The sequence below is a fragment of the Perca fluviatilis genome, chromosome 1, assembly GCF_010015445.1.
Source record: "Perca fluviatilis chromosome 1, GENO_Pfluv_1.0, whole genome shotgun sequence".
Classification (NCBI taxonomy): Eukaryota; Metazoa; Chordata; class Actinopteri; order Perciformes; family Percidae; genus Perca; species Perca fluviatilis.
Window position 1 is genome coordinate 18,575,625 of NC_053112.1, and position 70,489 is coordinate 18,646,113.

The 70,489-nt window shown below is 40.1% G+C and overlaps 6 protein-coding genes across 11 annotated transcripts; 5 read left to right on the plus strand and 1 right to left on the minus strand.

Annotated features, from left to right (window-relative positions):
* Positions 1 to 901: 901 nt before the first annotated feature.
* On the plus strand, positions 902 to 4,316 carry LOC120559138. The gene is made up of 5 exons (XM_039800632.1): positions 902 to 1,117; positions 1,232 to 1,561; positions 2,001 to 2,042; positions 2,783 to 2,910; positions 3,517 to 4,316. Exons 1-5 carry the CDS (start codon positions 1,051 to 1,053, stop codon positions 3,853 to 3,855), a joined length of 906 nt encoding a protein of 301 aa, XP_039656566.1. The 5' UTR covers positions 902 to 1,050; the 3' UTR covers positions 3,856 to 4,316.
* A 33-nt stretch (positions 4,317 to 4,349) lies between these two features.
* On the plus strand, positions 4,350 to 10,815 carry LOC120559142 (CMRF35-like molecule 7). Of its 2 annotated transcripts, none has more exons than XM_039800646.1 (5): positions 4,350 to 4,632; positions 5,252 to 5,560; positions 5,801 to 5,839; positions 5,937 to 6,044; positions 9,154 to 10,815. In XM_039800646.1, exons 1-5 carry the CDS (start codon positions 4,599 to 4,601, stop codon positions 9,501 to 9,503), a joined length of 840 nt encoding a protein of 279 aa, XP_039656580.1. In that variant the 5' UTR covers positions 4,350 to 4,598; the 3' UTR covers positions 9,504 to 10,815. The 2 variants fall into 2 exon arrangements, with proteins under 2 accessions (XP_039656580.1, XP_039656590.1); XM_039800656.1 differs by lacking the exon at positions 9,154 to 10,815 and adding an exon at positions 7,705 to 7,750.
* An 8,504-nt stretch (positions 10,816 to 19,319) lies between these two features.
* On the plus strand, positions 19,320 to 24,206 carry LOC120569577 (CMRF35-like molecule 8). The gene is made up of 8 exons (XM_039817500.1): positions 19,320 to 19,564; positions 19,676 to 19,732; positions 21,296 to 21,616; positions 21,767 to 22,078; positions 22,831 to 22,902; positions 23,089 to 23,190; positions 23,511 to 23,575; positions 23,716 to 24,206. The coding sequence occupies exons 1-8, from the start codon at positions 19,525 to 19,527 to the stop codon at positions 23,998 to 24,000; spliced, it is 1,254 nt and encodes a 417-aa protein (XP_039673434.1). The 5' UTR covers positions 19,320 to 19,524; the 3' UTR covers positions 24,001 to 24,206.
* Positions 24,207 to 25,465: 1,259 nt separating this feature from the next.
* On the plus strand, positions 25,466 to 48,217 carry LOC120556320 (dynamin-2-like). 5 transcript variants are annotated; one of them, XM_039795847.1, is made up of 20 exons: positions 25,466 to 25,925; positions 28,460 to 28,533; positions 28,791 to 28,940; positions 29,033 to 29,236; positions 30,032 to 30,130; positions 33,374 to 33,534; positions 33,937 to 34,079; positions 34,160 to 34,295; positions 34,731 to 34,798; positions 36,392 to 36,530; positions 37,364 to 37,450; positions 37,624 to 37,694; positions 39,000 to 39,054; positions 41,492 to 41,602; positions 41,885 to 41,994; positions 42,076 to 42,187; positions 42,980 to 43,147; positions 44,178 to 44,404; positions 45,202 to 45,447; positions 45,742 to 46,720. In XM_039795847.1, the coding sequence occupies exons 1-20, from the start codon at positions 25,765 to 25,767 to the stop codon at positions 45,809 to 45,811; spliced, it is 2,592 nt and encodes an 863-aa protein (XP_039651781.1). In that variant the 5' UTR covers positions 25,466 to 25,764; the 3' UTR covers positions 45,812 to 46,720. The 5 variants fall into 5 exon arrangements, with proteins under 5 accessions (XP_039651781.1, XP_039651800.1, XP_039651808.1 ...); XM_039795866.1 differs by having other exon boundaries at positions 45,745 to 46,720; XM_039795874.1 differs by lacking the exons at positions 36,392 to 36,530; positions 45,742 to 46,720 and adding exons at positions 35,225 to 35,363; positions 47,290 to 48,217 and having other exon boundaries at positions 25,467 to 25,925.
* Positions 48,218 to 48,483: 266 nt separating this feature from the next.
* On the minus strand, positions 48,484 to 53,501 carry tmed1b (transmembrane p24 trafficking protein 1b). Its single transcript, XM_039795885.1, has 5 exons — positions 53,209 to 53,501; positions 51,517 to 51,614; positions 51,218 to 51,407; positions 50,079 to 50,246; positions 48,484 to 49,959 (listed from the first exon to the last, which is right to left on the minus strand). Exons 1-5 carry the CDS (start codon positions 53,458 to 53,460, stop codon positions 49,909 to 49,911), a joined length of 759 nt encoding a protein of 252 aa, XP_039651819.1. The 5' UTR covers positions 53,461 to 53,501; the 3' UTR covers positions 48,484 to 49,908.
* Positions 53,502 to 55,973: 2,472 nt separating this feature from the next.
* LOC120568629 (tumor necrosis factor ligand superfamily member 14-like) lies at positions 55,974 to 58,771 on the plus strand. The gene is made up of 7 exons (XM_039816301.1): positions 55,974 to 56,305; positions 56,608 to 56,876; positions 57,531 to 57,599; positions 57,696 to 57,729; positions 57,871 to 57,942; positions 58,044 to 58,281; positions 58,440 to 58,771. Exons 2-7 carry the CDS (start codon positions 56,679 to 56,681, stop codon positions 58,642 to 58,644), a joined length of 816 nt encoding a protein of 271 aa, XP_039672235.1. The 5' UTR covers positions 55,974 to 56,305; positions 56,608 to 56,678; the 3' UTR covers positions 58,645 to 58,771.
* The last annotated feature ends 11,718 nt before the right edge of the window (positions 58,772 to 70,489 follow it).

The window sequence follows — 70,489 nt, forward strand, 5'->3', positions numbered from 1 at the left end:
GCAAACCTTTTAAAGGGTATATACAATGTAAGTTTGTGGGCCTATTGAGGCAAGCAGAACAAGCTGTGTGGTGAAGGTATTAGCAAACAACTGCTTATTTACAAATCCAACAAACACAGAGCAACACTATCATTCATTTGTAGTTGTGTTTGTGTCCATCTGACGAATATAAGTCCAATATTCAGCTCTATTTTTATCTCCACCAACTCCTGATGAAAATATCTGGCTCTTTAGCTGCTAAATGCTGCTCTATGTTCACCAGGTAGTCGCAAACTGTGTCTGTTCGCTTTTTAGTGTTGGGCAGTTACTAGAGTACACTTGGTTTACTAAAGACAACTGAAACAGCTTCCTGCTGCAACTGGAAATAACTTTGACGAGAGCACTAAGAGTAATTAATAAACGGTGAAGTTGTGGACCATAAAACAAATACAATCAGCTAAAAGACGCCAAAACACTCCATAGAGCTGTTAACTGCAAAGTCTGGTCATCATCATTTTCTGTGGGTGCATCACTACTGTCGAAACCATTGGCATTATACACAGTTATTTGATCGATTGTTGATATAGAAATGTTGCTAGGTGCAGCTTTAATTGTTAATAAATCATTTGTTAATGCCTCATAGATCAGCAATAACAACATTTGCCTTAGCACACTAAAAAATCTCTGGCTGGTGTTAAACCTCCTCACAGCTATACTTATCAGTAAGTGGTACAGTAACAGACAGCAATAGGCCTACTGGAGTCCAGCGCAAGTACCGTCTGTGATGTCTCAAGTAGATTACAGAGGAGGATGGAATTGCCTTCAAGGATGCAGCAAATTAAACCTGCATTATTTTCTTAATTAAAGAAAAAACAGTGAGCAGCCATGATTTCACTTCCATAGGTTGAAGGTTATAGGTATCAATTTGTTCATGAAAGAGGAAGAGGTTTAAACACATGGACACGAAAGCACCAGATTTAACACACAGACACAGTCTTTAGTCCAGGTTGCTGCTTCGTTGGGCAAGTGGGGAAGAATCAGAGTTTTTGGACTGAAGTTAAACTGGGAGTAATGGGAGCGACCTGGATCTCATGGAGAACGACTACAACTGTCATCATTACTATACTACAAATCCAAGGTGGGCTGCATGCTATGCATTAAGATTTTTTAAGGACTTCACTTGAGTTAAACTATTTGTTAAAACACATGATTACATGAGTACGCAACTAACACAGCTTTTTCTGACTGACAGCTCTGATCAGCGTCAAAACCACAGCTGTTACCGGTTTGGAAGGCCAGAGATTTGACTTCAGATGTGACTATAGCAAGTACCTGCAGAGCAATGATAAGTACTTCTGCCATGACAGTGATGACAGTGCGTTCTCCAACCTCCTGATAAGCACAGTAGAACATGAGATACACACAAATGAACGTTTCTCTCTGTACGAAAACCACACCGGAGCCTTCTTCATTGTCAGTGTGGACAAACTCACCTTGGAGGACAGCGGGACATACCGGTGTGGGGTGCACATTACAAATCTCCCTGATGAGATCAGTTTCATACAACTGGATGTTGCCAGAGGTACAGTATGACATGTCTCAGCACAGGATCACTATGTCCTAAAAAATAAAATAATATAATCTGGTTTCTGGTTAGTGCCTTATAGCTTTAATAGGTAGCTTACATGACAAATGCGGTATAGTTTCTGTACACCTGGTGATTTCCATCTAAAAATGTCAGACCAGTCATATGAGAACTAAGTAGTGTTACTTTTCCCATACATGTTCCTCTTTTCTGAACTTTCTATTGGTTGTTAAAGGTTAGTACAACTGCACAAGTAGGTGCATGTACATTTTTGTAAACGCATTTTTGCTGCCCTTTATCAGCAGCAACCCCTCCAGAAAATCTAATGCATCACAGTAATTAAGATCTGAATAACTACACAATACATTAGTTATCTCTGTGTGTTCAATTCTATTTTTGTACCTACATACTTTGTTTTTGTATTTTTGCTTTAAAGTAACTGGATCCCCCATATTTCCAAAGGATGTCACAGTGGACAGTGAGTATATGTGTGTGTGTGTGTGTGTGTGTGTGTGTGTGTGTCTGTGTTCCTGACTTGGACTATCTTCATCGACACATTTAAGACACATTAAACTTAAAACAACACCGAAGCACTTTTCCTCTTCGGTCCCCCGACAGGTTGGAAGCGGAATTGTGTCCATTATGTCTCATTCGAACTACAGATTCGCTACCTGACCTGACAAACTTGCATAGTGCGGTTATAGCTGAGACGGCTGCAAAGTGAATGCAGAAGTGCCGTTCACCCTGTTACGAATTGATGAACCACTGAAATTATTTTGGAAACATTATTTTAAGGTACAAAAGAATCTTTGGTGTTGCTTTAAATAGGATGAGGTAATATCAGTTTGACCACAACCACGCATGATGAACACGGTTTTTAATTTGAATTAAGTTTACTTTTGTCTAAATTAGCTTGTGTATTATTCTTACATGTTTGCTACTTATTGTTGTATTTGTATTTGATCTTGTGTACGTCACTGCTACAAAACCAACTGCCCCTTTGGGGACAAATAAAGTTCTACTTGACTTGACATTTCAGACTTTAGACCAGTTAATTGGGGACGGTGTGTGTGTGTGTGTGTGTGTGTGTGTGTGTGTGTGTGTGTGTGTGTGTGTGTGTGTGTCCATCTGTTTTAATAGTGTTTCTAATTTAGAATTAATAGTGTGTCTGAGTGAATCCTCTGCCAGGTAAACATTAGTCATTGTTCTCTCCTGCAGAGCTCCACCTGCCGCTGTTCGTGACTGCAGCGATGTGTATCACAGCAATGCTGTTTATATGTATGTTCACACTTTGCCTTCTGCTGGCTGTTAAACACCGAAGACCCGGCCCACGCCAGAATAGAGAGGTTAGTCCAAACATTTAGCCGCAGTAGCTGGCTCACACAGCATGGCTTTAGGGTTGCCAACGTCGGTTGGTCCACCACTTTTGTTCAGACTGAATTATCTCAGCAACTGGTGGATGGATTGGAACAGATTCTAGTACAACGTCATGCATCATCAGGTCAAATTGTCTAATACTTTGGTTTATGACTAAATACTTGCAACATTAATGATGTTCCCATGAGCATCAGTTGTACTTGGTGCTTTATGCTAATTAGCTAACGTTGAGCTGGATTTTCAGTTGATGCAATGCGTTAACGCCTACGCATACCATGGTTTAGGTTTTAATGAGTCAGATGTCAGCCGTTGATGATCACCTTATGATCCTGGTAAACAATATACCTGCTGAACATCAACATATTAGCATAGTTATTGTGAGCACGTTAGCATGCTGATAGCATTTTGTTCAAAGCAACAATGTGCCTAAGTATGGCCTCACAGAGTCGCTAGCATGGCTGTATACTCTTAGTCTTGATTGTCCAGTTCCCAGTAACACGTTTGCATTTAAAGGACAATATGATCTTTTGTGCAAGAAGCGGTTCACTATCAGAAGGTTTCTGCTCATCCCACAGACATCATCTGACTACGAGACAATGATGCCTGGTGTCAGACCTGAACCTGAACTCCACTGCAGCTTTTCGGCTCCAGACTGCGCTGATATCTCAGCTTTACCGGTGCCACCACCTGACCTCTGCTCCCACTTCACATCAAAGCATCGGGAGTCTACTGTCACTCTCGGCCTCGGTGAATATGTTGATGTGGATGGACCAAAGCACGTCTGCCAGTACCAGCATCTGGATGTCAGCCGGTTAGAGGAGCATGTCTATCACAGCCTTCATGGAAACTACGATCCTAAAGATGGACCTCTGGGAGTCAAAGAGCAGATTAACAGTTATATTCTTGAAGGATAGTTCCAGGTTAATTACAACCGATGGAAAGTTAACTTTGGTTTTCTTGTTGCCATGTTCCCGGTGAAATCTGTGTTTTTATAATTGTTGATAGGAATGATGGCCAAAACGACAAAAGTAAGACCCTAATTGTAATAAACCAAAATTATTATTTACTGTGTATGGATGAAAGAAGGATATGATGGGATGTTGGCCAATTTAAAAGTTAATGATTAAGGATCTTTAGTAATTCAAGTAGTTATAGTGTTAATTATTGCTGTGTTTTGTCATTTCTTGAGGAAAATGCAACATTTTGGATGGGACAAACAAAAGAAAAGACCAAAAAGAAATACCAGTCTGAGCATGACTCTTAACTCAAGCTGTAGGAGTTAACAAAATCCACGAAGAAGAGCAGACTGGATGTAGTAACCACTGTCTCACTCTGCTGTCATATATATTTTACCAAAATAAACAAAGTGATAATATCTGAGGGTTTCATTGTGTGAATTATTTACTCGTCTAATTGATCTTAAACATTTGCTACGAGACAGGCAAGAGATGGGAGCGATGTTTTGATGCTTCTGACATGGTTTACATGGTTTGGTGGGGAGATTTAGGCAGAAGAAGCTGGCTAAAGACAGGAAGTGCAACAACAAAGAGGAACCTATGACAAGTTGTCATTAATTTGGAGAAAATTACAAAGACGTGTAATCAGGGTGAGATAAGAAAAGGCAACGGATAGTGACAGACATACAAATCTTTTGAAGATGACTTCCCTCATTCTGGTCTTTTTTCTGGGAGGTAAGTTTATGGAGATTCATTCTTCTGTCCCTCTTTCTCTCTTCCTCTATTTGAATGTTAAATGTCTTTGTGGTAGTTTTTTCAGTTGGATGTTTTTTTGTCTTGACTTTGTTAGAGGGCCCTGCTACTCCCAGTAATTCCTTGCTGTTGTTTTTGAGCCTATACCGTACAATTTGTTGACTTTCAAAACACTTGGAAACACTGGATTTATCGGTGCTGTTTAGAGCTGTAACAAAATTAGGAAGTGCACTTTTAGAACAGCCTTTCCTGAACCCAGAAGGGCTCGTGAAATGATTACTAAGGTTAGAAAATACAAAATGTACTACCCAAATGTCAGACTTCTTTAAAATCTGCTTTTTTTCTTGTGAATGCTGCATAATCTGACCTCTCCAGGCCTCTTAAAAACAATTTAAATGAAAAATAATAAACTGCCTACAACACATATGCAACCTGTGTCAGGGTGAGAAAGCAAAAGGGTCAGAAGCTGTAAACGTTTTGCAACCACTGCTTTGAATAACAGGATAGGTCTAGCTGGTTGGTAATATACAGTGTAACTGAGGTCCACAACTGGATGCAAAAAGCTTGACACTTCTGCGCTGTTGCTGTGTGTTTTGTGCAGGGTTATGGGAGACTGAATCTACGTCCGTAACAGGAGTTTTGGGGAGAGATGTCAAAATAAAATGCTCTCACTCCAACGCATTTTCCAATGTCAAATATTTCTGCAAGGGAACGTGTGAAAATGAAGACGTCCTGATAAGTAGCAGAACAAATAACGATTTAAACCAAAAATACAGTATTGAAGATGAAGGAAACACATTCTACGTGACCATCTCTCCTGTTACAGAAGATGACTCAGGAATGTACTGGTGTGGAATAGAGAGAATCGGTTTGGACACATACAATCAAGTTTTCCTCACAGTCATAAAGGGTGAGTTGATTTTATAGACATAGCTTTTATGACATGGTTGTTCTTCATCACTTAAAAATATAAAGACATTTGTTCTCTTTCCTTTTTATGGACAATATTTCACAACACAGTCTGAAAATGATCTTCTCTTTTTCGCAACAGACAGTAATTACAGGAAAGAGATAATCCACTAACACAGCAGATACATGTGTTCGAGAAACAAGGAACAACATTAACATAATTCTTTCTTTTTTCTTTCAGGAAACACAAATGACCCTCAATCAAATGCTGTATCCTCTAGTAAGCAACTGTCTGGTTGTGTGTAGATGTGTATGTGAGAGACAAAGTCCTGAGTGAAACATCATTACTGAGACATGATTTTGTCCCTTTTTTTCAGAGAAGCTTTTGTGCATTGGAGCAGGTCTCGGGGTCGTTGTGCTGGCTCTGGCGATTGCCCTTCTAACATTTTTCAGACATCGCAACAGAGACATCAACGCACATTCTGGTATAAAATGAAACAGAATTATATAATAATATTTTCAGAGTATTATCACAGGGGTCCTATAATAAAACATCTAAAAGCAAAAATCCTATCAAATGAGGGCCTCTGAGACAAGACCCTATCAAAGGTCCATGGTCTAATTTGTGTCAGTTTAGGGGTCCTTGGCGTGAGGTTTTGGAAAAACTGGTTTAGAACACTCTAACATAGAAAAATCTCAAACTGCCCTGGGAGCCATAGCAATCACTTAGCAGCCACCTGAAAACACACAAGCAACCACAAACAACCCATGGATTTATTATATCTAGTGGATACCAGACTTAACTAGAAAATGCATTTCCTGCAGAAAATGCATGTGTATGCTGAATAGCTAAATTGCTAAAGCTAAACTGGATTAATAATCTGTAAGAAGAAGTTGAAGTAGTGAGAATAGTTGGAAAAGTGGGAATTGATTTAATTGGCTAATTGGATTTCATTGACAAGTTGAATAACACCACTAATGTAAAAAAAGATGTGGAATAAGTAATTTTTTTTTTAAAGCTAATGCTAAAGCTAAACTGGATTTTTCGTTAAAATGTGTAAGAAGAAGGTGAAGTTGTAAGAAATGTGGAACAGTGATAATTGTTTTAATTAATATGTCTTTAAAAGTTGAATAATAGCCATATTGTGTGAACGTTGTAGGTGTTACAACAGTGGCACAGCCAGGGGCGGATCTACAGGGGGGCAAGGGGGGGCAGCTGCCCCCCCACTGTAGGGCCTTGCCCCCCCAGCTGCCCCCCTAACTTTGGCATTCAAAAAACTTTGCTTGTAAAAACAAACTGCCACTATGTGCACAGGCTTCTTAAAACATTGAAACAAACAATTAATTTATATTAATTCATAATAAATAATAATTGTAGATGTAATCTTAGCCCCCTGCCCCTCAAATACTTAGCTACGTCCCTGCATCAAACGTGCAGAGCGCCGTTCGCACATTCAGGCTCGCACACAGCGAGTCTGCTGCGGTGTGGGGGCCCTGCATCCCGGCAAAGACTGGAGCGACTGAGCTGCCCCCCCTCCCCGAGCCTCTCAAAGTGAAGTCTGTTTCCCAGGTGAAGTTAAAACACACGTTTCATCTAAAGTTAAATTTGTAATAATTATAATGTCTGCTAAAGGCGAGTCAGTATCAACAACAGCGCGTCTGTTAGCCAAAAGTCAAATTGCTCCCTCGTGGGTTGTAAGCGCATTCTGCTGTTTGATTAGTTTGATTTCAGTAAAGACAAGAAGAGCATAATACAGAATATTACAAACTGGCATGTTTGAATTCATAACGTTTACAGAGGGTCGCCGTTTCGGTGGCGTTACGTTACAACACACTACACAGTGCTTGCTGAGACCGATCATTTGTATATGAGTAGTTAAGGAGTAGGCTACTATAAAATCAACTTCCTCTCACATATCACGGCAATACGGCTGCACAAATTAAACCAGGCAACATACTTTTCTGTCAAACTGGGAAAACAACAAATACAACGGGATTAAGAAGGCTAGTCTAAACATAACTGATGTGTGCATGTAATAAATCTCGTCTGATGTTATGTTTTTTAGGCTACTTATTAGCTACAGGGCCCTACAGTGTAATGTAATACAATAATAACAAGAGCTTTTCACATCTTGACTTTTGCAGGCCAGAGTAGCTGGAGATATTAGCTGAAGCCTAAAAGTGGGGATATTGCCAGCCAAGAAAATCCTGAGTAGTGCACAGGAGGAAGAGGAGGAGGGAAATGAAGAGGAGAAGACAGTAAACTGGAGAGACCAGGCAGGTCAGAGCAGGAGAAGACCACAGAAGGAGATGCAGAAATGAGTGAAAGAGAAGAGGGAAAGGAAGAATTGACAGTGAGGGATGAAGAGGAGGCTGCAGGTTCAGAGAGAGGGACAGAGGCAGAGAGTGATCAGGAGGATGAAGATGACAGAGAGGAAGAGGAGGCTGCAGTAACCCCTGGACCATATGGTTGGTTTATATTCTCCTTACATATAAATTGCAGTACAGTAACATAACATGTCCTGTGACATGATGTGTTTTCAGTTTTTGGCTATTTCCATTCTGTTGTATATGTTATAGGGTTAGATATGTAAATATTTACATATACAACAACAGTTCACTCTTCTCAAGACACTTTACAGATAGAGTAGGTCTAGACCACACTCTTTAAGTTACAATGACCCAACAATTCTCCCAAGAGCAAGCATTTGGTGCAACAGAAACATCAGACATATCCAGGGTCTTGGTGGTCGCTGGTTACATACAGATGGATACAGATATAGAGAATTATGATTCATAATAATGGTAATTATAGTAACAAAAAAGATAATGGAACTATGAATAGAAATAATAGTTGTAGCAGTTTAGGGCGTAGCAGTTTAGGGCATAGCAGGGCGTTGCGGGGCGTAGTAGGGCATATCAGTTTATGTATGAGGGTTTCCATGTACCGTCTTCCCCTGCCACCCTACCAAGATCTCTTGCTACCCCTTTGCCCCCCCATGTAAAATTTTCTAGATCCGCCACTGGGCACAGCAGTGGCAGAGACAAACTGGCAGCAAGGCTGAGCAGACAAATTTGTAATTGCGACTTTTTTCTGCGAGTCTGTTTTGTCTTGGATCTATAATATTCTCTAAACTATTTATTTTTGAATTAACAAATCGCCTACTGCTTATAGCCAGAGCATATCACATTCTAACAACCAAAGCCACTCTGCCAGTCTCTCAACATGTAGCAACATTTTAGCACTTTGAAAGTACAAAGTTGAAGCTAATGTGTAGGCAACCACCTAGAAGCAAAAGGGACGCATTTTTCATTTTGTAATTTTCCATATTGTAATTTCTACTACTTTATTTCCGTCTATTCTGCAAACATGTTTGTCCTGAAAGATATCTCCCTTTTCTTTTGCTCTCCCTGGTGGTTTCTTTCAGAAATGGGAAGCCTTTATTGAATTTTTAATTATTTGTCTGTGCCGCTTTTAATGCAGCATTATGGCACCACAAATATTGATTGTTTTTCAGAAAGTGAAAGTAAAACACTTAGTTTAAATTTCACAGGGATCTAAAACTGTGTATTGTATCATCACTCACCATACAGGAAAGGACCATGACATAGTATTTGCAACACCATCCAGTCAGAAACAAGATGTAAACCACGTCACTACTTCCTCTTCAACAGCCAATGAGGATCAAGAAACAGATGGCAGGGCTAACAGCATCTTCTGCTCGTCAACCGTTCAGCACCAAGACACCAGCAGCTATCCCTCAGATAATATTTACTCCAACGTCATTGTTTCATCAGAGTCTCAGATCCAACCAGAAGGTCTCTCCTACTCCACTGTTAGCTTCATAAAACACACAGACTCCAGCACTGTCACACCTGTTCTTACATACTCCGCTATTCAACACAAAGCAACAGATGAATCAACAGTCTATTGCAATGTATGACCTCAGTGCTGATCACCTTCACTGTTATGTGCAGTATCTTCCTCTGCTGTATTATTAGATTATATTCCGATTTATGCTAAACAGAAAATACCCACCACTCACACATTTCTGTATACTAAATCCACAGGTTGTTGTGAATTGATAATTTAAATCATTCTATTCAATTTTATTGATTTTTAACATTTAGATATTATAAGAAATATTTAGATAACTCCTCTAAAACTAATATTAATCATGTTCAGTAGATTTAAAATTTTAACCCGATAAAACCAAGAAGTCAATATATACATTTTCGTTACTGTGTGTTTTTGTATTTTTGTGAGTCTGTTTGTGGTTGATGAGAGTTGGTCATGTTGGGAACCGAGCAGTGATGTTAAACACTATGTTTAAACATAGAGATCTCAGAACATGTGACCTCTGAGACAAAGGAAACCACATGGCTCACATGAGGCCTGAGCGCCCTTTCAAACAAAGAGAATGAGGCCTCCAGGTCAACTCTAAAGACTAAAAGTCACACCTCCATGAGAAAAATGGCCGGAGATATATAAAACTACAGAGGTTGTAGTTCACACCTATATTACCTGCGAGAACACTGATTTCCTATTGGCCGGGGTCCCTGAATGCAGCAGGGGGCTCTGACCAGGTGGCCTAAGGAATAAAAGTCCCTGTCACCCACTTCTCATTGCCACTCCCTGCAACACCTCGAGTTGCTAAAGAGGACAAACATCGGTCACTCACTGCAACACGTGGCTAAAGAAGACAAATCATTGCTATCCATTGCATCCGTGCTAAACTGGAAGCACAGCCAAACGTTTGTAGCCTAGTCTAATTTAATAGTTCATTTTCCGCTTTTCTTATCAAGTCGACTGAATTGGTTCTTCACTGCCTTTGAAGAGAAACCAGCTTTTTCCGTGAATCACAAGTGAGACGGATCCGTTTTGTTTACTGTGGAGCATCTATGGGACTAAACAAATGGGAACACACACACAGTATGGAGGCTTAAGTTTCTGGGCAGAGAAATATAGGTGTGTGTTACTAATGTCAGTAGCTGCTGTTGCTGCAACTTGTTACTACATTGAATGTGTTATTAATTAGTAAGTGCTACTGTTGCAAATGTCTCACCATTAATATGATTATGACCACCAATTTATTGCTTTGAATTTACTGGATCACGGGACTTGTTGATATTTTGAGTTTGATACTGTAGTTTATATTGAAACTGTAATGCTACACTGCTATCTCCCTCCGCGGAGAAGTTAGTTACTGTACAAGCGAGATAATAAACCTTCCGTTCGTCACTCGAACCCCAGCACTGCCCTGTGTAGACAAGAGGATTGGTTATTATTGCCGCAAGAAGTCAGTTGCTGACCCACAAGAGGCTGAGTAATAAACATTCCCCTCATAAGACAACTTCTCAGACCCCTGCCACAACCTCAAATTGGGTCAGAGTCCTGGGTGAACGAGAAGATTGGTAATTATCACTTCCTCGAAAATCAAGATCCCGAGTGTCTTTCCGAGTGTCTTTCTTAAATTTGTGTCTACAAAGGGCCTCAAATCCAAGGGGGTAAGCTTCGCTTCAGAACTCGTACCTCCTATGGTGCCATTTTGATGCTACAAAGCGATCACCTCCCATTAGCATTCCACTGACTAGCATTCATTTTGACGTCACTTGACAGCGAATAACTTTACATCTGAAGCGTTTAAAGACTCTATTTGTCCATTGTTTATTTCCAAAGAAACACGACAATGTATAAAAGGCTCCATTACCTTGTATCTCACGTTATGGCTCCGTAGCAGACGTTTTTGTAAAAATAGGCTAACGATTGTGTCACATAGTAGAGGAATTACCGCATAGTACAGGAGAAGCTCGCAAGCAGTTTCGACTTACATGAGCTGTTTAAGTTTAATTACTAATGTTAACTAGCATTTTAGTTAGCAATAATTAGCCTGTACCCATGTTATCTCCTTACATATACCTACACTCTCCGTCTCTGTAAGATTGGGAATGATTGAGATTTCTCTTGGCACAGCTACCAGAAGACTTACAACTTTCAGACACGTTGCTCACGTCACATTTACGTTGTCTCTCTCAGTTGGAGGCTGTGCAGTAATGCTAGCACTCACCAGAAAAGTGCTTCTAATATCCTTCACTGGTCTCTGTCCAGAGCAACAGGATATGTTGGTCCATTCTTATATACTGTCTATGCTCAGATCTCACTGTGTTTCATCCGCCCTCTTTCTCACGCACACACACACACACACACACACACACACACACACACACACACACACACACACACACACACACACACACACACACACACACACACAATATGTTTGCTTGTTTTGCCTTTGTTGTAGTTGTAACAAGTAAATAGGTTTATTGATTGACAATTAATAATTTGGAAGTTAAATAAATTCTATTTTACTTTAAAGAGCAGTTGTTTGTGATTATTTGTGTATATGTTGTAATAACATTGAACAGGTCAGTGCTCAAATTTCACTCTTCCCGTTCACTTTATAAATATGAGATAAATTAATCAAATTAATTAAGATCTGTATTTTCAAAGAGAACACCACCTATGAGACTGTTTTCATAGTTCAGTTATTGGTCAGGGTGGTGTCCCGTTTTGATTGTTTGCCAATTTGATAAAGTTATTAATACACATGTCATAACTTCATTAATATTGATAAAACATCTTTAATAAATTGCTAATAATTGAATCTGTACCTTCCTAATCCCCAACAGTGAAGAAGTGGACATTTTTCACACACCCACCACCCACAATAAGTATACACACACACACACACACACACACACACACACACACACACACACACACACACAGATCACACAGGAACTGAGAAGGGGGAAGTGAGAAAAAGGAGAGGCTACAGTGGATAAGCACCTACAGCGCAAAATCCCCACGTGTTATGCTTAACCTCAAGACTTCCTGGTTCACAGCTCCTGCACCTCTCAAACATCCTCTGGTCACATCAAATTTTCAATATTTCAACCACAGTTCAAGCCATCACCAAGAATAAGCAGCGATCAGAAAGAACTACAGGTTGTTTAAACCATGTGTAATAGGCTACATTGTGCTGAGGAATGCCTGTTTTTTTAGATTTATAGAATGATTCATGTACTCCATACATTAACAAATATTGTATATGTTTATATATATACACTCACCTAAAGGATTATCAGGAACACCTGTTAAATTTGTACGTTAATGAAAGCTGCTTCAATGCATTTAGGGGTGTGATCCAGGTCTAGACAATCTCTTGAACTCCAAACTGAATGTCAGAATGGGAAAAAATGGTGATCTAAGCAACTTTGAGCGTGGCGTGGTTGTTGGTGCCAGACGGGCTGGTCTGAGTATTTCACAATCTGCTCAGTTACTGGGATTTTCACGCACAAACATTTCTAGGGTTTACAAAGAATGGTCTGAAAAAGTAAAAACATCCAGCATGCTGCAGTCCTGGGGGGCAAAAATGCCTTGTGGATGCTACAGGTCAGAGGAGAACGGGCCGACTGATTCAAGCTGACAGAAGATCAACTTTGACTCAAATAACCACTCGTTACAACCGAGGTATGCAGTAAAGCATTTGTGAAGCCACAACACGCACAACCTTGAGGCGGATGGGCTACACCAGCAGAAGACCCCACCGGGTACCACTCATCTCCCCTAAAAATAGGAAAATGAGGCTACAATTTGCACGAGCGCAACAAAATTGGACATTTGAAGACTGTAAAAATGTTGCCTGGTCTGATGAGTCTCGATTTCTGTTGAGACATTCAGATGGTAGAGTCAGAATTTGGCGTAAACAGAACGAGAACATGGATCCTAGTATGCCTTGTTACCACTGGGCAGGCTGGTGGTGGTGGGGGTGTAATGGTGTGGGGGATCCCTTTTACCTTCAGAACTGCCTTAATTCTTTGTGTCATTGATTCAACAACGTGCTGGAAGCATTATTTAGAAATGTTGGCCCATATTGATAGGATAGGGTCAAACACGGTATTAGTATGGTGTTCCTAATAATCCTTTAGATGAGTGTATGTTTTGTGGTGGTTTCTTTTACTCAGTGACAAAGAGTGCCAGTAATACAAGACTGTGGTTCACACACCCTCCAGATGTGCATACAGGTAATATATCACACACAACAATTTATTCGGAAGAAATGTGAGGTGCATGGTAGTAGAATTCCAAAGAATGTGTTGTTTTTGTTGGTGATTATCCGAGTCTTAGCCAACAAGGACAAAATAAATTCAAGGCAATTTTCTATCAAAAAACTCTTGGTAATGATGCCATCTTATACATTTTAAACATATAAAAAGCTTTTAGTTTTAATATACTTTTTACACAAGGTTTTAATTCATGAGGAAGTTGGTGTCAAATGTGTGCAGCATATGTCACCTGTTTTCCGTTGATTTTTATTTGGTAGGTTTTAAAAGGGTAAAGTCTATGCTTGATATTCAAATACTAAATGTAATTTACACATTTATAGTTTATTTATATATGTGTATGTGTAATTTCATATATGAATGAGCAGTTGTGATAAATTTAAAGGCATTTTGGATTTTTATGAACATCTCTGTCAAGTAAAACTCAACAGGTAAACAAACAGAAAAGAGATATATAACTTTAGGCCTCACTCTTTATTTATTTTTTGATCTTCTTACACTATTTGTTTTGAGCATGTGATGTGTTTGTATGGTATTTTCCTTCGCTTTAGTGTTACCACCACTGGCAGGAAAGGGACTGTACTTGGTTGTGGCTGCTGCTGCTGCACCTCTGATCTGTGTGTTGGTGTTTTTGTACTTTAGACTGAGGAAACACAGACATGATGCAGCAAGAGGTAAGAGACCTTAATTTAACTTGCAAGTCTCTGCAACGTTATTATTCACCCAATGATTCTCTGACTGCAAATCAGGGGCATTGGACTCAAGAATTCATCCTGATTATGGTTTGTAAGATCTAATGCTGTTGTGTATTAGAAGATGGTTCTGCATGGATTATCAATCCGCACAAGAAGAATGTCTGCAGGGTCAGCAGCCTTTCCACCGAGGCTGGAGACCAACGCATCAGTGAGGGCGTCCATCTGCTCTACTCCACAGTCTGCTTCAACACAGAGACAGCCGCCCAGCCCAGGATAGAGATCAGATCAGCTGCTGAAGCCTCTAACCTGTACAGACACCCAAAAACATAGTTTCTGCTGGTGTAATTGTTGTTTTATATACTCATTTGTTTGTATTTACTAGCTTGTTGATCATCTACCCATGCAGTTTGATGGTAAGAGCATGTTCTGTTATTGATTCACTGAATTATTTCATCACTTGCACCACTGGCACCATCAGACAACCACCCACCAAGAGCCTGGGTCTGTCGGAGGATTCTGCCTAAAAGGAAGTTTTCCTCACCACTGTTGTACTAAATGCTTGCTCTTGTGGGAATTATTGGAATTGTTGGGTCTTTGTAAATTATAGAGTGTGGTCTATCTGTAAATTGTCTTGAGATAACTATTGTTATGATTTGATGCTGTAAATAAAATTGAATTGTTTTCATGTGAGGAATTATTATTATTTTTTTTATTAAAATAAACTATTCTACCATGTTACATGCACGTACACTCTTTCTCCAATACACATATTCACCTTTACCAAGCTTTATCCCCTGTTTAAAAAGTCTAACAGAAGAGTTCATTTGCAAAAAAAGACGAATGAATAAACCAACACCAGTTTCCTGGAGTGCACAAAAAAACTAAATAATAACGGAGGTATCTTTTTATTCATTCTCTTTAGCATTTTCCACATTCATAAGACACTTTTATTTTAAGAAATTAGGCAAATCAAAAATTTGATGCAAAACTATATAAATAAGTCCACTGTGATGGATGTTTTGGCTGAAAAGTGTAAAATAAGATGATGTAACTGTTAACAGCGGCCACTGTGGCTACAAGTGACATTTACAGGATAATGGTTGTTAGGGCCACAGCAAACAAACACAACTTAGGCTAAATGTGACCGTCAACATATTAAATAACACCAAACCTGAAGATAAATTAAAATAAATTAAAGTTTATTCACAACGCAATGAAACACAAAATAAGACAACGGTGATTAGAGCTGTTTCAGTCTCCGAGGGAGATTGCCTTCTAAATTGACAAATATGTGCTTAAACTTTATTTTTTCCATTAATGGTTGTTTGAACCATCTGTGTGGTAACGTCCTCACAATACAAATATGTTTCATCATGGTCATGTAAGCCAAACATCTCAGTTTTTTTAACAAGTCTTTAGAGGCACAATTAGTACCTGAGGTCTGGAAGGATGCTGTGGTTATCCCTGTTCCTAAATCAAACACCACTAAAACCCTTAATGATTTTAGACCAGTGGCACTCACATCAATAGTGATGAAAGTATTTGAAAAATTGGTGAGGTCTGAAATATTAAGAAAAACGGTGCATTTACTTGACCCTTTGCAATTTGCTTATAGACCCCGTAGGGGGGTGGAAGATGCCACAGTCACTTTACTAAATTTACTCTTTAAGCATTTAGATAACAATGGCTCCCATGCCAGACTTTTATTTATTTATTGACTTCTCCTCAGCTTTTAATACAATTCAACCTCATATTTTAACCACAAGGCTGCTAGAACAGTTTGATCTGAGCAATAACCTGGTAGGCTGGATCCTTAACTTATTAACAAACAGGACGCAAAGAGTGAGAGTGAATGGCAATCTTTCTGAAAAAGTCTGTTCATCAACAGGCTCCCCACAAGGATGTGTACTCTCACCTCTGCTTTTCATCCTGTACACAAATATGTGCCAGAGCAGGTGGGAAAACAGGACTATAATTAAATACGCAGATGACTCAGTAATTGTCAGCCTGCTCCAAGACAGTGAAACAGGTCACGGTCCAGTCGTCAATGATTTTGTTGAATGGTGTGAGGCGTCTCACCTTCAACTAAATGTAGTTAAAACAAATGACATGCTCATTGATTTTAGGAAAAAAAAAATCCAAACACAAGACATTACATCAATCAATGGTCAAACTGTTGAATGTGTCGATTCGTATAAATACCTGGGGATGATAATAGACTCCAAACTCACATTTGGAACTAACTGTGAAGTGGTATGTAAAAAAGTGCATCAGCGCCTGTTTTGTTTGAGGAAGCTGAGTAAATTCCATGTTGATAAATCCATCATGACCCTTTTTTATCACGCTTTTATTGAATCAGTTTTATCATTTGCCCTAGCAGCCTGGTTTGGGAACCTCACTTTGAAAAATAAAAACTCACTCAACCAAATAGTAAAGTGGTCTAGCAGGTTGATTGGTGAGCCACAGCCTACCGTGGAGACCCTGTACACAAAACAGGTACACGCATAACTAGTTCAATTTTAAATGACAGTTCTCATTCACTGCACACAGAGTTCCAGCTTCTACCCTCTGGGCATAGGTGTATGATCCCTAGGTGTTAAACGAAAAGACACAAAAACAGTTTTGTCCCTGCAGCCATTACATTGAGGAATAAGTTATAGCTATATTTTGCACAAGTGTTTATTCTGTTTGTTTTTTATGTATGTACTCTTTTACTCCTTTGCTTTTATATGTGTGTATGAGGAGTCTACTGCAAAAAAAATCTTTTACTTTTTTTTTATTCGTATTAAATCTTTTTACTCGTATCTTACATACGATTTTTATGTAGGCCTATGTATTATCTTATTCTGGACCGATAAGAACTTTTTTGATGATGTGTGATAATGTGAGGATGTGTGATAATGTGATGATGTGTGACTCTACTGCAAACAAAATCTACCTTCGGGTATAAATAAAGGAACTTGAATTTGAGTTGACATATAACATAATGAATAATCATGTGGCTTTAGAGGTTGACTGACTTCATCTGGAGGCCTCCCAGGGTGAAAGTCATATCTGAACACGCAGACATCTTGCGCATGTTTAGATTCAGTGTCACTTACACTATTTGAGGACAGTATCTCTGATGTCCATCATGAATAAAACCATAAATCTGCTTCAAAATCACAGTAAAAAGGATGCTCCTTATAAGTCCAAACTAACTACTAATAACTAATTCTACATATTTTAATGGTGCCAAATGGCCAAAATGTAAACAATTATATTCTAAAAGATGGGGCTTAAGTAGTAGATTTTTATGGAATTTAATTGTCAACTTGATAATCTAATAATACTATTAATTTTTTAAGACTTAACACTTTTTACGATTTTATTGACTTTACCAAAGATACAAACCATCAGATTAATGTTATCAACAGGTGAATTTTGAGTCATTCTATAGCCTTGACTTGACTAAAAAAAAAACATCCTGTATTGTCCACAATGAAGACCTCTGAAAATTAACTTTTAATATAAATGTAACATACGCCAATGTTATACCATCTTCAAGAAAGTGAGGGTGCATGTGGATAATGTGGTTAATTATTTAAAAAGTGAAAGAGTTTCTTCTTCACTTCCTGTTTTGTCTGTCTGTCTTGCTCAACGTGTGTCATGTGTCACTCTGCCACCTGGCAACTTAAATATAACTCGACATTTATTAACAATGACAACTTTTTATTGTTTTTTTTATGCAAACATTTAGAACAGAGAAATACAAATTGAACAAGAACAAAAACCCTCTCCCACCCACTGCAGTCTCAAGGAAAATAAAACAAATAAACAAACAGAAACACTCTCCTCTATTTCTTATCAAAATCCATTTAAAAAGCCATTTTAATTGGCTAAGGCTCATAAATAGTTGATGTCAATCACTGCGCAGCCTGGGTCTGAATGGATTAGATCCATTTATTTTTACAAGAGTATGAGTTTTTACAATAATATAATGTATTGTCATATGTTTCACTAGCTATGAAGCGAAAAGTATAAGTATAAAGAAGGGAGGCTTGCTATAAAAGCACTTTTTGAAAATACAATATAATTTCTTTGGAACACACAGGGATCATATGTTCACACAGGTTTTTAATTGTAGCTTCAAGCAAGTTTTGAATATTCCATTGCACTGTTATCCCTCCTTCTGAAAAGAATACATGTATCTGATCATCACATACTGTGTTAGGTAGATCACCTGCAGTCTGGATATAAATAGCAGGTATTATAATTATTTTTGATCTAAAGATAAGAGGGACATTGTGGACATTGTTCTCTGACGTCCATTTGTATTTGTTTTTTTACTTCTAAGCAGAGGAAGAGATCATTAGAAGCAGAAGGTGAAGAACTGCTCTGAATATGAGTCAGCACTCTCACTCTCCATCTCTCTATCTCTCTTTTTCTTCTGCCTTTCTCTCTCCATTTTACTCTCATTGCATTTCAATCAGGAGAGACTTGTTTGCAGATATGCAAAAGGTTTTAATATACCACAGCATGTAGTGTACAATGTATTGGAGATTGGACTCCATCGTTATTAATACATTTAATATATTAATAAATTAATGCAGGGGTAGTGAACCAAGATGTAACCCCCCGATGGAATCCAGACACCGGTGGTGGCGGAGAAAGCCGGAAAACCAGACCTAGGAGGCATCGGAGCAACAACCGGAGAACCACCAGGACGGGAGGTGGAAGGGGAGGAGGAGGGACAACGTCTTCCTGAAATGACAGCTGATAGCGGGAGAGAAGCAGCTTTTTAAACCGGTGATGAGATGCTGTGATTGGCCTATGGGATCCTTAGCCGTTCCTGATTGGTTTATCAGAAGGTGACCGCCTCCAGCGCTGATTTGCTTTAGGAGGGACTGATTACTTGTTAGGTCTTCCTGAAAGAATTTTCGCTGAGCTACATAAGACATTGTACATCCTCATTTTAAAATGCAAATGTGTTTAGTTATGTGTTAGAAAGGAGAAGCTGCGGCACAATTTACAGTATTTGTGCAGAGAGACAGAAGGTGTGGGAGTAGTCCTGACATTAGTACACTGATGTCCTGACAAATTAATATTTGATGAAGTAGGATTTAAACTATAGTCAGCTGGAAAAATCAGGACTGAGACAATGAGAATATCACTTAAAGTCATCATTTACTTAATGACAGGTAATTATATTATTCTTCTCTTTTTCTTTTGACTACTGTGAAACATATTTTGGCAAACAACCTATTGACTGTGTTGTAATGACATAACTTAACTTGCAATTTTTACAACAGCTAGTGTGAGTTCACTGGCTGTGACAGGAAACAACAGAGGACCTGACAACATAAACTGTAAGTACAGTGAAGATGTAAAGTATCACACAAAATACCTTTGCAGAGAGGTGCTTGCTTGTTTCATGTCAAAATGAAATAACGCCTAGAAAATCATACACATGGCAGCTCAAACACCAGACATGGAAAGTACATTTGCTTAAGTACTGTACTGGAGTACAATTTTGAGATACTTTTATTTTACTTGAGGCTTTTTATTTTTTTTATTTTGTGCTACTTTATACTCACTACAGTGCAGAAATGTACACTTTACTCCACATTTAGTTACATGAATTTATATACAAAACATGTTATGAGCTTATAAAATTTGATGCATCGTTATACTGTAGATAAACTATCCAGCTGTATAAACCGTATAACATTAGCTTCACTGTAACAAACTGCAACAGTGTCATATTACTTATTAGAGCAACAGTAAAGGCCTAAACACATATTTTCTCATTAAGCTATAAGTGACGGGGGTGTTATACTGTACACACTATTTTCTTCAGCACGAGGAAAACATCTGCAGGTTATTCACATTACACGTCTGTGTTCCTCTCAATGGATTGAAGTACGTGGGCTCAGTTAGAAAAAGGTAACGCTGCATTCTTCCATGCACCAATCAGGATTTATCAACATTTGAATCAGAATCTGCTGGCGGTGGGTTGTTTGGTTTCTGTCAATCAAATCTGATCAAACCACGCCCATACAGTCCTGATGAAGCAGAGTAAACAAAGTTCTGAGAGTGAAATTCTAAATAAATCATAACTAAAGATATGGTTTTATTGTTTCTTATACTCTTAAAATGTGATGCCAAGTTTTCAGAGGCTTTGATACAATTCAATAATTGAACATATAATCATATAACCCTCACAGGCAGCTATATTGCATACTATATTTCTTTTGATACTTAATACATTATATTTCATTATACTTAAAGGTGTTCTTCTTGTTGACCTTCAAAGTATTTTCAAACAAAACGAGGCTAGCTCGCCCATCCCTCCTCCTCATCCAGTCCCCTCTCCCTCCCTTCCGTGCTTCCGCGCACTAACCCCCCCCAACCCCCACCCCCAAATCCTTCTTGTCAGTTATTGGCTGGAACGCTGGAATCCTGTTTGTTATGTTTGGTGGTGCAGGTTGGCACAGTTTGTTTTTGTTGGTGTTTGTGGAGCCTGTGCTGTCTACAGAGACCGCGTTTTATTTTTATTTTTTTATAGTGTGTTCAGGGGACAGGCAGCTAGCAGATAGTGAGGAGATGTTTGCTTTATGTGACAAAAAAATGTTGTAGCCTAAAAAACACGCGACATTGCTTAGAGCACCTTTAAGTAAGACTTTGAATGCATGCCCTTTATTTGTTATGGGGTAAGTAAAATACTGAAATACTTCGTCCACCCCTTACAAAGACAGATTATGTGTGTACTGACCAGAAAACTGTGTGTGTTGTGGACAGAATTGGGTTGGACAAGAATGTTCAGGTATTGGAATGTGAGACAATTAGAGCTACATAAACATATGCTGCCTTACTGAGTGAAAAGGTCAGCCTTCAGTTTCATACTCAGACATGTTTCAACTCTCTGGCAGGTGACAAACCCCCAGTGATCCAGAAGGCACGTCATGGAGGCTCTGCTACCATCAACTGCCAGTATCCAAGAACAAAAGACATCAACGTCAAACACTTCTGTAGAGAAGATGGAAACTTGAATTGCACAAATCTGATTTCAACTGTAAATTCAAATCACACAATACTAGGCAGGTTTTCTCTGACAGACGACAAACAGCAAGGAGTCTACACTGTGATTATTTCCACACTGACCCAGGATGATGCTGGAAGATACCGGTGTGTTATGGAAAGAGCTGACAGTTCCACTGCATGTTTAACTAAGATCCACCTGCATATTTTGAGTGAGTATTGATCTGCTTTTAATGATCCTGATTCAAAAGTAGCCAACATAACACAAGCTTACATACATACAGACAAAGCATGTCTATAGAAAAATATAATTTAGTTTGTAGAAAAGTTGTTGCATTGATCTGGTGTAACTAATTTTTCAGACTGGGATGACATTACATCAAAGGCAATAAATCACGCCATTGGAGAAGGTGCCCAAATTAAGTGTACCTATCCAGACAGCCACAAGAGCAATGAGAAATTCCTGTGCAAGGGAGAGAATCCTTCTAACTGTGAGGAGCTGATACACACATCAGACCAGAAGAAACACAGGTTTTCTATAAGGGATGACAGAATAAAAAAGTACTTTGATGTGTACATCGACAATCTGAGCACAGAAGACTCTGGATCATACTGGTGCGGTTCTAGCAGGATGTGGGAGCAAGCTGAAGTCACCAAAATCCTCCTCTCTGTAGGTAAGTACACTGAGCACTCTCACTTTAACATATATACTCTGTAAATATGAACTGAATGCAGTATGATCATTTAATCTGTGCTGCTGTTGGTAAATAGATAACTTTGCAGGGTATTACTATGCACCTAGTAAAAAGGTCTGTTCGTATTTTTTGTGTCTCACACAGCTGCATAACTGAGCTGAAGAAAGGAGAGAGTGATCCAGTAGCATGACTGAAATTAGAAACATGTATATATTTCCAGTGGTGGACTATGACTACGTACATTTATTTAAGAAGTGCAATTTTGAGATACTCGTACTTATTTAAAATTTTCTGCTACTTTATACTTCTTCTCCACATTTGTTGACAGCTACAGTTTCTGGTTATTTTTTCAAATTACAGTAGGATTCAACATACAAAACACATGATGAGTTTTCATTTTTTCAATTTCTGGGTGAACATAATAAAGGAAAGTGTTATAATAACAGTGATGAAGAACAGAGGATCTGGAACAAAGAGAAGGTAAACACAGAGATGGGAGATTAATTGTTCTGTAAACGGCAAGGATTGCAGGTGGATTACGTGTATATATAATTTCTTACACTGCACTGTAACTTTTATTCTTGTATTTTATCTGATTTTAATTTTTGTATCTGTTTTTATGTAAAGCACTTTGAATTGCCCTGTTGCTCAAATGTGCTATACAAATAAAGCTGCCTTGCCTTATGCCTTTCATCACATCTCTAACTTTCTGGCTTTTCACTCTTTAACAGCTGAAAGACGCAAAACCAGAGAATCAGTAATGCAACGAGATGACTATTCAACAGATGGCACCGTGACCACAGGTGGCCACTTTGATTACTGCTAACAAACAAACAAGCACTTCATATCTCTGTAAAATAGGCCAACACTTCTACTGCACAAACAAACACTGAAACAACATCTGCTTTTAACATGAATACTGAGGACAATGAAACTCTGTTGATAGGATGTGTTCTCTAACAACTTTAACTGTTATCTCTCGGTTGCAGATTGGATTGCCCTTGTGGTAGCTGTGGTAGTGTGTCTGGTATTGATACTGATACTTGTGCTTGTACTTGTACTGTGCCGACACAACCTTCCCTGTACACAAGGTGAGGGATGGAAATTTAGCAAAATAACATCCAAAACCCAATACATTCACACACATACAGTATATTATGTGAATTTGTAGTGGTATAAACATTCTTCTTTGCTGCTTCTTTCATTGGCAAAATGATTGTTAGTCTGTCAAAATCATGTTAATATATATTTACTTACAAAACAGATCATGTTATATTAATGCTGAATGAGAAGCAAACTAAAATGAAAGCTTACTTGCACAAGATTTTAACTGTGATAAATAACTTTGAATGCAGATAGATAGATAAATATATCTTGTTGTTTCCATCTATTCAAATGTTCTTTTTCTCAGTGTGTTATGCTGCAGGGGGATCATTAGAGCAGAGGACAAACGCTGCTGAACATACCACAGAGGTGGTATGTATGTGTGTGTGTGTGTGTGTGTGTGTGTGTGTGTGTGTGTGTGTGTGTGTGTGTGTGTGTGTGTGTGTTTGTTTGTTTATGACTTTGCATATGAGTACAACAGCTGCTACACTGCACCCTTACTTGCTCTGCAGGAAAATCATGGAGATCACCACTTTGACGAGATACAGATGTGGAACCAGCAGGCAAGCTCAGGAGAAGCACTGACGTCCGTTTATGCCACCGTCAACCTTCCAGCAGACCAGCTCCACTATGCCAGCGTCAATTTCCAGAAGGACTCTGTCGGTGTCTCGACAGATAGGAATTCACTTCCTGGCACAAATGAAATCTCCTCTAACAGCACATCTCAGGGTGTCACCCATCCTTCGGCAGCAGAGCAGACTCTCTATTCTACAGTCACAAAGCCTGGGGAACCATGAGATAGACTGTCTGTCTTTTACCTGTTGATGTTAACGGTACAGTTTGTTAAATTTGTTCTATGTACATAAAGTCCATACAGCCACAATATAGAAAAGTAGATTCTGCAACATTTTAGAGTAATTGACTCGTTTACCAGTTAGCTAGTTATTAATATATTAATGTAAATGTGCTCTGAAGATAATGATTAAACTCTTGTTTGAGAAAACTGCTGTCTCTGGCTTAGGTCACTCATTCTCAGTAAATCTTGCATTTTACACAAGCAATTCTTTTCTTTTTCTTTTTTCAGTTATTTAAACCAATTCTTGTGGTTGCTGTTTTCAACTTTCTTATGAAGAAACATAATTAAGTGTCCTTATCATATAATGACAGAAAATATTTAGTTATATTCACTTATTAATTTTATCACTTTTAGTGAATCATGTTCTATCAAAGCTCATGAGCATGCATGAGATGCACTGCCAGTATACAGGATATTTGTATTGAATACTTCCAGTAGGCCTATATGAGGACTCTTCTTTTCCTTCTGCTTTGGAGCGCTCTCTTCTGGTTGAAAAGGTGACCTGCCAATAAATGGCTGGTGTGACGACTCTGCAGACACAGCTCTCACAAATAAGTTCAACATCCTATAACCTCCACCTGATATTTTATATTCACAGCTCATTGGCGTTTTGGATGCGAATTTAAGGAACTGTATAATAAAAGTATTGTAACTTTGGCAAATACTGACTTTATTTGTCTGAGACTGCTGACGCTTCTGAATATTATTGTACAAAACAAGGACTGTTTATTTCAAGGCCCATTACTTACATTGCAAGGGCATTTAAAAGACACAGGCTATTTTAAAAGCCAGTATGAGCACAATTCAATGTTCATATATTTTTTTTGTTTTATGATTAAGCAAATGTAAGTGAAGAGTTAAGTAGCCTACTGATTAAGAATATTCTTGAGAATAAACTAAATTTAATAAAAAAAATGTTTATACTTTATATTGATCCCCACTACACACAGCCTGAAATACACACACACACACACACACACACACATGCTCAGAACCTATTCACAAATGGAACAACGTCAGAGTGAGTGGGCAGCTAGTGCTGGGCCAGCGCAATGAGCGGTTGGGGGGGGGGGGTTATGGTGCCTTGCTCAAGAGCACCTTGGCAGTGCCAGTGAAATGGCAGCTCTTCAGCTACAAATCCACACTCCGGTTCCCAACCCAACTCCCTACGGACTGAGCTACTGCCACCAATACAGCCAGGTCGGTTGATATTTCCTTTAGTTCACAATACATAAAAAGAACCCTTAAAGTGTTTCGTAATTTGTATTATGACTTCAAACAGACTTTTAATTTCCCCTGTTTCAAAGTGCAAGTTCAAAACCTGTTTTGTAAAAAAGGATATTATGTGTAGGCCTACATTAATAGACGTCCCAGCTGACCAATGACAGAGGAGAGTGACGCTGGAGGCGGAGCCACAATCTCCGGCGGAGGCTGGGTGTCGCCTGACCGGATGATGACCGAAGTTTTCGGTTTAATGTTTCTACTTTTATCATGCAATCATCCAGCTAAAAACCCCGCCAGTGCTCTGACCGCAGACGGGACTCTTGGCTCTAGACTGCCTTGTGCTTTAATGAAATAAACTCACAGAGGCTTGGACAGACTGCTGTGCCATCTGGGAAGTTTTTGCTGGAAGAGAGACCATTTGGCTCTTACTTGAACGGGAGCAGAGCAGGATATAGCCCGCCGGGCTGACCGAGGTGCCGCTATGGGAAACCGGGGGATGGAAGACCTAATTCCCCTCATTAACAAACTCCAGGACGCCTTCAGCTCCATCGGCCAGTCCTGCAACTTGGACCTGCCGCAGATAGCGGTCGTCGGCGGCCAGAGCGCAGGGAAGAGCTCCGTGTTGGAGAATTTCGTCGGGAGGTTGTACCGTTTATATGTCGTCTTGGAATAATCTGACATTGTGAATGTGCTTATTTTTTATTTATTTTTTTTACTTTTATGACTGTTGTTTGTGCCAGTTGCTGTTATTTTAAGACAAATTACGCCGAGTTTTTGCGTAAAAGTGGCCAACTAAGCACTTGATTACGCGCTGAGTGTGTCGGTGCCTCACACTTCCTAACGTTTTTTCCCCCAATGGATTCTTTCCATTTTGGAGCCGGCGTATTCCCGATCCATAATTACGCATTTGACGCAAAAGAAAACAGCTGTTTGTTGTGTGACAAAAACTGAGGCGAAATTGGTTAAAGGGTGTACATAAGTAATTTTAGTCGCTAGCTCCAAAACTGTAAAATGTAACTTCGTCCACGGGAATATTTATCACCGATCTGTGCTGTCGCTGCTTCATAATAGGCCCATTCTGTCAAACATTTACAAAGGTTGTTTTTCCGTAAGACTCCTTGCCTCGGGTTGTAAATGCATCTTTATAGGCCTCACATTATAGGCCAAGTCAATGTTTTACTTTAATGGGTGAGGTACAAAAAGATTGTTGGCAGGTTTGATGAGGTCATTGTCAAATAGATGAAATATTGGACACGGTAGGCCTACACGTGGAAATGCCTCCCAGCCTGCACTGCTGAGTTTCTTGTTGAGGTTGATGAATGAGTATAAAGGAATTTAAATTGTGAACCACATTTGATGACAAACTGATGTCATATGTTACTCTGCTCAGTTTATAACAATGTAGAAAATAATCACTCAGCCAGTTCAGTTAATACACAGTAGCCAAGCCTTGCGAGAAAATCTATTCATGAGAAAAGGGAAGGGAAAGAAGACATGGCTGTGTTGCCACTGTAGAGGCCTAATCTACTGAAGTTATCCATAGCAGCTTTGAGCTTTTATCTCCAAGCGAAGGTGCCCAGAAAAGGGAATACTTTCTTCTTAAACATGTCAGCGTGCTTTCACTTGTTGTCCAAGAGATAGGGAATGTTGATTAGCCAGCCATGTCTCCTTTTTTCCTGTTGCCTTTTGTCTCCGAGTCCCAAGCAGTGGCTGGGGGAGACACTAGGGGCATTGATGTGTTTGTGCTGGGGTCATCAGTGATGTCACCAGCTGCACTGTTATGTGTATATGACACACTGGGTACCAGATACCCACAAAAGGCTACTTAGCTGTTTTCGTGTTTGGTAATTAGCCTACTGACATGCAGAAATACATCACTGGCTCGTGAGATTAGTTTATTTATTCATTTTCAGTTAGTTGGAGTTAGTCAGTCGGTGCTGCAACTTATTATTATTTAAATTATTCATCAATCTATTTACAGTCAGTCTGAATGTATAGGCCAGTGGTTCCCAACCTGTGGTTAGAGACTCCTCCAATGGGTCACATCATTATTCTGAGGGGTCACAAGAATAATGATAGAAAAGATGATATCTTTTCTTTTGTTTGTGTCTTACATCTTCAGGCCTCTAACAATTATTCAAGCATAACAATCTGAGTTGTTTTGAGCGGATATCACTTTTTTGTGTTTATATGTAAGCTAGTATGACAAGAGGTGGCAAGAATAAAAAGTTCAGTCTGCAAATGAAAAGCACCAAATTCTTACAGTCAAGAAGCTTTAACCAGAAAATATTTGGCATTTTGACTGAATGGGAACCAGTTAAGAACCACTGATTTATACTGTTCAGTGTGAAATAAATAACAATCAGAGCCCACATTTTCCCATTTGAGGAGCTATTACCAGCAAATGGATGTTTACTAGATAAATGACCCAATGATTTAATTGATTAACTGTCTTGTTGGTAATCGTGTTATTTATGATGATACATAAGTGACAGGAAGAGACGAGGAAAGAAAATTGTTGTGTAACATCCTGACTGCTCTGTCAGCAGTAGACAACATGCACTGTGTGTGTGTGTGTGTCTGTGTGTGTCTGTGTGTGTCTGTGTGTGTGGCCTGCTTACCTTACGCTGAAACTCAACTCAGACTTTGCTGCTGACCTGGCAAACACACAGACAGAAGGACAGACATACAGAGACATATTCTCATAGCCTGAAGAGATGTGTAGTCAGTGACCTGGAAATTATTAAAATTCTATTGACCAGGAGTTTCCATTCTGATGATGTATGTAATGAGAAGGGCAGACAGAGAGACATGTTTCGTTCTCTTTGCACTATTTATAATGAATAGGGTTGTAAGTCAATCTTAGCCTTGCATCAATAATGCACACATGTACATGTGTAGACACTGGGGATCAATTTTAAAGCTTGTAGTCTTATTTTTTGTAGAAGCTGACACATATTCAGTACTTTGACATGAGAATGAAGACAAAATCCTTATTTATTTACTATTTACTGAGAAAAAGCATCATGTCGCTGAATAATTAATCAGGGATTAAGTGCACTCGATTTCTCTTGTTCTTATTTTAACATTTGATTCGACATATTGTTGTGACACATCTGTCAGCCAAACAGCCATTTGCCTGTCTGTATTTATTAATCTATCTCTGTCTCTCTCAGGGACTTCTTGCCCAGAGGATCTGGCATCGTCACCCGTCGTCCTCTCATCCTCCAGCTGGTTAACAGTAAAGTAGGCAAGTTGTATACATGAGTCAAACAGTCGGGAACGGGTTTGTGCTCTTAAATCCAGGCTTTTCAAGACAAGCTTTCTCAAAAATGTTCAATACAATCTGTATTATTAATAGCTTGCTAAAACATGTTTTATGTTTTTACTCCTTACTGCACTGCCACTCTTTCTGCCATCTCTCTCTGTCCCCTATCTTATCATATTTGTTTCTTTATTTTTCCATCGCCCTCTCTCATGTCTATATCTCTCATTTACTCCATGTAGAGTATGCAGAGTTCCTGCACTGTAAGGGACGTAAGTTTGTGGACTTTGATGAGGTCCGTCTGGAGATTGAAGCAGAGACTGAGCGGATCACCGGATCCAACAAGGGCATCTCCCCCATCCCTATCAACCTCCGCGTCTACTCCCCTAATGGTAACACAAACATACAAACTCAGCCTTCCCAGTGCAAGTTTTTAACCACTGATTGATCGCGTTCCTTCTTTCTACCCCTCAACATCTCGCAGTGCTGAATCTGACCCTGATCGACCTGCCGGGGATGACCAAAGTTGCCGTGGGAGACCAGCCTCAGGACATCGAGCACCAGATCAGGGACATGCTGATGCAGTTCATCACCAAGGAGAGCTGTCTGATCCTGGCCGTCACCCCGGCCAACACTGACCTGGCCAACTCCGACGCCCTTAAGATTTCCAAGGAGGTTGACCCTCAGGGTAAGGGGGTGTGTTTGTGTGTAAGATCATGTTAATTTCTTTTCCCTGGATATTTTTCGAAACATTACCATTTTTTGGCTCTGATTTGGTACAAAGTTAATTACTTTTCGCTGTATCTTGCAGCTGTAATCACTCTTCTTCTTTCTATTAATCTTTGCCTCAGTGCAGGAGCCAGCTTGTCAGAATAATTAACAGTTACATTATTAAAAGACTTATTGCATAAGATTAGAAAAGACATACTTTAATTTAATCATCCCAACCTTTGGCCTTCTTTCATTCAATCCAGAAGATGTTATTAAATGTAGAGGCTTGTAACTGTAGAAAGGAAACTACAGCTTAGCAGGTTTTGCTCAAAGCTTTAACTTATGCCACCATCAGATAAAAATATAATAATTTATCTAATACTCTAAAACTAATGGCATTCCCAACCAGCTCAACTGTGTTAAGTGCTACTGATAAACTAATCTCAGCATGAGATGATGAACAAATTGGGAAACGTTTTACCAGCTAAACATCAGCATGTTAGCATTGTCATTGTGAGCATGTTAGCATGCTGATGTAAGCAGTTAGCTCAGAGCTAAATGCAGCCTCACAGAGCTGTGTGTAAGTTTGCAGTAGACTGCAAAACACTGCTAACACGCTGTTCCACTGTGGTTTATTATAATTTAACTGCCTAAACAATATTATCAAATTACCTGTGTAAATCCTAAAATCCCTGTTCCATGTCTGAATATTTGAACATCAGTATTTAAATCTAATTATTTGTACTATTTGCAATTACGCCTTTGTCTTTAGGTCTACGGACCATTGGTGTGATCACTAAGCTGGACCTGATGGATGAGGGGACGGATGCCCGAGACATCCTGGAAAACAAACTGCTGCCGCTTCGCAGAGGTAAGAACACACACAAAGAACACACACACACACACACACACACACACACACACACACACACACACACACACACACACACACACACACACACACACACACACACACACACACACACGTTTTAAATGCTTTTTGTAAATCCATTAATCCATCCATCTATCCATCCATTGTCATCCACTTATCCGGGGTCGGGTCGCGGGGCAGCAGGGGACCCCAAACGTCCCTTTCCCGAGCCACATTAAAGGTGCACTATGACTTCCTGCATGGTTTCAGCGCAATTTCATTTTTGTCTCTATCGTAGGCATCTCTCCTTGATCCGCTAGCTGCCTGCCCCCTGAATACAATATGAAAAAGCCCAGTCTCGGGAGACAACAGAAGGGGCGTAAACGTCAGAAACACTAGAGGCACAGGCTGTGCACCAAAATCAGAATCAGAAATACTTTAATAATCCCAGGGGGAAATTATTTTCGTTACCACTACAGGTATACAAACAAATAAAAACAACATATATTATCAATACTTTAAACATATATAATAAAAACAAATATACAGTAATAATATATAAAATATGAAATGTACAGCATTAATGTGCAAATAGTGCAATAAAAAAGAGAAGTGATTGTCTTTGTTTGAGATGATTACAGAGAGGGGGTGTGTGACTCTCTGAGGGAGGTGTTATAAAGTTTAATGACCACAGGTAGGAAAGATTTCCTGTGGCGCTCTGTGGTGCATCTGGGTGAGAGGAGTCTTCTGCTGAAGGTGCTCCTCTGCTGGGCCAGTGTGTCGTAGAGAGGGTGGGAGACATTATCCAAGATGGACTGAAGCCTGGACAGCATCCTCCTCTCAGACACGGCCGTCAGTGTGTCCAGCTCCTCCCCCACGACATCACCAGCCCTCCTGATCAGTTTGTTCAGTCTGTTAGTGTCTGCGACCTTCATCCCACTGCCCCAGCACGTGACAGCGAAGAAGATAGCACTGGCCACAACAGACTGATAGAACATCCTCAGCATCGTCCGGCAGATGTTAAAGGACCTCAGCCTCCTCAGGAAAAAGAGTCGACTTTGGCCCTTTTTGTAGACAGCCTCGGCGTGTCTAGTCCAGTCCAGTTTATTGTTTAAGTACACCCCCAGGTACTTGGGCCCCGTCCACACGTACCAAAACGATCTTTTTTTTACCCGTCTTCCCTGGATTCGTTTCAAGAATAGTTGCGTCCAAACGAATCCACTTGTAAATGACTCAATACGCTACTTCATATGCCAGGCCTATAGGCGGCGCTGTTTCTGCTACAGAAATTCACAAAAAAACGAAGAAGAGCATAGTCACTTCCACTTCCCATCATAACATGACTAGATTATAACATTCTCTTAATACATCCGTGACTATAATAACTTTCCCCACTGCTCATTTTATAAAGGCCGCCGCAAGAAAATGTGTCTTTGTTTACGTTGTATAATGTGCTGTTGGATTGCTTTTTATTTTGCATGATTGCAGCGCGCTAGCAGCGAGCTAACGTTAGCGAGCTAACGTTAGCGCGCTAACGTTTGCTAGCTCTAACTTCGGCAGTCAAACAAACATCAATGATCCATGAATGATGTCTTTTTAATAATCTATACGTTTTTCTTGCAGTAGCCTTTCTACAATAAGCCATGGTAAAAGTTACTATAATCCGTTCAAGGAGTTGATAAGCAGACAGATTAGCTAGCTAGTTGATAAGTTATCTACTTCCACTTTATAAACAGATAGCCATAGCAGCTAACGTTACTTCGCTGCTGGAGCGGTCAGCTACTTTAGCGATGTTTAACGTTAGCTACATAACGTTAGCAATATATCTTGTGTAGAATCCAGAGGGAAGGGTCAGGGAGCAGAGACACAGTATTTAGATGAAGTGAGCTGGTTTGACCATGGAGATGGGACATGCTCGCTTAGCTTCACCGCAGTTGTGTGCGTCAGCGGCCGTGGGAGAGGGTGTAAAAGAGGGGTGTGGCGATGACATCATCGATACGGATCCGTATTTACCATCCATACGAAGCCAAACGAGAGCCGTTTTCGGATTTTTTCACCCTGAGACCTGGTTTCAAAAAAGTGCGTTTTCAGGCAGTGCGTTTGCAGGATTCGTCTGGATGGTCGGCCCAAACGATGCAAAACATGTGCGTTTGCACAATAAAACGTTTCCGTGTGGACGGCCCCTTGTACTCCTCAACAGTGTCCACAGGGACCCCCTGGATGGAAACATGGGTCCCAGATGATTTCGCCAATACAACAAACCACTCCAGCCAATCACCGACAAGATGGTTGGGGGAGGGGGTGAGGGTTAGTGACAGTTAGTCAGTTAGTCATGACAGTTACGGAAACATGGGGGGAGGGGCGAGCTTGCTCTGTTTTGTTTGAAATTTACTTGGAACTTCAACAGAAGTGACCATGCAGCAACTCATAGTGCACCTTTAACCAGCTCTAACTCGTGGATCCTGAGGTGTTCCCAGGCCAGGATGGAGAAGTCCTGAGTCTTTCCCGATGCCTCACATTAATCCATTAATCACATTACAAATATTTACAGACTTTAAATGCATTCTTTGACACTTGTGAGTAGAGAAAACACGGCCAGCACTACACAACCAGGCAACCTGTAACTTATGAAATGGAACAAAATTTGCTGTTGTCTTTTTTCATGGTCTGCCAACTGCCAATCAAAACCCACTAACAGTCAGTTTGTGAACAGACTGCCAAATATTAGTATCTCTAGCCCACATTTGTATCCTACGACGCTGATATTTGCAACTGGGGGGGTGGGGGGGGGGACTGGTACAATCAACAGTTTTACACACACACACACACACACACACACACACACACACACACACACACACACACACACACACACAAAATTAACTTCCCACATTGACTTTGAAATGAAATAATTAATATGATGTTAAATAGACTATCAGGTCTAATTGCTTTGTTTTACACCCACATCAGATGAACAGCCCTTCTTACACAGTTCTCCAATTTTAAAAGTCATCATAATTTAACACTTGGTTGAACATCCTTTGCAATTAATGATGGTCTACAACCCACTGAGCTCAGTAGACACTGTCGTCTCTGGTGATGCCCTGCCAGGCCTGTACTGTACCTACTTTCTTGTTTTTGTTTTTGCTTTTTTTAACTTCATTCTAGTCTTCAGCAGTTGAAGGACATTTGGTTTTGGGAAGCGGCCTACTGTTTAGCCATAAAAAATGTCTATTTTTACAGGTTACATCGGGGTGGTAAACCGCAGTCAAAAGGATATCGATGGGAAGAAAGATATCCGTGCTGCTTTGGCTGCTGAGAGAAAGTTCTTCCTGTCCCACCCTGGGTACAGACACATTGCAGAACGTATGGGCACTCCACACCTGCAGAAGACCCTCAATCAGGTGAGACCCACATGATCATACGTACACGCACATACACTCTACATGCACTGTAGGCCCTTTTCATCCATTTTATGTGGCAAAGATCACATGGCGATAAATTGTTGAAGGTTAATTTGGTAACTAATGTCCAGGGCTGAAAAAATTATTCATTTGTGCTTTACATTTTTGTGTGTATTGGATGATGTGCTGCACTGCACTTAAGTTGCACTAATCCATTGAGTAAGTGACTGTATATTTTAACTTGGATGGATTTTTATGCCACACATTGAGAATATTATTTAGTTTTTCTTAAGAAAAAGCACACAGAAAAGCACAGATCTCCACAGCATTAATCTTCTTCATTAAGTCATAATAAAAAGGAAGTGACTTTGGGAAAAATCTATTATTTTTATGTCTCTCCAGCAACTTACCAACCACATCCGTGATACGTTGCCCGGGTTACGCAGTAAGCTGCAAAGCCAGCTGTTATCACTGGAGAAAGAGGTGGAAGAGTACAAGAATTTCCGCCCTGACGACCCCACACGCAAGACCAAGGCCTTGCTCCAGTCAGTACACACACATACTGACACACGCAGACACACAAATCCATTAATTCAAGAAGTTAAGTACTATGTACAATCTGTAGGATGGTGCAGCAGTTTGGCGTGGACTTTGAGAAGTGCATCGAGGGGTCTGGTGATCAGGTGGACACCTCCAACTTGTCAGGTGGAGCAAAGATCAACCGCATCTTCCATGAGCGCTTTCCCTTCGAGCTGGTGAAGGTGACTAGTTCTATGAATTTTCTTTTTTTTTTATAGATTTATTAGTTACATTAAAGTTATACGTCACACATTTTTGTATTTGTCATTTAAATGGAAAGGAATTGATCTTCCTGTTAACAGAGAAACCAGCTGTGTCAAAGGATATTTTGTTTCGAAGGGTGAACAAGCAGTCATAGTTAAGTTAACAATGATTAAAGACTGTTTTGTATTTAAACTACTGATGTGGCAATCCTCATAAATACTTGTGTCATACTGTAACTATGTTGCCTATGCTTTCTCATAAATCCAACAGACAACAACAGACTAAACCCACAGACTATCCCTAATTGTCTAGCCTCATGTTTGTCTGTCAGCTTATGTTTGGCAATAGGAAGCAGTATTAATTTTCAATAGAACAAATCAAATCTAAGCTTTTTTTTTTTTGCCCCGTCTAAGATGGAGTTTGATGAGAAGGAGCTGAGGAAAGAGATCAGTTACGCCATCAAGAACATCCACGGAGTCAGGCAAGTCTGCAAACAGCATATCACATGGCGCACACATTTGCCTTCGCTGTCTTTATGTCTGCTCACCTGTCTGCCAGTTTTATCCCTGTTTGTTTGTGTCCATTCAGCTTTATAAAGACCTACAGTCTTATCTGTCCTCAAGTATCAGTGTCTCTTGTTTTTCACATCTACATTAAGTGTGCTGTCTCTTCTGTCTGACTTTGTTTTCTTTCATTTGTGAGCAGTTTTTATTTAGGCTCCCTGGCTGCTTGTTAGCCTCATGGCTGTCTTTTACTCCAGTTTTTCTTCCACTACTTCTCATTTGGTCTTCCTCAGTGTGTCTCTTTGTGTTTTCCTCCATCTGTGTGCCCGTCTGACACTCTTCCTGTGTGTCTATCTACCCCCTTCGCCACGTCTCCATGTCTGTCTTGTCTGTATGTCCTTCAGGACAGGCCTGTTCACCCCAGACCTGGCGTTTGAGGCCATAGTGAAAAAGCAGATCATTAAGCTGAAAGAGCCCTGTCTGAAATGCATCGACCTGGTCATCCAGGAGCTCATCAACACAGTCAGACAGTGCACCAATAAGGTATCACTGCATGGTCTCCTTCCTGGCTGCCACACCCGTACATACACACCACAGAGACCAGCCAGCTTTAAAGCTGCCAAGAGCCATTTTGGTGCCAAACAGCAGCCGTTTTATTTATTTTTTTAGCTATGTGTTTTGGGACATAATTTCGGCACCTTGGGTTGAAAAATAAAGTGGATGAATTCAAAGGAGGCCTCAGTTTTTACAGTCCCCTTTGAAGTTCACTTGCATGAACGTCAGTGGATATATTTGAATGTCCTGGCTGTGTTGCAGTGCACTGGAGTGGTGTCTCTGAGAGGCTGTGTGGTTAGAAACCGACGTGCCGTAACATGTTCCTGTACAGGTCCTTTTCAAAACAAGCTGCAGGTTTGGTTTTAGGCTACAGCTCAAACAAGTCATAAGACTCTAAAGCCAATGCTAGCAGCTCTGTGAGGCTGTATTTCAGCACATTGGTGATTTGAGCTAAATGCTAACGTCCGCATGCTACGGTGTCAATGTTTTGCAGGAATAGTGTTAACCATGTTCACCATCTTAGTTTAGGGCGTAAGCATGCTGACATTTGCTACTATTAGTAAGTTGGTTAGTTCAAGTTAAAATGTTGACCAGATGGTGGCGCTAGAGGAAATTTAAGGGAGTGATTTAGGATTCATCGTCTGGGAAACATGAATGTTTCAACAAAATTTCATGGCAATCTATCCAAAAGTTGTTGAGGTCTGGACCAAAGTGGTGGACTGACTGCGGGCTGACTCTGACATACACATGCATAAAGCTGGTATTGCAATGAATACTTCTCAGAACCTGGAGCTTGTTTCTGTTCTGTACATGAAGCAGAACTAACTAATTACCTGTTTTTTTTCTTATTTTCCTCAATCTTTATCATTCTTTTACTTTTTGAAACTATTTCTTTCCCCCCCAAACTATTCTATCCGACATGGGATTTCATGTTTCTGCCACCGTTCCCTTTTTCCTCATCATGGCCCATGCTACACCGCCTCCTCTTTTCACCTGACATAAATGCCTCACCACAGGACAGGCCTGTTCACCCCAGACTTGGCGTTTGAGGCCATAGTGAAAAAGCAGATCATTAAGCTGAAAGACCCCTGTCTGAAATGCGTCGACCTCGTTGTCACTGAGCTTGCCGCCCTGATCAGGAAGTGCACTGAAAAGGTAAACAGGAACAGCGGAGGGGACGACTTAAAGAGTGATAGAGAGCAGTCAAAGAAAGGAAAAGAAAATCACAAAAATGTAATCAACTAACTTGTCACTTGTCTATTGTTGTTGATTATTCCCCCTCACCGCTGCTTGAAGGCTTACAGTACCACCTTTACCCTGTGGTTCCTTCTTTAATGACAAATCTAAAATAGCCCTTTCCCATTCTGATCCTGGACCCCTACCAGCCCACTTACCCCATCAGCACTGTGATTGGCAATTAACGTAACAACCCCTCACCCTGCCTCACTTATTAAATCAGATCCCCGCTCTCACGCTAAGGAAGGCTGCTTAGAAATGGCACAACTGTGGCTGTTTTCCACCCTGTCTTGTCAACAGAGATTTTATTATATTTCGCCTGTGATACATCCTTTCTGTACTAGTGACACCAATAATGTAACCCCCTACACGACTCCACTAGACCCCTCTCAATCTTCACCTCTTTCTTGACTTTAACCTGATCTTTTTTTCCCACATCCTCCCTGATTTGTTGAGACTCGCTATCAGCTTGAGGTGACTATGTTTTGCTATAGCTCACAGTTTCCCTACACTTGCTATCAAAACATCTGTAGCTGACAAGGAATCTCAAGCTGATATGGAGCTCATTAGTGCATGCCTCCTCAGTCTTAATGTGTCAAATTTGCTACATGTATATTTACGGTCTGTTGTTGGGTGTAGCTGCTTATGTAGATACACAGTGTGAGCAGTGTGAGCCGACACAGGTGTGTGTGTGTCCTGTAATTACGGTACCTGCAGCAGTGCGTGTGTTTTTTGTGTGTGTGGGTCTACAGCTGGGATCTTACCCTCGACTGAGAGAAGAGACAGAGAGAATCGTCACCACCTACGTCAGAGAGAGAGACAGCAAGACCAAAGACCAGGTGTGTGTGTGTGTGTGTGTGTGTGTGTGTGTGTGTGTGTGTGTGTGTGTGTGTGTGTGTGTGTGTGTGTGTGTGTGTGTGTGTGTGTGTGTGTGTGTGTGTGATGCAGCACACCTGTACATTTGTACAGTCTCCCTTTTTGTGTACATAACATGAAATGTTTTGGCCCTCAGGTTTTGCTGTTGATTGATATTGAGCTCTCCTACATCAACACTAATCATGAGGACTTCATTGGATTTGCCAAGTAAGATACTTTTTTATGATACTTATTCTTGAGTTCCATTAGGATCAGAGATGGAGGGCTGTCTTCAAACTTTTCTGAAGCTATAAATCTGCAACTATTTTGAAATTCTATTCATCATTATTCAATTTTTTCAAGCAAGTATTTCTTGGTTATTCTTTGTTATAGTCTGGATTTAATGCTTTTCTTTTTTTCTTTCATTACGTTTTGGATTTTTGCCTGTATAATTAGCAGTTTCAATATGTCAACTTGGGCTCTGGCACGTGATGGATATTAATTGTCACTAATTTCAAATATGTTTTGGATAATCAGCAGATTGATTGATTGCTTGATTGATTGATTGATAAATCAATCAATCAATCAATAAGGAAAATAATAATCAGGTGCTGCCTAATTATTTTTAACATCCAGTCAGTAAATGCATAGGGATTGATCAATCAATGTGAAGAGCATTAAGCTTTCCATCAGAAATTGTCAAAATGTTTTGTAGTACTGGTAAGAAATTACATTTTTTTTTTTTTAGCATTTATACAAAGGCAAAAAAAGTTGAATGAACATTACTACAGCCCAGCCCATATGAGAATTTTATATTTGCCTATGTTATTTACATCAAATATTTTTTCTTCATCTTTGGTATTTCTGTACTGCCTTTTTTCTGCAATCTGTTGACATATATGTACAGCTGCACTAGTTACTAGTCATTTTAAAGGGATAGTTCTGTTTTTTTTCAGACATATGTTGTTGAATCCTGAGCTTTCCTACTAACTTAGACTAGCTCTACTGAAAATAGGGACATAGTTTTTACCAAAAAGGAACAGTTTTTCTAAATACAACATCTTAACAATTAGATTATTTGTGTAACTACCATTCTGCATCTGTGACTTTGGGTACAGAAAAAACATGAAAGCAATACATTATCTGATAAAGTGTACTGTTTGCTTTGTTAATAGCTGAAATTCTGACTAAATTAATCGTTTGGGCAATGGACAGAATGATGGATGAATGAATCGTCAACCATTTTGAGAATAAATGAATCATTCAAGTCAACAAAGTTCCCGGTTCCAGCCTCTCACTTGACTGGGTTTTCTGGTTTTCTTTGTCATGTGACAATAAATTGAATGTCTTTTTTTTTTTTTCTTCTTTTCTTTTTTTCTTTTTCTTTTCTTTTTTTTACTTACTTAGTACTTACTTTATAATATATGGTATAATATCCAAGCTATATATATATATATATATATATATATATATATATATATATATATATATATATAATACCGGAGTTTATGTTATTGAATCTCTTTCCTGCAGTGCCCAGCAAAGGACCACTGCTAACGCCACCAAGAAGAGGGTCATGCCCAATCAGGTAACTCGCCTGCTGCTGCAGCTGCTTTCTTTTCTCCAGCTGCTTTTTTATTTCTTGTTCTCTCTGTCGTTGTCTCAGCCCGTCTCCCCTGTCATTGTTGCCCTTTGTTACTTCACATTTACGCGCTCTTGTCTGTGCCCCTCTTGTCTTTATTTCCCTTTCCTCTTTCTCCTCTTCTGTTCCTCCTTTTTATGGCCCAGGGAGAGATTCTTGTAAGTACTGTACCCTCTGCACCTCCACTTCCTCTTTGGGTGGGTGGGGGAGTCAACGGTCATTCAGGCCATGTCGAGAAACGAGATTTGTGCACTTTGATGAAGAAGAGGGAAGTGAAGGAGTTACACTCATGGATGTGTCATGAGAACTGGATACCATGTACCAAGATAGCGGCCTTTCATTCCAGTTTCAAAGTTTCTCACCCAGCGAAAAGGCCTGTTTTGATTCTGTATTCCTTTGATCATATGTGCGATATGATGGAACATAAGCTCTTGTTATCCGTGTATCTCATTCTTACACAGCGGTGTGAACAAATAAAGTGGGTGGGTCACAAAGTAAGCGACAGCCAGAAGTTTGAATTCATAACATGAATTAACTGAGCAACACAGTATGTCCACTAACTGTACTGTGAACATGGATGTATACTTACTTGCACATACTCGTAACGTAGGTCTTTGTGTCGCGCAGAGTTGCGCTCAAAGGGAACCCTATAGACCTGTTTCATCCGCATCTTTTGGCGCCGGAGAATTCGGTCTATTGTGGCCAAGCTGACATCAGCAATGCTCTCAAAGTTGACATTATCGGCAATGACTTTGTCTCTGATCTCCCGGAGTCTGATGAGGTTGTTCTCACGAACCAAGAGGGTTTCTTGTGCCGCTGTAAATATGGCAACCCTCCCACCTCTATGTGGCATTCTTTCAACTCTAAAGAAAGAAACGTGTTGTCAATTATAATACAGTAACAACTGATTTGAAACCAATAAACTACTTTCACAGGCTTGTAAAATTGTATTGTGACAAAGAAAGCAATAGAGTACAATACCTGTTGTGTTGTCTGAATGCCGTGATAATGGTGGCCACGGTGAACCTACTCAGGTTTGGACGGACTCTTAGTCCTGCTTCAGCCATTGTCATGCCATGGACAATGACATGGTCAATGACTGTTGCTCGCATCTTGTCCGTAATGATGGTGCGAGGTTGTCTTGCTCTCCCTCCTGGACCTTCTCCTCTCCCTTGTTGGCCTCCTCCTCTCCCTTGTTGGCCTGCTCCTCTTCCTCCTCTGATTTGAACTCCTCTTCCTCGTTGAACTGCTCCTCTTCTTTCATGGCCAGCTCTTCTCCCTCCTCTGACTCGAATTCCTCTTCCCCAGACTCTGCCTTCATCCATTGTGTTTGTTTGGAATCTTCAGCAAACTGTGCACTCTGAACTTGCTTTTATACATGTGGTCACAGCATTAGCAACAAGTGTCTTCAATTTTGAGTCGTCGTGTGTAATGAATGACGCCAGATGTGTTCATTGTGTTCAAATATTGCTGACTTTGGTAAAGCATTTTGCATCACATGAGCTTTCATTTGAGAATATGAGCAGAGTTCTTTTGCAACTTGTGTTTTAGCAAAGAAAAATGTGTTGAGATTTATGAGAACAGAGGATTGTGTTTTGTGAATTGTGTCTTCATGTGAAATGTGTTTATGATATTGGAAAATGATGGCTAGATTTAGTAAATGTGTTTAGACAACTGGTCATTTGGTTTAGAGGATTGGCTTTTGTGTTTGAGCATTTGAGAAAAACTGTAAACTGTTTACATATAGAGTCAGCCTGCAGACTCTTATATTGCAGACAATCATTGGGTTTATTTAACTATGAAATGTGTGCATTGGCATAAGAGGGACCTACTTAAACTCTTTAGTTCCTAGCTCGTCAACGGCCCTGAAAATAATGGTGGTCTTTGGAGAAAATCCTATTTAGGCCGAGAGGGATTTTAAATGCAGCACCACAGCTTGCCCCTGAGACAAATTGGGGCACAGCTGACTCTTCAACCCTATAATACATTCGCGGTTACACCACCCAGACCAGGGTATTTCATATGTCCGCTTATTATCCCTGTGTCTGTTCCCTTTGTCTTCTTGTCCGTCAGTCTGACAGAGAGAAGGATGCAGAGAAGGTGACTTTTCATTGGAGTCTTTCATCACTTATTTTCAGTCTCTACGTTTGTGGTGTAATATCAGTTCATACAGTATGGGTTGATCTGACTGCACTGTGCTCTCTTTTTTTAAATGAAGAACACTGTTGCACTTGCATGGCTGTTGTGCTGTATTTTGATGCCAATTGTCTGTATATGTCGATTGTCTTCATTTGTTTTTAGTATTGCGTTTGCTTTCCGAAGGTGCATATTACCCCTCTTGTGGGGTTTGTAGTTTAGTCAACTGTTGGTCTCATGTGTGCAGGTGATCCGCAGAGGCTGGCTCACTATCAACATCAGTATCATGAAGGGAGGATCCAAGGACTACTGGTTTGTCCTGACTGCTGAGTCTCTCTCCTGGTACAAAGATGAGGAGGTAAGACTCCTTACAGGACGGACAGTAAATGCTCGAAAATGTATAGTTTACTCGTCTTATTTCTGTGGTATAGAGAGACCGTGGCCTTGTTTTCAAAGACAAATATTCCAGCATCTGGTAAAAATAATTAGGGAGTTCTTATTATAACTCTGCAGTAAAACTGTAGTCATCATGTGTCACGGTATAGTAAAATCATACTTGTTGTACTCAGTTGAGTTGATGGTTTATTTGTTATAGTCTGCCTTCTTTTATATTTGTCATTACATCCGTGTGTTTTATCAGGAGAAAGAAAAGAAGTACATGCTGCCTCTCGACAACCTGAAGCTGAGAGATGTGGAGAAGGGCTTCATGTCCAGCAAACATGTCTTTGCCATCTTCAATACTGAACAGAGGTGTGGATGCTGTATGAGCCTCTAAAAGAATCATGTTTATGGTGTTTGTCTGTTCTAATCTTTGGTTAATGTGTCTTACAGGAATGTGTATAAAGACCTGCGTCAGATTGAGCTGGCATGTGACACTCAGGAGGATGTGGACAGCTGGAAGGCTTCGTTTCTCAGAGCTGGTGTTTACCCAGAGAAAGACCAGGTACAGCACAAATGCTCTCTTTTTTTTATTTTATTTTTTTGCAGTACCCTGTTCCACAACCTCATTAATTCATTGCCCTGCTGGTCCAGAAGCACTCTGGGGATCCAATATCCAGGCCACAGCTATCCACTGTTTATTTTCCAGTATATTCAGGTCACTTGCTAAAGAGAGTGTATCCAACAAGATCTATCATTCAGGATCAAAAATACTGGTGTAGTGTGGATGGAAGGCTAAAACCAATAAAAATGCCTTAAACTGTATTTACATTACTGTGAACAAGAACTGTCCACTGCTCCTTACACTGCTTAAAATCTGAAGAATTTCTCTATAAAGGTAAATAGTCAAGCAATCCGACAATCAAAGTTTAACAAAAGACATCTTCAGTCATCATTATTTGATTTAATTTTAAAGTTTTACACTCAAAAACTCAGCTAACCTGCTTCATCAGGACTGTTTGGGTGTGCTTTGTTCAGATTTGATTGACAGTGGCCCAACAATCCACCAGCTGTCTGATTCAGATATTGCTTCATCAGGTTGGTGCTCAGAGGTGTGTGACATCACATTTTTCACATCAAACCAGTTTCTAGTGGAGAGACAAAAACTTATGTGAGTCCTCACATGTGAAATAACCAAAATGATGTCTCACATTGGCAGGCAATAGTGTGTTTGTTTGTGTAGTATCAGCAGCAATCTGAGGGAGAAAATACAGTTTTCCTTTTAACGGATAACACAAACAAAACATATCTGCTTTTGCATCCCTCACATCTCCTTCTCTGTCTTGGTCTCCTCCAGCCTGATAGCGAAGACGCGATGAATACTAGCGACACCGTGTCCATGGACCCGCAGCTGGAGCGGCAGGTGGAGACCATCCGCAACCTCGTGGACTCCTACATCGGCATTGTTAACAAGTCCATCCGAGACCTCATGCCCAAGACCATCATGCACCTCATGATCAATAGTGTACGTGTTCTGCTTTATCTGTCTCTTCTTCCATTGGTCTACTCCTCCTCAAGGTCTCTATGATAGCGTTTCCTCAACTTCTGATTGTATTGATTTCACGTTTGTTGTTTGTTTGTTGTTTGATTTTTATGTGTTTTTAGTAAACACTGCTTATGGATGGGGGTGGGGGGTATGGCTGTTATTTTTCCTCTTCTTTTTTAAAGCTTAAATCTCGCCAAAATGCAACCTAGGGTCTTTTTGTGAATGTACCCGAGTCAAACTTGTGTACACAGAGTTTACTAAAAAAGTTTTTGAGCAACTCAAGTTAGCAGTTTTGTTTACGCTATCTGCCATTTTCTCAGTCCAAAAGAGTCGATCTCCGAATGCGAATGAACGGCCTCTATAGGAGGAAATGTCATTCTTATATGAGGCTCCTTTTTAAACTACAAGGTCAATATTGTTTTTTACTAATGACAAAACAATAAATTATCCGTGCATTTATATGGAACTAAGCTTTAGGGGCTTTCCCTCTTTATTCTCCTCCCACGACTATTTTTGACTTGCGAGATAGACGTCGACCGGAAAAACAACAGCTACAGTGAGTTGTTCAAAACCTTTCTTTTTAGTAAACTCTGTGTACACAATGTTCTTAATTCTCAAGATCATGTGTGGAGACCCTGAATATACTTCGAGCAAAGTTTCATGTTGTGTCGAGCCTTCTTAGTGTTGTAAAAATAGCGATTTTGATGCTATCATAGAAGTGCCCCTACCACTCCCATTCAAAAGGCCATTTGACTGAAAAACGAAAACACGGTAAATCTTAAAAGTGGCGTTTCCGTCCTAATTATGCTTTTAAGTTACGCTTTAAGTAAAGCCCTTTCTGCTACCTTTTTGTGTATGTAAAGTACTATATAAATAAAGTTTGATTTGATACTGTAGAGAGGTATAAGAAATGAGTTGGAAAGTCATTTATCAGTAATATGGGTCACTCTGTCTTACATAGTCTTGCTGTCTATCTGTATTGACTTCCTTTTTCGTCTCCCATCTCCAGGCGAAGGACTTCATCCACTCTGAGCTGCTGGCCTACCTGTACTCGGCCGGGGACCAGGGCAGTTTGATGGAGGAGTCAGTAGAGCAGGCTCAGAGGAGAGATGAGATGCTGAGGATGTATCATGCTTTGAAAGAGGCCCTGGTCCTTATAGGAGACATCAGCACCACCACTATTTCTACCCCAGTGCCTCCACCAGTAGACGACACTTGGATTCCCAAGGACCCAAGGTAACAAACATGACTAAACACAAATATATCGGCCGATATTAGCTTATTGCAGCTATGTCGGTATCTGTTTAAGTAACAAGAAATGTCAGACATGCAGAACTAGGTTTGAGGTATTTAGAACAGTGTCACCATTAAATAGTTTGGCCACCAGAGGACACTGACTGTAGATTTTTCTACTGTACAATGTCCTGCTTGTACAGTATGTCTCCTAAACATAGTTCTTTAAAAAAAGATTGCTGTTTATGTTATGTGTTTATGTAAAACAAAAAAAAATCACATCACTATTGGTTTAAAAATTGGGCTATAGTGGGGATGCACTAAACAGCTCGCAGACATCTATCTCTTAATCAGCATCACGTTATTTCTCCACATATTTACACAAGCACACCAAAATAGCTTCAGTGTATTGCCACCTGATACAAATAAATGAAATAATATGTACACAAACTCCACTCAAATAAAATGTACTTGCATTTAAGCATATAATCCTAATTGCAATCATAATTCTTTGCATAATCTGCAAACCAAACATATGCATAAAACCTCTTTATAAACTAATAATGATAATGTTACCAGAACATATATATATTGTATGACATCAACATATATTATAAAATAATATAAAAAATATGCTTAATTGGCTCTTACAGGTCCTTATTTGGATAATAACATTACTAATATTCCACAGTGATCTACTGTAACTCTTTAATGCTAACAGTCTTAATTGAACTGAAGGTTTAATTGGGTACATCTCATCTTGAAATGTAACTCGGTAGCATTCTGTATCTCCGTCTCAGTCCTCCACCGGCATCCCGCCCCGCCTCAGCAACAGCGCCCCCTCCCAGCCGACCCCCGGCGGTGAGGGGGCCCACTCCGGGTCCTCCACCCCCTCTCAACCCCTCACCAGCCTTCGGAGCACCGCCCGTGCCGTCTCGGCCGCCGGGCCAGACAGCCTACGCAGGCGATCCCAACTCTGGTGTTGTGCCTCTTGTCCCTTCCAGGCCGGCCCGCGTGCCTCCTGCACTGCCGCCCGGGATTCCCAGGTAACATAAACACACACACACACACACACACACACACACACACACACACACACACACACACACACACACACACACACACACACACACACACACACACACACACACACACACACACACACACAATCTGATGCATTTTGTGGCTTGTGGTATTGGTGCACGTTGCTGGGACAATTGAGACTGCTGGTGAAGGGTTCTTTTGGGGTTTTGGGAATCTTTGGTGCATGACTGATGATATTTTGCCTTGCATGTTTCTTCTCTCCCTCCCCCTCCCCTTCCTCCTCTCTCTTCCTGCAGCAGAAGACCCCCGGCTGCTCCCAACCGACCCACCGTCATACGTCCTTCAGAGCCCTCCCTGCTTGACTAGAAACACACACACATTAAAACGCATTTCTTTACGTTTACACTATTATATTTCTTTTGAGCAGAGATTTTCTTTTTTCATTCCTATAACTACAACTGTAATTGATAATCTGATGCTGTTTCAGTCTGTGCATTTCAGAAGCATTATGTGTGTACTTCTGACTTAATGTGTAGGTAGCTTTTTCTTAACAAAGAATATGATGATATGCATACAGTGTCATGAAAAGGGATACATTTGATGATGTTATTGACTTAAAGGTTATGAACCAGCAAGTCCTCTTGAATTGTGCTTGTTTCATTTAAAATGAAATTTGTCTTAAAACAATATACGATTCATTACTTTTATATAATGGTAAGAAAACTTATTTAAAAGTAATGTTTTTGTGAGTTGTATACTTGCTAACGTTTTGTCAGTAATCTTACACACTAAGCACCTCATTAAGGAAGCAGCACTTTTCTCTTCATTGTTGGTAGATTTTCAAAGCCTTGAAATGAGCTTATTAAAATTAGACTGATCAATGGAATGTGTATGCTTCAATATTTTTGGCTAATTACTTTTTTACAAAAATTCCAAGTATTAGATAGTTAGTTTTTTTTTTGGTGTTTCTCCTGTTGGGAGAAAGCACAGCAGCAGTGGGTGTGTTGTGTCTTCTAGTGTGTTACTAATAATAATTATACAGTAGTTGATGGAAGAGTGACCTTGCCCAGCGATGCATCCTGACAGTTACCTGCCACCCACCACTGCTCATTCGTGGTGAAATTTGTATTCAAGTGCCTTGAGCAAAAGTTATTTTGTAATAAACTTACCACCTTAAAAAAAAGCCATAATGAAAAAGAATTATCGGGCAAGAAAAAGGGCCTCTATTTCAGAAGTTGTGTAAAATAATAGACTGAATAAAGGAATAGAAGAAGGTGTCGTGGCTGGTGCTTGTTCTTGCTGCAAGACATTCTTTGCTTTATTTCTCAAGTTTTCATGTGCCACCAAGCCTTTCTTTTTCGGTTTTGTTTCCGTTTGATCTGCCGTTTCCATCCATATAGTCTTGCGTTGCCAGACCGATCTCCACAACGCTGTGGAGTAACCGTGCACATGACAGTGAACATGTACTTCCTGTCACTGTATGATACTGTCAGTGTACAGGTTAGTGAGAATCACCTTTTTCAAGACCTTTTCACTTTCATGTTAGTCAAATGGAGACAGCCATGCAGAACAGGAAAGTTTCACTTTGTGCAGTCTGGCATGACCTCCCTTACTGTATGATGGAACTGTGGGTTACCATGGTGACCGTGGTTGCCAGTGGCAACACACAGTAAAGACAGTGTTTCTCATTGCTTTTTGGGCTGTTCATATAGCTGGGCAGAATATAATAAAGGTATGCAATCCTACTCCTGTTTTCTAACACTTTTTACCTTACCCATTGTGTCGGTCAGCTGATACTGATCCACTTATGATCACAAACTGATCATAAATATCTTCTCACGCAGGCGACCTCCACAAGTCCCCTCTCGTCACAACCAATGGTGAAGGAAACTCTGATGTCGAGCACGCCGACTTGCACTCTGTAGCCACACAGTGGGCTCAGTTAGCACAAGCTGGAAGGGTCTGGCTTTAGAAGTTCAGTTTATGTTGTCGGTTTCCTATGTCGTTAATCTGAAACTGTTGATGCTTTGTTTTTTATTAGACATTTAAGGAAGGCAAAGATGCAGCGTTATGACTGGTTGTGGCTGGATCAAAGCTGACATGCTGTGTTGGGCTTGTTACGATTTAACTGATAACCTCTGTACATACACATTGTTATTAAGCTTACACTGTATTCCTAGTATTTATATATAGGGTAGATCATGATCATCATCTCGTTTGAATACGAATTACTGAAATACTTCATCTTATAATTCCTCACTTGAAATGTCTGCCAAATCTGAGGGTGGATGAGTGAGCTAGGAAATGGAAGTAAAAATCTGTGTGCCAAATTAAAACATAAGGAAGCTGTATCTTGAAACAAACTTGGCAAAAAGCATAACGAATGAAGTAATGTAAACTCCTGCTACATGTTTTTCTTATATTGCTAGATACTGTATAATGTAAAATCTGTTAGTGCATACCATAACTTATACATTTAAATCATAAGCTCCAATGGCAACAACATATGTCACTTTACATTGCATGATGCAGCAGAAATGCCTCAATCTAGTAATTTGGTAATTTGAAAAAATGTTTTAGATATTGACAAGTGCAGTTAATTCATGCTGATTTTTCAACTATTTTATCAAAAATACATGGTATATAACCTTTATAACAACTTCAACTTAATGTCAGATATGTCAAAGTTGTTTTTGAAATTGTTTTTATAAGCTTTTAAGGTCAGACGTTAGGGGGCACTACATCAGCAGAAATAAAGTGCGTCTATACACATTTGGTCTCAGGCTCCTGATTGTTTCCTCAAAGTGGCTTTGGGAGAAAATACTGCACATTGACAAGCAGGGTTATGTAAAACATAATCTTGTATAAAAGATGCAAAAATGATCTAATGTGGTTTCTTGTGGTTTAAAGCTGTGCCAAATGCCCGCATATGCTGTCATTAAATCATGATTTACAGCACAATGTGCAAGTGATCACAGAACTTTAAAAAAAGAACAATCTACATCTTAATCGTCAAAGACAACTCACATCAGACCAAGTAACCTGTGTAAAAAATGCATTTAATAATAATGAATCTCATGTAAACCTGATTTTTACATATTCTATTGAATATGTAATGAAAGCCTGTTCTTATGAAAAAGAAAAAAAACACTCAGTGGCTGTCTGATCAGAATCAAAATGTCAAACATACATCTGGAAAAAAACAAACAAGTTTGATCATCTAGAAGATCGAACAGAAGCCAGTGACACACAACACACATCAAACAATCAGTATGTTTACACTGAATTATCCTGATAAATGAACTGACATACACATATGCTACAAACTGGAAGAGTATTGACACATTACAGTACATTACTGGCAATCACTGCAAATCAACCCTCTTTCTTATTCTACATTCTTATTTGTCAACACGTCAGCATAGACTTGAACTGGCACGTGAAAAGAAAAATCAGTAACATCTCAAAAGAACTAACCATCAACACGATTGTAACCAAGGAAACACCTGGTCAGATGGACAGATCACTAATATAATGGAAAGACCTTAAACCGTAGGAAGAACAAATACGCCAACAACACTATTGCACATCGTCATCCCTTCTAAACCAGCTGAATAGGAGCTCTGTGGATCAGTTTTTGAGTTGTGTCACATTACTGACCTCTTACCTTTAGTAGGAATAATTTCACCTTTCAAGAAAAAATCCTAAAACCACTCACCAGTTTCAGAAACATAGGACAGCAGTTATACTACATTTATTGTTCTGTCTATGTAGGCAGTGCCTTTCAAAATGTATTTCCTCATTGGTTTGTGGTATGATTTGAAAAGGCATTAAAGGAACACGCCGACTTATTGAAGCACTGCTACTCTCTTGCCCAAGTAGCAGAAGTAGCAGTGCTTCGCCTATCTGAGAATATAGTTCCCAGTTTATATATGGTTAGAAGATGGCTGTGTCTCATGTGACCTTGTTATTTGTATATTCTGTAACTATACAAATCACAACATGTAAATAGGAACATGTTGGCGTTATTTTGTCATTTATTCGGAGCAGTAGGCTAGTTGGAACCGATTACCTTCAGGATCCGTGCTACCGGTGGAGCCGTCGGACAGAGTTACAGTTCTATCAACACGCATGGAGATGAGAAGGGTATGTATGGACTTATCTAACTCTGGGGGTTACGGTGAATAAGCTAAAGTCCCAATAAGTCGGCGTGTTCTTTTAAACAAATAAATAGAAATAACCAACTTGAATTTCCTCACCTGGCTACCCTTCATGATCTAATCATATTTAATTATTGCTCACAAACCGATCTAAAACAACATTTTCAAAGTAAAAAAGATCCACTAACACTGATGTTGAATGCTGGTATTCATGGAGACTAAATGGAACATAGTGGAGCATAGTCTGAATGGGTAACCAGCCAAACATCTTGTATTGGATTGTTCTCCTGCAAAATAATCCGTCTATGTGCAGACCCTCCGCTTATCATCGAACAGTTTACGGACAGTGTAAACCTGGGAATGCAGAAGAAAAAACACAGATAGTTAGATGTTGGGTATGTGATTCAAACTGCGTGACAGATTTAAATATATAGTAAATATTGTGCTGTGTGGTGTGTCAGTGCTCCATTTACCTGGGTAAGTGCCACACACAGCATCACCAGTACACAGGCACAGGACCAGAATGAGACCCTCCACAGGTTGTCTTCCAGAAGGTTTCGATCCCGTGCCTCAAAAGCCCGCAACACCGTCTGCATCTGCCGGCTGCGCTCCAAGCGTCTGTGCAGAGAGTCCATGGACTCCTGAGGAAGTTAAAAAAAAGTGGTGGCTGTTATGAGAGAGAAGTGGAAGACCGACAGAGACAGAGAAGACAGAGAAGATGGTCTCAAAAGTACACAGAATCTGATTTTGCTAAACAGCGGTTGTCTTTCCTGTCTCAACAGAATTTAGCAAAGAGACAGATTTTCTGTGCTGGTTTTGATTTTGTGGTAAATGTCAGTCAGTCAGCTGGCAAATATTAGATCAATATTAGATCACGCAACCATCGCTGTGGTTTGGTCTAACTACATAATAGTAGCCAATTTTTCCCAGCTGGTGTTAGCTGTTAGCAGGAGTCTTCTGGTATACATATTGTCAGCAGATCCCACAAAAAGACAAAAATTTGTCTTTCAATACTTTCCCACTTCCCCAGCCTGTCTGTGGCGCTCAGCCCCAAGCCCAATTTGTTCCGACTGAAGACAAGAGTACGACCGGGTGAAATAATGATATATATTGTCAAAACAATATGAAAACGTCTATCCATATGTTTTTCTATATCGTTTCTATCGCAATGTCAAAAAAAACAGCGGCCGAGATGCGCTACGGCAATATTCACGTCATTTGGACGACGTTTTGCGTTCTGATCCTTGTACGTTATGTTAATTTTGCACTTAAGTTCTCAATAAAATTAGAAAACACTCAGTACTCTTCATTTGTCAATTATTTAATTATAAGTAGCCCAAATTATGCTTTACAATGCGGTTATTTCATATAGGCTATTTATTTATTGAAGGAAAAAAATGCTATATCGTGATACAGTATATCGTTATCGAGATATGAAATGATCTATATCAGGATAGAAGATTTCAGGTCAGAGATATAGTTTAAAAAAAGAAAAGAGGCTACATAATTTCATAAAACAGCTGGTCACCGTTTACCTTAAGAAGTCAGCTGCATAGTGAACTAGATTTCCTTTTTTGAATTCATTTCTTAAAACCCTAAACAAACATCTCACCCGGATGTCCTCCAGCTTGTACTCCAGGAGGCTTCCATCGGGCTCCTCTACTCCCATCCACTCTTCATCTCCACCCACATCTCCTCCTTGACCCTCGATGATGATCTCGAAGAACACCATCTTCTCTGAGAAGCGACTGAAGCTGTTGTCAAAGCAGATTTCATAGTCTCCCTCCACCGTAGGCTCCACCCTGGGATAACAGGAAATAAAGTCAAAGATTAACAGACAGATCCAACAATCGCTGGCTAAGTAATATGAAAGATGATCAAGGATTCACGCCAACGTGAGGTATCACTCACACGTGGACTCCGTCAGAGCGCCGAGACTCAAAGATGAGGTGGATGCCTTCTGGAGAGATGATGGTGAAGTCTACATCCATACCAGCACCTGCTATCACCTGGACACACACACACACACACACACACACACACACACACACACACACACACACACACACACACACACACACACACACACACACACACACACACACACACACACACACACACACACACACACACACACACACACGACAAGTGAATGGTATTCTGAAGTCAACCATTGTCTTTGGAAAATTATTTTTGTCAGTTTGTCTTAGTTACATTAGAGATACAGACAGGAAATACTGTATGTGAAGAGAGACAGGGGTATGACATGCAGCAAAGGTCTCCAGCAAGTTGCAGTAACTTGGTGTGCGTCTTAACCACTAGGCCACCAGGATGCCACAAGACAAACATTTCCAAGAGAGATTAGGTGAGCCTTTCAAGAGAGTGTGTATTGTCGTCTCTACGATTGAGACTCACCCACTAAACAAACACACTGCTGACTAATAAAACTTTACATTATAAGACCTGTTCCTGTGTAAATAAGTGTTGTTGTTTTTTTTACATGATTTATATGGTGTTGGACAGAAGTAAAGCTGAAACGATCAGTCAATCAGTTCAAAAATGCCCCAAATTCACTAGTTACAGCATCTCTAATGTGAGTATTTGCTCATTTTCTTCAACCTCTGTGAAAAAGTAAAGTGAATATATTTGGACAGTTATTTTGGCAAAACAAGCAATCTGAAGACATGACCCTGTGATCTGGGACATTGTGATGGACACATTTTCATTATTTTCTAAAACAAATACTCTGCAGATTAATGGATAATAAAAACATTGGTTAGCTACAGCAGTAGAGTGGAGATTTCACTGTGCACACAGAGCGCCTGTGGCTATGTGGTAGCTGCTCAAAACCACTCAAAGTGTTAAATGAACTCTGATGAGTGGGACTCCTGTAAATCAACAGTATGAACTGACTTCTGCTGCTGACCTTTAAATAGCTAAAACTAGTGCCTCAGACAACAGACACTGTATGGGGGTTTTGTCCTTTGTAGGCTCTTTTCTGTTCAACCAACACTGGACCAGGACCTTCCTCCAGGAACAAGCTGCTGGATGACCAGATCTGGGCCACTTAGACATTCGTGTACATCCTACAGCCGATCATTTACATAGTGACTCATTCAAACGTACTAAACTATGTGTGTATTATCTCATTTCCTGTAAAGTATTTAGTTATCACTGATCTTTATTAGTGAAGAGGCACTTTGTGGTCATTTATTTCGGTAAGTAATTGTGTTATTGCAATATTGCACAAAAAGGTGCTAGATAAATGAAGTTTGATTTGACGTTATGGATTTTTTTCACAGTTTTCTTTTGCTGCAGTACGTGGTTGTTAGATTGGTCACGTTAACTCCCACAATATTAATGGAGAAATATGTGTCATTACTGTATCTTACAGCTCCAGTTCAATGCTGGCTTAATAAAATATATGCCCGGGATAGAGTATGTATAATATACTACCAGCATGTCAGCTAGCTAAAGGAACAACGGGTAGTAACTGTAGCCATTAACATCATATTCCTTGTATAAGTCTTTAACAGACAGCATGTAAATGTGAACACACTAGCTAAGTGATTATGTTTGCAGAGCACACACACGCACAGTTACCTGATATTCGACCTCCATCGTACCATTCTTTATTGCTGTTTGAAAGAAACACTCGGATCTTCCGGCTTGTAGCAGAAACGTGAACTCGCTGTCTAGGTTCTGTCCGAAACAGCTCACAGACCCTAAACACCACCCAAACACTACTGCAAGGACAAGCAGTCGTACTCCGCATCCCTCTTTCATACGGAGAAGATCCATGGTGAAGATATTCCCAAATACAGGGCTATCTAAGTTCAGCCATCTCCTTCTCATCTCTCTTCCGCAGCTGAACTTTGCGATGTTGTGATTGGATGGAGGCCCCAGAACGAGGACGATGCTGCAGACCAATCAGAGGAGGAAGAGTAGCAAACCTCCTCCAATCAGGGCTGAGGTTAACCGTTAATGCTACTCGGAGCTATGGTCTATCACTCTGATGCTACTGTATGGTTTGACCATAGACTGTATATTAATTATAGTAACAGTCTATGGGTGTGACCAACCAATATGTTGTAACTAATGGCTTAATTTAAATCTATTTGTATTTATTTTATTTTATTTAAATATTATTTATATATATATATATATATATATATATATATATATATATATATATATATATATATATATAGAGAGAGAGAGAGAGAGAGAGAGAGAGAGAGAGAGAGAGAGAGATAGAGGTAATAAGAACAACTTTTGGGTTGCCAGGTGAAAATCTCTCCTGCTGGTGCTGCAGACATAGACTAGAGATTTTACTGTGCAATTATGCAAGAGTGTGGTTATGGAGTCATAATTATAAGTCATAATCACTATGGCACAAAATGGTACAAACCACCTATGAGGTTGTTTTTCACGGGAGGACTTTCTCTATCGGACACACCGGATTATGAGACGTTTTGCATCTATTTTTAGTCATTTTAAATCTCATTGCAATAACTTTGGGTCTCTTTATGGATAGTCTCGCATTGGCCCTAGTCTCGCGTTGGTTCTACCAAACATATTTTCCAGGATAGGAGAAAAAAAGGCCCTGGGTTGTTTGCATCTCTTTACAGTAAAGCAATCACAATCGTCTTGGGCGGCGCTAAGCTCCGGACATAGCGACGCTGGCTCTGTAAAATAGTTTTGGGAAGGAACTTGTTTTGGTGGAACATTTGGAGCATGATAAAAGAAAACGCCACATAAAATATTAAATGAAGCTAACTGTTCACACAATATAGTAAGTAAGCTTTTTAAATTGGCTGTTTGTATTCAGTTACACAGTTACTTTAGGGATTCCACACATGTCCAGGTCCATTTTCTCTCTGAATAACGTCATTTAACAAGCAACAACCACAGCGGCCCACCAGGAGTGTAAACTTCCGGCTGTCCTCCCTGAGTCTTTATCTCCAATGAACACAGCGTGCATTTGTGTGTGTGTGTGTGTGTGTGTGTGTGTGTGTGTGTGTGTGTGTGTGTGCATGTGTGTAGTGCGTGTGTGTGTGTGTGTGTGTGCGTGTGTGTGTGTGTGTGTGTGTGTGTGTGTGTGTGTGTGTGTGTGTGTGTGTGTTACAGTGTGTGGGTAGTAAGTAAGTCAAAGTGTATTAATTATAGTTTCAACATGTGGAGTCTGTCATGTCAAACTATCCCCTCCTACAACAAATTGAGTTTCACACTGATGAAAAAACACTGATAAAGCATGACTCATCTCTTTTCGTACTTCAAATACTTTATTGGGTCTTAGAAATAGAAATATAAGATATCAAATAGAAGTAGAATATATCAATATTCCACATTGAAACACCACGTGAAAAAGATATGTTTAAGAAAGAGAGGGAAATGAACGTATTTCTCAAAATACTTGGTTCAAGTAGTAGAAAAGAAGAAAAAAGAAAGAAAAAAATCTATAATCAACACAGATTCCCCACATTTCTGTACTTCTGCTTAAACTGTCCACATACATACAAAAGGTGGCATGACGTTGGTGGGATGTTGCAAGCATAACAAAGCGGGCAAAATCATGTTGTACAGGAAAAAGGTGAGGGTAGAAAAAGTGAAGCAACTCTTGAACAAAACAGTGACTGTAGAAAAGAAAGCTACATGAGGGCTTGCACTTGAGCTGAAAAACATTTCTCATCTTCAATCACTGCAGGCTGAAATAAGCTAACGATCAGGAGTCGTCCACACCCCCCCCCCCGAACCCTCCCTCCCCTCAACAAAAAACCCAGAAAAAAAACATGCTGCTCAAAGCATCATCTGAGACATTTGCAAATATGTGAGAAAGCAGTAGCCTGAAGGTCTGGGAAGTGGCTTTGTAAATGTCAGCTTAGGGTAGTGTGACACACATTAAAGCGTATAGTTGAATTAGACTGAGGGTGATAGAAGGCAAGGCTGTGGCAGCAGTAGCGGTCAAAAGTGTGAGTGAATTCAACAACTTGACCCACCTGCAACTCAGCCTCACCACCAACTCTACTGTTGTTTAACATCGCACACTGCATGGTTCAATAGGGTTAAAAATGTGCCAAATGCATGGTTCATCTGGACAAAACGACTGTGCAAGTTTCTCAGAAACTGGCACAAAAAGAAATGGATACAGACACTGCGACAAACAAACCAAAAGTGTTTAATAGAACATGACTCACAAGGAGTGAGAAATTGAAAACAGAGAAAAGGAAGTGTAAGCTGAGGGACGATAACTAGCCTATATTTGTAGGGAGTGTCCCACGAACACGCACACACACTCACACTCACATGCACACTACTCACACACTCTCTCTCTCTCTCTCTCTCTCTCTCTCTCTCTATCTTCCCCGTGTCAACTTCATTTCCTCCTTACATGAGCTTGCTTGTAAAGCAATATTAGGGATAGTTGACAGCAGGCGAGCAAACGCAAGAGGTGAAGGAGCACATAGATCTGTACTTGTGGTGCAGACAGAGGATTTTTTTTCTTCTTCTCAGAAAGTGAGAAATTTAGAGAGTGGCATATCTGAAATTGATTTTATTGTTATTTCAGTTTAATTGCTTAAGAACATTTTTAGTATTTAATATCCCCAAGGAGTTTCAGAGGAGCGTGTGAAAACTGACCTGTGCGGCTGGATGGTTGGCTGAGCTGTGGGGAAACATCTGGTGCACATTTAAATCCAAGGTAATCTCTTTCTGAACTACCTTGAACAAATAACAATAGGACGTTATTTATTTATTTATTCATTGAGCATGTTGAAGCTGTCTCTTCTTGTATGCTTGCAGTACTCGGGGTATGTAGAAATCACTTTGTTTCCCAGAAGCTGGTTGCATTGCATGTACTTGCTGTAAGCACAGTAGACAAAACCTCCTGAGGCCATGTCTCTCAGTCTGTTTCTGTTTGCTATTTCTTAGTTTTTTCTCGTCTCTCTTTGTTTCTCTTCCCAGTTTCTTTGCTTTACCTAACCCTGACCCTATCTCTTTCAGTATCCCTTCCTCGCCACATCAGGCCATTTTACCATTAGTCCTAACATCCCAGTTGAGTGTGATCTGGTGGGATGGCAGAGGGCGGTGTGGGTACATGCCCCCAGGTGTTTGTGGTGGACAGCCAAGCCAACTACGTCTCTGTGCACAGTGGGAAGAAACCAAGATGGGCGAGAGTAGGCCAAAGGTTTCTTCTCCTGATGGTGGGACTTGCCCTGTTTGGACTTGTTGTCGAGGGATGTTTTATCTACAGTCTATACAAAAAAACGCAGGTGAGAGACAGCTTGAAGCAAATGGAAATTCCTATCCTTGAGAATTTCCCTATTTTCTTCTACGTCATAACCAGTCACAGACACTAGTGGACAGCTGAACACATTTGTTTGTAGGTTGTTATTTGCCCTTTAAGTTACAGGACCATGATGGCAAATGCGTCAAATTGACTCTTTCTCTATAGTTTTACTTCCCTTTCTTTTCTCTCTCAAGAGCAAACCCACAATATAACTTCACTTTTTAAAGAAAGTTTCATAATGTTGTTTATTACACATCTGCCTCGATTATATTGTACACTTTGAATGTTATGTAATATTCACTACAGTTTAAAATCAAACCTTAGAGACTGTACAATGTGCTAAGATAACCCACCCTTTACCAGCCACTGTATTTCTCAGTAGCTAAAAGACAGGAAGTTGGCGTGTGTTTATATCACATGAAAACTGAGGCATTCAAATACCTTTATGACCAAATAAAATAAAAACTAGTAGTCATGGTTATAATGTAAATTTACTATTGGTTCCCATGAGGCAGGGCACTTCCTGTTCTTACGTGCTCTTGAACTATTGACATCTTGCTGGCAAACACAGATTTTGTTACTCACCCATATGATCATTTTGTATTTTTCACCCCCTTTTTTCTTCTTCTCACTGCAGGAATTTTCCCTCTGTAAGTCTCATCCTCTCTGCCAGAACATGTCCAATTCCCAAACATCTGGTCAGCAGGTAAGTGTGGGTGTCCAGTTCACATATCTGTGGCCGCTGTAGAGTCACTGTCGTACTGCTGTGTGTGTGGGAGTTTTCAGCTTTTTTCTGTTTCAGGGTGGCACCATAATGAGTCAAGTTGGATCTAAAGGTAAGGAGTTACTCTCGCTCTCTCTGTAATCATAACTGATTATGATGGGTCTCACAAGTATGAGATTGAGATATTGCACATGCAAAACCTCACACATTTACGTTGATTGGTTTGATGGTCTGACCCTTCTTTCTTGAACAGAGTCCAATGAGATTCCCACAGTGCGACCACATCTGGAACAGGTCCAACAGAGACCTTTTGCTCAACTGATAGGTTAGAACCCTCTCAACACTCAATACAAAACATTGTATATGATCTTAATGATTAATTTAAACTATTCTCCTTAATTTTCTTCTTTCTCATCTTGATCCCAGGCTCCAACAATCCTAAAGGGCTGGACAATGTGGTGCAGTGGGAACATAAAAATGGCGAAACCATCACCTACAACATGGGCTACGAAAATGGCCGGTTGTTGGTTGAGAAGGACGGTTACTACTACCTCTACTCCAAAGTGACATTAGATGTTGCAGAAGAGTGTTTGCTTATCCAGCACATGGTCATGAAAGACACAACTGCCTACGATGAATCTATAGAACTTATGCAATCAAAAAGGTTAGTCAATGTACCAATCCTTTCCTTTGTCGAAGCACATGTGCTTACCAGTGCTTACATGACTTTAACCAATTTGTAGCTTTGAAATTGAAATCGGTGCTGTCATTTTTATGTTGTGGTAAGTTTGCTTTCTGACATATCGGGCATGTTTCCTTTAGTATACGCTGCCGGACCCAGAAAACTTTGACTGCAAAGGCTTCAGGTGGGGAGGATCTGTGGAACAGTTTCCTGGCTGGGATCTTCCACCTGCGGAGCGGAGATAAAATTTTTGTCACATTGAACAAAATAGATAAGATTCGTACAGGACCTGCTGAAAACCTCATGGGAGCCTTTATGATATTTCCAGACAATATACAGCAATAATACCTCTGTCCCAGAACATATTGTGGGCCCTATCTTGCACCCAGTGCAATTGACTCTGTACACCGACGCATGTATCATTCCTATTTTGCACCCGACGCACAGCGGACTTTTCACTCCACAGACTCACGTCGGTAAATTAGGGAATGAACCTGCGCTCCCAGGGGCGGTTCAGCAAAAAGAGGAGGCGTGTTCTGGCGCTAACATTTAATGCTATTTTGCAGTTTCAGAAAACAATTCCGCCACAGACCAGGAAAAACGTAGTCTAAAGTCAGTGGCGCTTATTCAGATGCTATTTTCAGAGCGCATGCTTGAGTGTGCTCACCGCGCATACACTTTGCTTCTCTCATCTCACGGACCCAGCAGTTCCCGTTTTTGCAAACCATACATAAATACAAGGAAAAATATGACCTTTTTTTACACAACGTGCATAAATCATGAATGTGTTGATGACATAAATGAGGAAATATTAGAGGACTTGCGCCCGACTTGATGTTGAACTGCATGTGCAGATGCCACTTAACCCAAATGCCCCATCAACAGCACGAGAGAGGAGAGACAGAAGAGCTGCATCGTCTATAGTGAGGTAATCTCGGTCTAATGTTAGACTACATTGCAAAAAATTTCACCATACCGCTCATACCATACCATCACCGCTCCTGGCGTGCGCCCATGGATGTATTAAGAGCGTGCGCCAGGCAAATCCGCCATTACAATAGCTATCCGCCATGGAACAAGCGTGCCTGCTTTTAAAGGGAATGTGAGATAACGCTCTGATTGGTTTAATGCACGTTACGCCCAAACCACACCTATGAGTTATGTAGCTACTTCAGACCAACCCATTTTAGATTTGCCTTGCGAGATCTGCCCACAAAGCTACTTGCGTTTGGCGTTCGATACTTGCGTTTCAGATTGTTAAAATAGGGCCCATATGTATATGTCTCTGTGCTACACCATATGTTGTGGTGAATTGTATATATGTAAAGAACAATATATATAAGATAAATTATACTGTACTCAATTAATGTATTTGAATCCCTTATGAATAAGCCACAAATGGTTGTGATATAATAAAAAGTATCTGATATTCAGATATAATCCTACTTGATAATTTGTTGTATAGATTGTTGTGTGAATAAAATACTTTCTTATCAAACAAAAATGTGAGGTGGCATCAGTTCCTAAAAATGTTATATGGACAGATAAAAAAAAAATCAACAAGAAAAATGTATTAAATAGATTACCTGTTACCTGATACATTATGAACAGATTTCTATTCTGCTCACATTTCAAACTGTGCAAACACACAGCAAACAGTTTGGAACCAACTTAGATAGCTTAAGCACACTGACACAAACCACAGTTGCAGATTTATTGATACACAACATACACCAACGCCTCAGTGTGTGTGTGTGTGTGTGTGTGTGTGTGTGTGTGTGAAGAGCAGGATGTGGTTGAGTAAGGATGCACCATGGAGAGGATGGAGGGGAAGGGTTGCTGAGGTGCTGAGGTTGGTGTGACTGACTCAGCTATTTTCACAGTGTACAGGGGAACGTTTTGCAGACATTGCAGCAGTGTCATATGGGAAAAAAGACATACTGAGGTACAGAAAAGTTAAGTAAAGGAGAGGTCGGCAAATAATGAAGGAATTCTGCCAGGGAAATAGAAAAAACACAAAAAGCAAAGCGCAACGATGAGAAAATTGTGAAGACACAGGAAACTGTGTAGACAGGTACACAGACAGGTAACCATATGTGTGTGAGTGGAAAGACTGACCTCAGATGCAACGGAGACATTTGGGTCATTTCCTGCTGAGATGCAGATAAACATCTTTGTATCTAAGTGAAACAAACACACAACACGATAATACTCTTGCAGCTTGAGCATGACAGCTTTGCACAGGAAGACACCTCATGCCAATGACAGTGTTGGAAGATATCAAGTGTATTTGTTCAAGTGCTGTACTTAAAGGGGTGATAGAATGATTATATAGGGTATTTCACACTGTTCCTTATGGTCTCCTAATGGGGTATGTAACATTGGTTGGGCTGAAAATGGCCTGGTTGATATTTTATTGGCCCTTATGCATCCCTGTGTTTTGGCCCTATTTGTAACAAGAGCTTTTCTTCCAAATATGGTATGGTCATGAATATTTAGATGAACTGCGCGCTGATTGGTTGAGCGACTTGCCATACGCACATATTAGAGACACGCGCTGATTGGTTGAGCGAATCCCCAATACACATACATTAGAGAAGCGACAGAATCTCATATTCCAGACACTGCAATGTTTCATTACCAAATTCACTTCTGAGACTTTTTTAAGCGAGAAATCAACTATATAAAGCTCAAATATGGGCCGTTTTACAAAATTTGATGGCTAATTGCAAATTTGGTAAGACGTGTCGGACTTTAGGAGCTCCACACAGTCTGACGAGAAAGCGGCAGCCTGCTGGGCTCCATACCCAGCGCAAAGTCACCCTTTGTGGATACTGCACTACGGGGCTCCGCGGCCAGCTGCCGGCATAACCATAATATATTTACGGTTTGAATTTCGTCACGCCACTTTGATTTTAAGGCATTTTTATGAACGTGAGGCGTCTTTGTAGGACGAGCAGCAATATGATCCCATTCATTACAATGGGGAAATACCGCAGCTAGCTAGCTACACTTTCGCCATAACTAAATTATATTTACAGTTTGAATTTCGTCACGCCACTTATATAACATCATTCCCCAATGTCTTATAAAGCTAACCGTTGTGTCCGATTTGATTTTAAGGCATTTTTATGAACGCGAGGCGTCTTTGTAGGACAAGCAGCTGCTTGCTATATGTCCCATTCATTACAATGGGGAAATACCGCAGCTAGCAGCTACACTGTCGCCATAACTAAATTATATTTACAGTTTGAATTTCGGCACGCCACTTATACAACATCATTCCCCAATGTCTTATAAAGCTAACCGTTGTGTCAGATTTGATTTTAAGGCATTTTTATGAACGCGAGGCGTCTTTGTAGGACAAGCAGCTGCTTGCTATATGTCCCATTCATTACAATGGGGAAATACCGCAGCTAGCTAGCTACACTGTCGCCATAACTAAATTATATTTACAGTTTGAATTTCGTCACGCCACTTATATAACATCATTCCCCAATGTCTTATAAAGCTAACCGTTGTGTCCGATTTGATTTTAAGGCATTTTTATGAACGCAGCATGCGCTTTGTAGGACGAGCAGCTGCTTGCTATATGTCCCATTCATTACAATGGGGAAATATCGCAGCTTGCTCACTTTCGCATAACTAAAGTATATTTACAGTTTGAATTTCGTCACGGCATGAATATTACAGGTTCCTCAAGGTCTTACAAAGCTTAGCTAACACTTGTCCGATTTCGGATTTCAATTGAATGTATTTTTGTGAATGTCAGAGTTAGGAGGAGGCTAGCTAGCTCTCATTGATGGACTCCATCTCACCGCGGCTCTATCAATGAGACTCGCGGACAAGAGGCGTTTATTTCCCCGATTGTTTGTTTAAATAACTCAACACACATACCCATTATAAGATTTACTGGAACCTGCGGGCTGCGGTAAAAGATTGCGGGCGTAACAAGCTCGCTGACACTGCGGTCAGGGTGGCGATGTAGCAACCCAGGCAGCACCAACACCGGCACTAAACTCCGACACACAGTCGGAGAAAATTTGCAATTAGCCATCCATTTTTGTAAAGCGGCCCATATTTGAGCTTTATATGGTTGATTTCTCGCATAAAAAAGTGAATTTTGTAATGGAATAGCAGAGATCTGCGTGACCTAGCTAGATTCAGAAGACTACCTGATCTCAGGTCAGTTGTGTAGCCTATGTAAATGTTGGGGCGTTAGCTTTGTTGGGATTCGCCCGTTTTCAGCGGCAGTTTCAAAATATGAGATTTTCATAGTAAAGGGGTGTCAGTGGGACTTTGAGCTTCTATGTATGTCCTATTTACCCACCGAACTGTCGTTATTCAACTATGACAGGGTAAAATCGGTTTTGCATTCTATCACCCCTTTAAGTACAATTTTGAGTTACTTATGCTTTACTTTTACTTTTTGTTTCTATCTTGTGCCACTTTATACCTATTTTCCACTGCATTTCAAAGGCAAACATACTTTCTACTCCATTACATTCATTTACAGTTGTTCTCCATTGGTTTGGCCAAACCACTTGGCAATTGTTCACAACAGCATTGAATTTCTCATTCATTTCATCAAATTGCAAATGTCTTAGTTAATGTCTCAATGTCTCAGTACATCTTTGGAAATTATTAAGTACAGGTAGCCTACATTTAGCACAATTTCCAAGTGAATAGATCTTGTTGATCTAAACTGATTGTTGATTCTCAGTCTAATGGTTGTTCTCTCCAAAACGTGTCAGCGTCATTTCATTGTATAAGTCATCACATTGTATAAGTCATCACATGCACAATAGTCTGTTCAATTGTCAAAAATAGTCAAGAACATAATACCATGAATACCATATAAGAATCTCTTGGAACATTTGATAAATTGATTACAGCAATTGACAGTCAGGTGAAACTAGAACTTGACTAACGGAGGAGGAGTTTCACACATCTCAGATGACCAATCAGTTACCTGACAGGTGCTGTCCATGATTGTGAATGCTGCCAAACATTTATATATAGAGCTTGATCATGCAGGACCAGTACAATTTCTGAACATGGAGGCACCTGGCCAAGTAAATGAACAAGGGCAACTGCCTGCTCGAGGAAGAGGAAGGAGGAGTAAGGGTGCGTGGTGGTGGAATAGGGGGAAGAGGCCGAGGTGCACGAAGACACCATGCTGTCCCGGATGAAATTTGGGCCACAATTATAGACCATGTCATCAACCATGGCCTCACAATGGCGGAGGCAGGTTGCCGAGTGCAGCCTAATGTGCCTCGCTCTACAGTCTCCTCCATCATCCAAACCTTTCGCAGGGAAAACAAGTATGTAGTCAGTCAATGATGGAATTATATGTTGTTTAGGACAGGACACTGTGCATAGAGCAAGAAATATATTTATTTACTCATTTACCTATTCATTTAGTGTGTGTGTGTGTGTGTGTGTGTGTGTGTGTGTGTGTGTGTGTGTGTGTGTGTTTGTGTTTGTGTTATAGGCCTACAGTAATATCTTACCTCAATGGGATGTTATAATACTAAAAATACAGTTTACAGTAGTATTCCAGTCACTGTGCAGTGATGCATTAGAATTGTGGTAAAGTTACTGTAAGTAAAACAACAATACAATTACATTGGTAACTCATTCTGTAAGGAAAAAAAAAGGTAAAAAAAAAAAAAGGGGGGGGGGGTTTGGGGGTTTTGGGGGGGGGGGGGGGGGGCCCGCGGCGGGCGGGCCGGGAGAGAAAACCCCCCCCAACAACAAGAACAAGAGATCTGTAACATGGTGATTGCAAATAATGCCATCACATTGACACAGATCCGCGCTGCAATCCTACAAGACAATGCCATATTCCAAAATGTCAATAGACTGTATATTGAAGAAGCATCAGATGACAATGAAGCAAATTTACAGGGTACCATTTGAGAGGAACTCTGATAGAGTGAAAGCGCTGCGGTACCAGCATGTACATGTAAGTCAGTCACTGGTTGTCCATCATTATAACCTTTTTACAATTAAGCAGTGGTTCCCAAACTTTTTTGGCTTCAGTACCCACTTTACCTGATTTCTGAATCCAGGTAATCCAGGTATGAAAGTATTTGATTTATCTGACTTCAACATTTTGCCTAAAAACTGCAGCTTACTGTATGATGCAATTATCATTATAATCCTTAATTTGAAGAATATACCATACAATAAGAAAAAGGGTCAAAGAGCTGCAATTAGTGCCTCCCATGTAAATCTATCTAATACTGTGGGCTTTACTGTAACATTTCAGTAAGTCTAGTCATTGATGATTTTCCCCCTCCCCTTTCTGTCAAATACCCAATGTAGTACCTCTGCATAGGGCTACATGTACCCCAGGTTTGGAACCACTGGAATAGTGGCCAGTAGTATATTGAACTTGTGGAGAACATAGAACATTCCTATGTAGTTGTCTGTAACTGTAGTGTATGACTCTTCTGTATGACTGATTTGATGTTTTGAAGGAAACAAGACCCCTTACATCCTCGTGTTTATGGATGAAGCTGGCTTCAACCTGGCCAAGGGCCGAAGACGTGGCCGTAATATTATTGGCCACTAGGCCACGGTGGATGTCCCATGCCAGCGAGGGGACAATATAACGATGTGTGCTGCCATTTCTGAGAATGGTGTGGCCAATCACATCCCCAGTTTTGGCCCATACAATACACAGAAGCTCCTCATCTTCTTGGACCGCCTTCATTTTGATTTGATCCCTGAAAATGAGAGAGGTCTCGTAGGGCCTCACCTACCACAATATGTCATTGTATGGAACAATGTGAATTTCCACCGCGGTCCGCTCATCAGGGCCTGGTTCACCACTCATCCAAGGATGGTCATGGTGTTCCTACCACCTTACTCTCCTTTCCTCAATCCTATTGAGGAGTATTTCTCCGCTTTGAGGGGGAGAGTGTATGAGCATCGGGCTCAAGATCAGAGGTCCCTTCTCCATGCAATGGACGCTGCGTGTGAGGATATTACAGGAGATCAGTGTAGAGGATGGTTGCGACATGCATGCCGTTTCTTCCCTCGTTGCATCGCAAGGGAGAATATACGCTGTGATGTGGACGAGAATCTGTGGCCAGACAGACAGCAGCTTGTGGATGGCCAGGAAGGTGAGGACAGCGACCAGTGAAGAACTGTTAGTTGTGAAACTCCAGCTTTATTTACAGCACTGTAGGCTACATATAAGTTTCCTTGTTTTTTGTTTATTTATTTTTTGTTTGTTTATATTACAGTATATTATGCTGTATACATTTTCTTTTTACTCAGATGTATGGAAGTTACTTATGTGTGTGAATAAAAATGGTTACAATTTCCTTGGCAGTATGAGTGCAATGTGTGATGTCAAACCTTGGAGGCTACTCTTACCATAAACATTTTTTCTTCAGTTTTATACACAATTGTATTCTGTTAGCTAGACAAAAAACAGTACAGTAACCATTGTCAATGAAGGACTGGGCTAAGACTGAAAGGTGGACATGAGGGATATTTCAATGGTCCTCTGCCATAGTGAAAAAACATCTAAACATTTTGACTTGCGTCTCATAGAAGTATACTGTACATTGTAGATTCTCACTGAAGGCATCAAAACTATGAATGAACACATATGGAAGTATGTACTTAACAAAAAAGTGTGAAATAACTGAAAACATGTCTTATATTTTAGATTCTTCAAAGTAGCCACCCTTTGCTTTTTTTATTAATAAGGGAAAAAATTCCACTAATTAACCCTGACAAAACACACCTGTGAAGTGAAAACCATTTCAGGTGACTACCTCATGAAGCTCATTGAGAGAACACCAAGGGTTTGCAGCGCTATCAAAAAAAGCAAAGGGTGGCTACTTTGAGGAATCTAAAATATAAGACATGTTTTCAGTTATTTCACACTTTTTTGTTAAGTACATAATTCCATATGTGTTCATTCATAGTTTTCATGCCTTCAGTGAGAATCTACAATGTAAATAGTCATGAAAATAAAGGAAACACATTGAAGGAGAAGGTGTGTCCAAACTTTTGGCCTGTACTGTATAAATGTTGGGTGTAGTTGGGGTGCACTGTTGAGTGCATGTCACACAGTCCTACCAATGGTTTCACACTATCTACTGATCAACAGGGGGCAGTAATGCGTCAACAAAGACAGGGAAGATAGATAGATAGATACCGATGGATGGATGGATGGATGGATGGATACTTTATTCATCCCGAGGGAAATTTTATGCATCCAGTAGCTTAGACAAACAACACAACAAACACACATACACACATATATCGCACATACATAAAATCACTCAGAAATTTAAATAGTTAACAATTTGTGAAGTGATTACAAAGGTCTGGTATGGACTGACCATGTGATGCAATGACCATGATAAGGTGCTATGGTATAGTGTGTGCAATGGTGGTAGTGCAAAAGTGAACAGTGCAGGGATTGAACAGTGCAATAGCTTATTATTAAATATTAACAGAACAATTTAAAACAGGAAATAAGTTATAAGATGTAGATGTTATGACCACAGTCCAGATTGTGTAGGAGGGCTAATATAGCCTATAAGACAGTCAGGTGTACAGCAGACAAAGTGATATAATGGTAGGGGCTGAGAGAGACAGGCTCATGCTGAAAAGTCCATTTCTCCCCTCCCCCTTTGTGTGGTATTGAAGAGATGGATGGCCCTGGGGACAAAGGACGGTGACAGAAGTCTGCCACTGAACATGCTTCTCTGTTTAATGAACGTGCTGTGTAGTGGGTGGCGGTGATTGTCCATGATCGCCAGCATCCTACTCATGGTCCGTTTCTCTGCAGTTGCTGTGAGCGACTCCAGCTCAATGCCAACAACAGAGCCAGCAACAACAACAACAACAACGGCAACAAGAATAAGAAAGAAAGCCAGCACGTTTACATGCATGATTTAATGAATACTTTAGAAATTGGCATTGCAAATGTTTTTGTTAGATTATTTTTTGGGGCTTTTCCCTTTATTATAGTGACAGTGGATAGACATGAAAGGGGGAGAGAGATGGTGGATGACACTCGGCAAAGGGCCGCAGGTCGGATTCGAACTCCGGCCGCTGCTGGACTGGTGCGAATGCTCTTACTGGGTGAGCTAGAGGACGCCCCACATTGTGGTGTTTCTTTTAAGCGTACAAAAGTTATGTTTACATTCAGTGTTACTCACCATGCTTCCTCATAAAACATTTGCAAAGCTGATTTTTTAAAGGTCCCATGGCATGAAAATTTTACTTTATGAGGTTTTTTAACATTAATATGAGTTCCCCCAGCCTGCCTATGGTCCCCCAGTGGCTAGAAATGGTGATAGGTGTAAACCGAACCCTGGGTATCCTGCTCTGCCTTTGAGAAAATGAAAGCTCAGATGAGCCGTTTTGGAATCTGCTTGTTATGAGGTCATAAGGTTACCTCCCCTTTCTCTGCTTTGCCCGCCCAGATAATTTGGCCCACCCATGAGAGAGAGACATCATGGCTTTCAAACGAGAAAAGTGGCAGTTGGTCAAGGCCACACCCCTACCATCCACCTTGCCACTCCCTCTCTCCTCCTCAATAGCTTCAGACACAGAAATGGCACATCCTAAGGAAAGCTCATTGTAGGACTGGCTCTAGTGGCTGTAGTTCTGCACCAAAGCTACATTTCGGGAAAGAGACTTCAGATACAGTATTAGGGGACCACTAAGGTCTATATAAAAGCATCCAAAGAGCACCATGTCATGGGACCTTTAAATAATTTTCAGTCGTCCATTGTTTCTTTACATGTTTACTAGTTTTTAGTCTTCGGTGCATTGTTGCATTTCTTGGTGCGTTACCACCGCTTGTAGAACAGTTGAATAGTGGGAAACCATTTTTGAATGTGAATCACGTCACCTCTGTGCATGTGCACAATACAAACAAAACAAGGACCCAATAATAACGAAAAAAACTATTCTGTAGCGCTACTATAGGTCAAAAATAGGTTATTTTACTACAACTTGGCAGTGGAAACAAGTTACTAACACAACAATAACATATTATCACCTATTAAGTACAAACGTGTTTGCAAACAGTTGCTTTTTTACACATCCAGCAGTTATGGAGCAACAATATCATTTATTTGTGCTCGTGTCTGTGATGTATATAACAATATATATGCAATAGGGCCAATTCACTCTGTGTTTGGTCTCTACCAAACACATGACAAAAATATCTGGCTCTTTAGCTGCTAAATGTTCCACTATGTTCACCAGCTAATCGTCAACCATGTCTCTCTGCTGTTTGCTGCTCAGTGGAGCTTTTAAGAGCTTTTTGAAGGTAAGGCAAGTTTATTTATATAGCATATTTCATACACAGAGGCAACTCAAGGTGCTTTACATAATGACATTTAAAAAGACACAGGTAAGTAGAATAAAAGAGTAACCTATAGAAAGAAAAAAAGACAAGATAGATACAAGGCAAATGTAAACTTTTTAGTGCAAATCTAGCAGAGAATGCAATTTCAAATAAAAGTCAGCAATGCACATAAGTCTTTAGCCTGTAGCTACAATTGGTGCAAATCTGAGATATTCTGGCAGTTTGCTCAAACAGTAGATGGGATTATAACTAAATGCAGCTTCAGAAATGCATTTAGGCCCTAAACTATTAAATGATGTATAGACAACCAGCAGTAACCTAAAGTCAAGGCTAGAAGTGACTGGTTGCCATTGCAGAGACCTGCATGAGAATTGGTGTGATGTGTTCAGCTTCCTTAGTCTTTGTGAGAACATAGCAACGGCATTGTGAATGAGCTGAAGCTGCCTTTGTGCTTCCTTGGAGAGACCTGAGAAAATACCATTACAGTAGTCTAATCCAAAGGTTATCAATCTTTTTTCAGCCAAGGACCCCTCAACACAGAGAATATACCAGGGACCCCCTCGTGTATGTCACTTGAAAAAATATGACGTAGCCTATTTGTCTTAGTTATGGTATGTGAAAGAACAACAAAAAGATTTTATTAGAAAGAAATTAGATGAATTAAACATATTTACAGCAGAATTAGATTTGTCAGATTATAATGTAATCTATGAACTAGTATGAATTGAAAAAAAAAAAGTCAAGATATTTTAAATGCATGTGTGTCTCTAAAACGAGGAAGTGGTTTTCACAGCTTTTCTGTTGAGCTGCTAACACAGTTACTCTTTTAAACTGTGACAGAAACATTCACCAAAATAACATGACCTCATTATTGACAAATATTCAGTAAACATATCTAATCACTTTTTATTACTTCTGGTTTAACTGAGAGCTATCTGACTTGATTCTCTTACTCAACCAAAAGTTATTTTCTTAACAAGCGCTGTATATCTTTGACAACAGGATTCTGACTGTGATTTTTAACAGGAGAGTAACTCACAGTGATTCACATTCATGGAGAACACTTCAATGTTGAATGATGTTCAATGATCTTTTCTAACACATAATAGCACATTTGGGTTTAGATTAATCACACTTTAAAGCTTGTATCTTTACGTACTGCAACTTTTCCTTTGTCACTAACCTGAGATCAAGGCATGACGTTTATTTTAGTTTTTCTAAATCCTGTTTAGATATGTATGTAACTTTCACTACATACTTAAGGTGATAATAGGCGGACTTCGTTATTGACTTGATTTGGCTGTTCAAATTGAGATCAGAATCCCAAATAACGCCAATATTTCTGACTTGTTTTTTTGAAGAAGAACCTCCACTTTTAGCCTTTCTTCATTAGCACCAAAGACAATGATCTCAGTTTTTTCTTTATTTAATAGAAAATTCTGTTTCGTCCAACCATTTATTTGGTCAATGCATTGATGCAGCCGAGTCTATTGGAGCATAGTCAGTCTGTGAAAGTGCTATATAAAGCACAAGCTATAGAGTACAAGCTAGACTTTTTCAAATCTCATTCAGCATTTCATCTTAGATATTTGAGCATTCCTTCTGCTTCGTGTGTGCACTGAGAAGCCGTAACTAAGTTTTCACTTGGGGTTATTTCACACAGGAGGTGTAATTGTGTTTGTTTGCTGGCCCACATAGAGATTTTTTTTTTCCAAACCACACTGTTTGGTAAATAAACAGGAAGTGATGTAAATCCAGTTCCCGGTATGGGCCGCGTAACAGCAAGGAACTTTCCCTGACCTAAACCTTTCATACATCCAACTTGTAACTTTGTCA

Bases quoted from the DNA above. Each gene is read 5' to 3' on its own strand.
- LOC120556320 (XM_039795847.1), top strand. From the start codon at position 25,765: ATGGGAAACCGGGGGATGGAAGACCTAATTCCCCTCATTAACAAACTC. The intron at 37,451-37,623 runs GTGTGTGTGTGT...TTTGGCCCTCAG, and splicing joins ACAGCAAGACCAAAGACCAG to GTTTTGCTGTTGATTGATAT. The intron at 39,055-41,491 runs GTAACTCGCCTG...TCATGTGTGCAG, and splicing joins AGAGGGTCATGCCCAATCAG to GTGATCCGCAGAGGCTGGCT.
- LOC120559142 (XM_039800646.1), top strand. From the start codon at position 4,599: ATGACTTCCCTCATTCTGGTCTTTTTTCTGGGAG. The intron at 4,633-5,251 runs GTAAGTTTATGG...TGTTTTGTGCAG, and splicing joins TCTGGTCTTTTTTCTGGGAG to GGTTATGGGAGACTGAATCT. The intron at 5,561-5,800 runs GTGAGTTGATTT...TTTTTCTTTCAG, and splicing joins TTTCCTCACAGTCATAAAGG to GAAACACAAATGACCCTCAA.
- LOC120568629 (XM_039816301.1), top strand. From the start codon at position 56,679: ATGGCAGAGGGCGGTGTGGGTACATGCCCCCAGGTGTTTGTGGTGGAC. The intron at 57,730-57,870 runs GTAAGGAGTTAC...TTTCTTGAACAG, and splicing joins GAGTCAAGTTGGATCTAAAG to AGTCCAATGAGATTCCCACA. The intron at 58,282-58,439 runs GTTAGTCAATGT...TGTTTCCTTTAG, and splicing joins GAACTTATGCAATCAAAAAG to TATACGCTGCCGGACCCAGA.
- LOC120559138 (XM_039800632.1), top strand. From the start codon at position 1,051: ATGGGAGCGACCTGGATCTCATGGAGAACGACTACAACTGTCATCATT. The intron at 1,118-1,231 runs GTGGGCTGCATG...TCTGACTGACAG, and splicing joins TACTATACTACAAATCCAAG to CTCTGATCAGCGTCAAAACC. The intron at 1,562-2,000 runs GTACAGTATGAC...TTTGCTTTAAAG, and splicing joins ACAACTGGATGTTGCCAGAG to TAACTGGATCCCCCATATTT.
- LOC120569577 (XM_039817500.1), top strand. From the start codon at position 19,525: ATGAGAATATCACTTAAAGTCATCATTTACTTAATGACAG. The intron at 19,565-19,675 runs GTAATTATATTA...TTTTTACAACAG, and splicing joins CATCATTTACTTAATGACAG to CTAGTGTGAGTTCACTGGCT. The intron at 21,617-21,766 runs GTGAGTATTGAT...CTAATTTTTCAG, and splicing joins GATCCACCTGCATATTTTGA to ACTGGGATGACATTACATCA.
- tmed1b (XM_039795885.1), bottom strand. From the start codon at position 53,460: ATGAGAAGGAGATGGCTGAACTTAGATAGCCCTGTATTTGGGAATATC. The intron at 51,615-53,208 runs GTAACTGTGCGT...GTGTGTGTCCAG, and splicing joins CGATGGAGGTCGAATATCAG to GTGATAGCAGGTGCTGGTAT. The intron at 49,960-50,078 runs GTAAATGGAGCA...CTGCATTCCCAG, and splicing joins TGTGTGTGGCACTTACCCAG to GTTTACACTGTCCGTAAACT.